Source organism: Euphorbia lathyris, chromosome 3 (assembly GCF_963576675.1).
Source record: "Euphorbia lathyris chromosome 3, ddEupLath1.1, whole genome shotgun sequence".
Lineage (NCBI taxonomy): Eukaryota > Viridiplantae > Streptophyta > Magnoliopsida > Malpighiales > Euphorbiaceae > Euphorbia > Euphorbia lathyris.
In genome coordinates, this window is record NC_088912.1 from 110,072,907 (window position 1) to 110,144,995 (window position 72,089).

The 72,089-nt window shown below is 33.2% G+C and overlaps 3 long non-coding RNA genes and 1 pseudogene across 3 annotated transcripts; 2 read left to right on the top strand and 2 right to left on the bottom strand.

Annotated features, from left to right (window-relative positions):
- Positions 1-3,237: 3,237 nt before the first annotated feature.
- On the top strand, positions 3,238-3,886 carry LOC136222909 (uncharacterized). The gene is made up of 3 exons (XR_010685739.1): positions 3,238-3,363; positions 3,443-3,554; positions 3,725-3,886. It is a non-coding gene; the product is annotated as an uncharacterized lncRNA (long non-coding RNA).
- A 30,876-nt stretch (positions 3,887-34,762) lies between these two features.
- LOC136222869 (transcription factor MYB73-like) lies at positions 34,763-35,431 on the bottom strand (annotated as a pseudogene).
- Positions 35,432-50,696: 15,265 nt separating this feature from the next.
- Positions 50,697-54,734, bottom strand: LOC136222062 (uncharacterized). The gene is made up of 4 exons (XR_010685484.1): positions 54,490-54,734; positions 53,341-53,442; positions 52,999-53,113; positions 50,697-50,793 (listed from the first exon to the last, which is right to left on the bottom strand). It is a non-coding gene; the product is annotated as an uncharacterized lncRNA (long non-coding RNA).
- Positions 54,735-58,548: 3,814 nt separating this feature from the next.
- On the top strand, positions 58,549-59,197 carry LOC136222904 (uncharacterized). Its single transcript, XR_010685733.1, has 3 exons — positions 58,549-58,674; positions 58,754-58,865; positions 59,036-59,197. It is a non-coding gene; the product is annotated as an uncharacterized lncRNA (long non-coding RNA).
- The last annotated feature ends 12,892 nt before the right edge of the window (positions 59,198-72,089 follow it).

The following is a 72,089-nucleotide window of genomic DNA, read 5'->3' on the forward strand; positions in this document are numbered from 1 at the left end:
AAACCTGAAAGGCAGTATTACCATCCATACGTGATTCAGATCAACGCGGTTAGGTGTTGACACCAACAAATTTAACTTGTCAAACTAATTTTTATGACTCACTTATATACCAAGTAAAACAAAATTCACTTGAAATTATCTGATTATCGATTTATAAACATCCATACAAAACAATTTTTCTTAGCAAGAGGAATTGAGTCCAATTTATATTAGAAAATTGGAATTATCCTAATGATCAAAGAAAATTAAGTAATTAAAAAGAACCAGACGACAGTTCAAAAAAAAAAAAAAGAACCAGACGAATTCCATCTTAAATTACAAAATGCACAACTGTAAAATTATGGACACTAATTTGGTCGCTCCAACAATGAGCTTACCCAGAAATGTAAGTATAGAATTCCTGAGCGTTAAAGACCTAGGATGGCCAAACAAGAAGACTGTGCAAGGCAATGAACTGTGGCACTGAGGGAGAGATCCGAGTGAATTGAAGAGCATGAAATCAGGGTTTGGAGTGGATCTGGGGGGGTTTAAGTCAACTTCCTCTCAAATAAAAAGCTAAATAAATAATTGGGTAAATTCCAAAAACCACCCCTGTGGTTTGATGTTGTTCCAAAAAAACCCTTGTGGTTTGTTATTACAAAAAAAAAGGACTGTGGTTTACGCCGTTAACCAAAAAACGGAAAATGACTTAACGGTGTTAAAATGCTGACGTGGCACAGGGGTAAGGTTGGAAATTCGAATTTTTTTTTTTTTTAATTTTTCTTTTTTCTTTTTCTTTTTCTTTTTCTTTTTTTCTTTTTCTTTTTCTTCCCTTCTCCCTTCTTCTTCCTTCTCTCCTCCTCCTTCTTCCTTCTCTTCTTCTTTTTCTTCTTCTTTTTTTTTAAATTTCTGAAATTTTATTTTTTTTATTTTTTCTTTTTCTTTTTCTTTTTCTTTTTCTTTTCCTTCTTCTTCTTCTTCTTCTCCTCCTCCTCCTCCTCCTCTTTCTTCCCTTCTTCTTCTTCTTCTTCTTCTTCTTCTTCTTCTTCTCCCCTCCTCCATTCTTCTTCTTCTTCATCCCTCTTCTTCTTCCTTCGGAAATCTGGAAAATTTCCAGATTTCTGACGGAGATTTTCGTATGAAATCTGGAAAATTCCAGATTTCTGACGGAAATCTGGAAATTTTCCAGATTTCCGAAGAAATCTGGAATTTTTCCGAAATCTGGAAGGAAAATTCCAAATTTCTTCAAGTAAGGGAATTTAAAAAAAAAGAATAGAAAAAAAGAAGAAGAAGAAGGAGGAAGAAGAAAAAGGAAGAAGAAAGAAGAAGGAGGAGGAGAGAAGGAAGAAGGAGGAGGAGAGAAGGAAGAAGAAGGGAAAGGAAAAGAAGAAAAAGAAAAAGAAAAAGAAAAATTAAAAAAAATAAAATTTCAGAAATTTAAAAAAAAAAGAAGAAGAAGAGAAGAAGAAGAAGAAGAAGAAGAAGGAGAAGAAGAGAAGGAAGAAGGAGGAGGAGAGAAGGAAGAAGAAGGGAGAAGGGAAGAAAAAGAAAAAGAAAAAAATAAAAAAAATAAAAAAAATCGAATTTCCAACCTTACCATGTGCCACGTCAGCATTTTAACACCGTTAAATCATTTTCCGTTTTTTGGTTAACGGCGCAAACCACAGTCCTTTTTTTTGTAATAACAAACTACAAGGGTTTTTTTGGAACAACATCAAACCACAGGGGTTGTTTTTGGAATTTACCCTAAATAATTTAAATAGTTTCTTTTTTAAAACCAAACAAAATGTTATTAAGAAATTAAAAAAGATTTATTACAAACTATAGAAACCAACAAATCATGGATAGAAAAATCACTAAAGAAACTAGCATTGGACCGAGCATGCCTAGCCATAGCATGAGTCGCTCCGTTCGCTAATCTCGAGATGAAGATCACAGAATAATTTAAATAGTTATTGAGTTTTGTCATAGTATTGTACTATTAGGTACTTGTGGTTTCCTAAATACACTACCACTATGTTTAACAGAGGTGATATACGAGGTGAGATAGGGATAAAAATTGGCTCTTTATATACGTTGTTTGTTAGAGGGGATGTACAAGGAAGGATAGATGGGTCGAACTCCAATTAATTTTATTTTTTTTAAATTTATAATCATAATCAATGTATCTCCCACATGATTTTTTTTCATGTGCGACTAACACGTGACATTGAGTTCCCTTGCAAATAGTTCATACCATCATTTCGGCACCATGAATGATTTTATTATGGTCAAAAGCAAAACTGAAATAATTTTATGGCTTAATATATCGCCAGCTCTCTGAACTTATCCATAATAGTAGATTGGCTCCCTAAACTTTACAAGTGTCTCATCAGCTCCCTAAACTTGCTTATTTCGTATCATGAGCTACCTAAACTTGTCCATAAAATTTATAGAAAAACCATAATACTAACTCTTATTAAAGTGCAAAAATACCCATAACGTTTGGGACAGGAGTAATTTTACCCCTAACGTCTAAAATGGTGCAATATTGGCCGTAACTTTGGAAGCCAAGAGCATTTTACCCCTAACATTGATAAATTGGGTTAATTTGAGAAATAATTCATCAAATTATCTTCTCGGTCATGAATCTTGTCATCTACACTTCACACGTGCATTATTTTATCCGTAACAAATCACAAACATATGTTGGGATGTGGAAAAAAAATATACTATCTTATGTACGAATTGGATATACTATCTTATTTCGATCTCAATCTTACAACACTAACTCTTATAATAGGTTGAAAGGCAGGGGAAGAAAAAATTACCTCACAAATAGATGAAGATGTATTTTTAGAATTTAGGTTTAATAAGTTTTCGTATTTAGTTGTTACAGAATAAGCAAATTTAGGGAACTGGTGAGGCATTTGCAAAGTTCAGGGAAGCTAATAAATTTTTATGGACAATTTTAGGGAGCTGGTGATACGAAATAAACAAGTTTTGAAAACTGGTTAGACACTTGCAAAGTTGAGAGAGTCAATCTACTATGCCTAATTTTATTGACCTATTTTAAAGCTTAATAACCAATTGACCATATAAGCTAAAAAAAAGCTAAAAGACTAGTCAAACTTGCCACATATTATTTGCTTAAATATAAAAGGAATCTATACTATATGCTAAATTTGTAGTTAATAGTACTGATGTGTCATCTCTCTTGAAGATATCTATGGCCGACGTGGCATTTTCTTAAAATACTGTAACTCTTCTTCTTCTTCACAACTTTTCTCCTTAACTTTGCATAACATGGTGATAAAGGGTTCCGAAATAATTACCCACATTCTCAATCTACCCATTCTTTATCTATTCAGATTACACGTTTTATTGGCAGATAATCCTATGTTGGTAAGCTTCTGTTTTTTCACTTTCTGGGTTGTAAATTTATCTCTGTTTTTTTATTCAAAAATTGAATCTTTTTTATTAGGAATTGGAAGAAAATTTCTTAAAGGAATTTGAATTCAAGACAAAGAAATCTGAAAACTGATCTTCTCACAGTGGAGGCGGCACCACAGTCCTTGCCTCTTCTTCACCCATGGGTAATATTTTTTTGCCTCTAAAACTGTAATGAATGCGTTCATCAGTGGTGGCTTTGGCAATTTACTTTCAATTTAATTTTCCTTAATTCTCTAGCACGGTTCTTCCCATCATCTAATAAAATTCCTTATTCTGTAGCACCATTGTCCACTTACAATGTCGTTATCTGCAGGATGCACGCAAATTTCTAGAGCCATGGTTCTCATTATGGATTGACATTATTGTGCGAAGTTCTCTTCTTATTTTGCTCATTTGTTGATCTAATTATCTTTTGGATTAGTAACTGTAAGTCTTCCAATTTCATGTGTTAGGTAAACATAATTATTATTTTTTGGTTAATGTGACATAATTATTTAATAACACATGTTCTTTTCTGAATTGGTTGAATTTGTATGTTACTATGGTTGGGAGAATTGATAGTTTTTTTTTGCTTAATGTTTCTCCAGCCCCCTTAATTTGTCCAAATTGGTTATTTTACCCCTCAACTTATTGAATGTCCTATTTACCCCCTTAACTACATAAAAGTCGTATTTCTCACCCCTCAACTAGTCCATTTATCTCCCCAACTCATAAAATGTTTTATTTACCCCCTTAACTCCATAAAAGTGGTATTTTTCATCCCTTACAATCCGTTATCGAAGGCTAAATTGATAAAAAAATTTAAACGTTAAACCTATATTTATGTTATTTTGTAAGTGGAACCTAAATTGATACTTCCCCAAAAATCATAGGCCTATTTTGGTACATTATCCACTACAAAAAAAAAAGCTTTTAGTAATGGGAAAATCCGTTATTAAAAGTCCAAATACCGTTAGTAAAAGCTTTTAATAAGTGGAAAAGCCCCTTATGGCCCCTTGTTAAACATTGCCTTGCTAAATGTTTTTAATAACGGAAATACGTCCCCTTATTATTAAACTTACAATAATAGAAAATATACCATTATTAATAACTTTTTATAATAATTAAATATCCCCTTATTAAAACTAATTACAATAACACAAAAAACACTTATTAAAAACCTGTTTACATGATTAAAATGCCTCTTATTATTAACAAATAATAATGATTAAAAACCCTTATTAAAATATATTATGAATAATAATCAAATCCCTTATTAAAAATATTTATAATAATAAAAAAACACTTATTAAAAAGCATGTATAATAATAATAACCCTTACTAAAACATATTTATAATGATAAATAACCTCTTTATATTTTTTTTTTAAATTTGCGCAATGCGCTTACATTAAGGAAGAAAGAAAAATTCCTACCAGACCCGGATATGATTCGAACCCATGACCTCCCAAGGCATAGGTAAGTTCTCAACCACTAGGCTAAGAGCTTCACCACTTTATAAATAACCTCTTTATAAAGAGTACTTATAATGATTAAAACCCTTATTAGAAATTATTTACAATAATAAAAAACACCACTTATTAAATAAGAATTACAATAATAAATATTTCTCTCATTAATTTTTTTATAATAACTAAAATTTCCCTTATTATATAAAAATGTCTTTATCACCAAAAAATATATAGTAATAAACAATGCCTTAGTTAAATCATCATTTTTCACAATTAAAACATCTCAACATAAATTAATCATAAAAAAACTACCATGTAATAAAGATTAAAAGATCAATAATTCAATAATTACAATATATATAAAAAAAAGTCTTTGTAAAGTTAGTTTCATCTAAAGATAGAAAATTTCCTATTTACAAAACAAAATATCTAAAAAGTTGTTCGAAAATTTAATTTATCGATCTAGAACCAAAAAGTTGATTGATAATTTTAGTTAGTCCAAAATGTTGCTCGGTCAAGTAGCACAAGGTTGTTGCTCGCTCAAGTAGCATGTAAGAAATAACACAAAAAGAATAAAGTTGAGTCAATCATGTATTTAACTTGTTTATATTAATGTTCTTGTTATTTGTATTTTTTATTCGTTCTTTCTCTTTCCAACTTTTTTGACTACTATAAAGGGATAAGAAATACCATTTTTATGGAGTTAAGAGGGTAAATAGGATTATAAGTGGTGAGAAATGTCACTTTTATGGAGTTAATGGGGTAAATAGGATATTCAATGAGTTGAGAAGGGGTAAAATGACAAATTTGGACAAGTTAAAGGGGTGAGAAATACCATTTTTATAGAGTTAAGGGGGTAAATAGGACATTCGATGAGTTGGAGGGGTAAAATGACTAATTTGGACAAGTTAAGGTGGCTAGAGAAGTATTAAGCCTTTTTTTTTTGTTGACTTCTCATCATATATTTGATTCATATATGACACTTTTTATAATTTTTCTGTGGTGCCCCTAAATAATTTAAGCATGTTTTGTAATTTATATGCCATGAAAATTAATATTTTGAGGGTGACAACAACTGCTATATGGTTGTAAGACTATGACTTGTGTATGGATTTTATCCGCCTATGTGTAGTTAGCAACTTCAAAGTGGTAAGAAAAAGAAAAAGACAAAAAGGATCACAATTGATATTTATTTGAGTTATAAAGATAACATGGAGGAAGGTAAATTTCTTTTCTAATGATTGGACATATTTATAAGCAATCTGTAACATCATTTCCTACTCAAAATTTAAATGAATAGAACTTGATAATTATCTATATAGAACTTAGGGGTGGGCAAAAAAACCGGTCAAACCGGTAACCGAACCGAAAACAGATGATCCAAACCGGAAAAAGTGGTTAACCGAACCAGTGGTTTTCTTAATGGTGAAAAAAATATATAGGTACCGGTTTCAAGTTAGAGTGTTCAAAAACCGAGTTAACGATTAACCGAACCGTTTAATAAAGGCTTAATACACAAATAACCCCCTGAACTTGTTCAAATGTTGCAACTGCCCCTTCCAACTTTCAATTGTAACAACTTACCCCTCGAACTTGTCTAATTATAACAATTTACCCCTTAAACTTGTCCAATTGTAAAATATAACTCCAACTTGTTGACATGGACTGCAGTTGAAGAAACGCGTGAAATGCAAAATCTGCAATGCTCGTGGAGTGTGATAATCAGATCTTTGGCGTGATACGAATTCGAGGAAATGCTTTTACTGTTGCTTCAAGTACGGGCTAAAAATTTTTCCCAATTTGGGGTTATGTTTTACAATTGAACAAGTTTAAGGGGTAAGTTGTTACAATTGAAAGTTGAGGGGGACAGTTGCAACATTTGGACAAGTTTAGGGGGTTATTTGTGTATTAGGCCTTCAATAAATATAAATTTTTAAAAAAAGATATAGACCATTTGACGACGAAGCCAAGGCAAATATAAATATAAATACATAGATTATACTGCTTAGTATAAAGGGGAAAGTATGAAAAAAATGCTTGTGGTTTGTCCAATTTGCAAATAAAGGCATGTAGTTTACAAATAAAGGTATGTGGTATGTTTTATTTAGAAAACAAAGTATTAAAAATACACAATTAAGTTTTAATTGCAACCAAATACATTTTTATCTTATAAAAAATTATTCTCACATATAAGCAAAACATAACCACCGAAAAAGCAACTTCCTAAATTGAAACAATGAATAATATTGTGGAATTTTATGTTTTTATAAGTGAAACGGATAAAAGAAGAAGAAAGGAATTTTAATTAATTGGTGCTGCTGATAAAATATCAGCTATTTATACAATTAGGAAAAGCCCTAAGGCTAATTACAATATAACTCCCTCAACTATTATTATTCTCTAACACCCCTCCTTAAGATGAAATACTTTTCATCTTGTCTTTCACAACTGTGTTGTTACTAGGTTTATTTCCATTTGCAGTAAAAGAAGATGAAACATCAACACTTTGATACAAGTGCATTTGATTCAAGGCTGAAGCCATCTGAGCTCCTGTAAGAGGCTTTGTGAACAAATCAGCAAGCTGATTAGCCGAAGTAATATACGGAGTATATAGAAATCCTGCCTCCATATATTGTCGAACAAAATGACAGTCGATTTCCACGTGCTTCATCTTCTCGTGGAAAACAGGATTGGTTGCTATATATATTGCAGCTTGACTGTCACAAAACAATGTGATTGATAATTGGGGTGCAATATGAAATTCAGCCAACAAATATGTCAACCATTTCAATTCATAAGATGTAATTAACATAGCTCTATATTATGCTTCTGCAGAACTTTTACTAACTGGCCTTGTTTCTTTGATTTCCAAGACACAAGGCAATCTCCAACAAACACACAATAGCCTGTCATCGATCGTCTAGTAACTGAACACCTACCCCAATCTGAATCACAATAGCCTCTCATTTGAGATAAATCAGAATTGCCTGTGTAATACAAACCCACCGTAAGTAGTGCCCTTCAAGTATTTCACGACATGCTTGGCTGCCTCCATTTGGATACAAGTAGGAATACTCATGAACTGGCTCAATTGTTATGTAGCAAAAGCAATATCAGGCTTGGTAAAGCCTAAATATAACAATCTCCCAACTAATCTTCTATAGCTCTTTAGTTTTTCATAGGCAGGAGATTCTTCATCTAACTTTAACCCTGTAGGGAAAGGATTATCAACACTGTGAGCTTCACTGAAACCAGCGTCCTTGATCAAATCCCTTATATATTTAGACTGTGAAATAATCAACCCTCTATCAGACCTGGCCAATTCAACACTAAGGAAAAATTTATCCTCCTCATATCCTTTATAGTAAAACTTGCATCCAAAGCTTTTTTAACTTCTTCAATTAGTATCATGGAAGTGCCAGTGATTAACACATCATCCACATAGACTATAAGTGCCAAAAAATTCCCATCTTCAGTTTGTTTGGTAAACAAGCAATAATCATGAACAGCCTTTACAAATCCCAACTGTAAAAGCTTTTCTGAAAAAGCTTTGTTCCATTGTCTCCCGGCTTGCTTCAAGCCATACCAGGACTTATCAAGCCTGCAAACAAGGTTACGATTAGAATTGATATACCCCTCTAGTGGCTGCATATATAGTTCTTCTTCAATAGAACCATGCAAATACGCGTTGTTGATGTCAATCTGCTGTATTGGCCAACCATTCGTAGTTGCCACCGCAAGAAACACCCTTACCGTTGTGATTTTAGTGATAAGAGAATAGCTATCATTATAATCTACACCAATTTGCTGATCATAACCTCGAGCAACTAATCTTGCTTTGCATCGATCAACCGATCCATTAAGAGCATATTTAATCTTAAAAATCCACCTGGAAGTAACTGTACGTTTACCAGGCGGCAATTGCACGATTGTCCATGTTTTGTTTTTCTCCAAGGCTGCAATCTCTTCTACCATAGCTTTCTCCCATTGAGGTTGTCCTTTTGCTTCTTTATAACTTCTTGGTTCATGCTCTTTACTCATAGAGACCAAAGAAGCTTGATAATGATCGTTGTATTGAATAATATTGTCATAATGAATCACTTGATTGACAACAAAATCTTGTAACCACGAAGGTTTTTGAGTGACCCTGGTAGATCTTCTTGCTAGAATTTCATTTTCAACAATTGGCATATTGTGATTAGTTGTCGGTGAGTCAGTTATGGTAATTGCTGATGAAGGAATTTGTGGTGTATTTTCTGCTGAATAATCATCATTTTGAGCACTATGAAGAGGATCAGGAGGTTGTGAAGGCTGTGAAGAGGTGCTTGCTTCAGTATCAGTGAGACCTTGATCATTATCAAGCGAAGACTAAAACAACATTGATGATGTTAAGGGCCTGTCATGTACTGAAACAATAGTGTTAGATAAATAAGAAAAAATATGCTCATTGAAATGAACATCCCTGGACACACACAAACGGTGAGTTTCCATGTTATACATCTTCCATCCTTTTTGTCCAGTTGAGAGCCCAACATAGATACATTGTGCTGACCGGTCATCAAATTTCCCTCTCTGAGGATTGTTGTTCAACATATATCCTTAGCAACCAAAAATCTTCAAGTTTGTCAAACTTGGTTCTTTTCCATATAACAAAAAATGTGGAGATTTCCACTGCAATACCTTAGTCGGATAGATATTGAGAAGTGTAGTGGCATATAACATAGCTTCACCCTAAAAATTTAACAGACAATCCTCCTTGCTTGAGTAATGCGCTCGCCACAGTAGTCAGACTTCTATGCCGCCTTTCTACCACCCCATTCTGCTGAGGTGTGTACACATAAGTTTTCTGAGTGATGCCATGTTTTGCAAACACTAACTGTGTTGAATGCCCAACAAAATTCAGTCCCATTATCACTTCTAACTGTCTTGACTTTAGTATGAAACTGAGTATTTACCATTGTGATAAAACCATCTAGTAATCTTGACACTTGGTCTTTGTGTTTAAATAAAATAGTCCATATCACACGGGAAAAATCATCAACTATAGTCAACATATATCTATCACGACTAATAGATGTTTGTTTATAAGGCCCCCAACAATCAAGATGAATCAGATCAAACACTTGCAAAGTCTTAATGAAACTTAATCCAAAAGAATTTCTAATTTGTTTAGCTCTTAAGCAGATATCACAATCAGCAAAACTAATAATAGAACTCTTAGGCAAATTAAAAACATGTGATAATTTCTCATGTGAGATATGCCCCAAACGTTTATGCCATATTTCGACATCAACATTATTGTCTATAACAGATAAAGACACAAATCAGTTTGGCTTACAACTTTTTGAATTGCATTCCTATCAAAGGAATCTTTAGCAAGATAATACAGCCCTCTCTTCAATCTTCCAACTGTTAATCGTTGATTAAAATTCCTGTCCTGCAAGATACAATATGTGGTCCAAAAACATACTGAGACACCTTGATCTTGTAGCAGTTTACTAACTGACATCAAATTGTATTTGAATTTGGGAACATAAAGCACATTCAATAATTTGAAATTCCCAGCAAATAATACTTCTCCTTGATGACTGACTATTTGAGCCTCACCAGTTGGTAAAAATACTCTCTTAGGGACATCTAATTTGACCATATTCCTCAATAAACCAGCATTATATGTCATATGAGTTGTTTCTCCTGAATCAATTATCCATTCATCAATGCTAAGAGAACTTGAGCAAGAACTGTTACCTGCACATACCCCTACAAATGCTGAAAACTCTTGTGGAAGATAGTCTTGTGTTGTTTTCCCTTTGAGTATCCTCTGTACTTCTCTCTGCACTAGTTCTTGTACAGATTCTTTCTTAGCAGAATTTCCTTCACCTTCTTCAAAATCATCTACTGGAGAAAACTCTTGTTGCTCATGAGACATATGTGCCTGATGGTTAACTGGAGCTGGACCTGTAACTCTCTTTCCTTTAAACCAATCAGGATATCCTTTAATACAGAAACACTCACTCTTCTCATGTCCTCCTTTCCTGCAATAAGAACAAAATTTCTCCTCCTTGCTTTTCACCGAGGAATTAGAATTATTACCCCGATTACCATAATTGCCACCATTATTATTACGATTGACATTTCCAGTTTTTTTATTACTGAAATTTCGATTTCCAGTTGTTAAATTCACAAAATCATTCTGAATAGAAGCAATGGAATTAGGATTTCTCTGCTTTTCGATACGTATAAGCATTGAATAAGCTCTATTGACTGGAGGTAGAGGATCCATCAACAATATTTGATCTCTCACATGATCAAACTCTGGATTTAATCCAGATAACAATTGTATAAGTTGCTCTTCCTGGACCTGTTCCTGTACTAATTTCCTTGCCTCACAAGAACAAGCAATTGGAGGCTTCACAATAGCATATTCATCCACATTCGTTTCATTTTATTGAAGAAATCAACCAGAGACATACCTCCTTGATTCAAGCTACAGATCTCTTGACGCAATTGAAAAATCAATGGTCCATTACTCTCGCCATATCGTTCCTCCAGTTCCGCCCATAATTTTCTGGCTGTTGGTGCGTACAAGTACACATCGGCTAAATCTCTAGACATCGCATTTATAATCCAGGAAAAAACAAGATAGTTCTCTCATTTCCACTTGTTGTATGCATCTGAGGTCTTATCTGCTGGTTCTTCATCTTGAAGAATATGATTTGACTTGCGTTTGGCGCTCAGAGCGAGCAACATCGATCTCCGCCATGGTATGTAATTAGATCCATTCAAAATCGTGCTGACAATAACAAGTCTAGGATTATCATTGCTATTGTTGACAGTTGATGAATTCGAGTTTGAATTCATCGTTGAATCGCCTTCTCCTTCTCTAGAATCTGAATTGCGATTGTTATTGGAATCGCTACTTTCAGATCTCCCTTCCGATTCACTCAAATCTTCTTCTCTTATATTCTGACTAGAATTCAACGCATCAACATACAATTTGCGCTTTCTAGTCATGAGAAATCTTAGTGATGAGCATCAAAGGATCTGCCATTGTTGCTCTGATACCATATAAGTGAAACAGAGAAAAGAAGAAGAAAGGAATTTCAATTAATTGGTGTTGCTGATAAAATATCAGCTATTTATACAATTAGGAAAAGCCCTAAGGCTAATTACAATATAACTCCCTCAACTATTATTATTCTCTAACAGTTTTTTACTAATTTGACAGGTTGTGAACTAAATTAATATTTAAGTTCATTTTACACAATTAAAATTTGATTTTTGGATCCGTGTTATGTCAATAAATAAATGTAATTGAAAAAAAATTTAAAAAATTCTCTTAATTGTCATCAATTACTTATAAGTTTAATTTTAGATACTTTGTTTTGTAAAAAAAGCATATTACGTACCTCTATTTGTAAATTTTGAAACCACAGACCTCTATTTGCAAACAAGGAAAACCATGAGCATTTTTTTCGTACTTTACCCTAATATAAATACATAGATAATAACATAGATTAATATAAATATATAACATAGATTATACTGCTTTATGTTGTAATAAGTATTTTGACGAAATATTATTTATATTTCTTTATGTTTTAAATGTAAACTTGATGAATTGTTTTTTAGTTCGGTACTTATGTTTGAATTCTAAACTTTTATATGAATTCGTTTCGTTTAAATTTTTGAAATTATGTGTATTTTAATATTGTTGAAAAATTTAGGTTTGAGTAAAAATTTAACCGTTGATTTTTGGTTAGCTAGTGAGAATTGGTTAAAAACCGTTAACCGAAAAACCTAAACAAAATTAATGGTTAACCGATTGATATGGAGCGGTTTCGGTTTGGATGGTTTAAAAACCGTTGATAACAGTTCGGTTAATTTTTTTGCCTAATGGACCGGTTAACCGAACCGTGCCCACATGAATGGATGTTTTTTTAATTATTTGATTGCAATTTAAATTTGTGGATATTGGTCTCTTCTACTTTCTATGAAACTGGGTTTAAAATAATATTGTTAGTTGGTCTATCTGTGCAAACAAAAGTGTGTGAGTAACCGTTAGATTATTTAATGGTTGTACCAATTACATGCATTTGTGTACAAGAGATTACCTACATCGGCATGCATATATTTATTCATAGTTCAATTAGAAAATCATTCGTACTTGCTTCTATAAGTAGTTATATAGTTGAAGTAGTTTGATTTTCCATACCCAGTGGCGGAGCTAGGAGCTAAAGGTCGGAGGGGATAGACCGTAGGCAAAAAAACATGTAAATATTACTTCAACGTATTTATAAATAATTATATGGTGCAAAAATACTTTAACGTTTACATCCAGGAGCAATTTTACATCTAACGTTTAAAATGGTACAATTTTACTTCTAACATTGGCAGCCAAGAGCAATTTTATCCCTAATATTGACAAGTTAGGTCAATTTTAGACATCATTACACAACACAGACATTTTATTCGTTATTCTACACTAATTGCATATCCGTTTCCAGAAATTTATGCACCTTGTTCCTAAATAACATAAAAATAACCACCCGAAATTAAAGTAAATTAGAAATTAAACCCTTAATTAAAATCTCTAAATTAGAGTTCCTAAATTAGATTAGAAGTTCATAAATTAATTGTAAAGAATCTTTAAGTAAAGAACATATTAATAATAATCCCCTAATAATAAACTCTATTTTAGAAATTATAAAATTAAATCTAGAAGAGAAATAAAATAAAGAATGAGAAATACAAAAAAAAAAACTTATTTGAAAATTGGAGGTTAGAAGTTGATTGAGAGAAAAAATTGAGCACAATTAGAATTTAAAAAGAAATATGGAGTGATTTTGGAATTTTTCCAAATTCCACCCCTTTCTTTTATGCCTGCGCGTGAAAGGTTTTTAATTTAAACCTTGGTATTTGTTAAATATGGTAAGGGCAAATTAGTCCGTCTCATCTATTTTTCATTTAAACCTAAAGGCACAAAACGACGTCGTTTTGTGCCTTTAGTTTTAAAAAAATAAACAGATGGGAAGGACGAAATTGTCCTTCCCATCTGATGGTTGAAGAAGAGGATATCCCTCTTCTACAACCTCTGCCATGGCCGGAGGGGCTCCGGCCATGGCAGAAAATCGCCTAGTCAGGGGTGGAAAACACCATTGGTGGTGTTTTCCGACGGGCCGGAGGGTCGGGAGACCTTCCCCTACCCCTACCCCTGGCTCCACCCCTGTCCATGCCTATAGTCAAAGGAAGTTTGGTCTGCTAAAAGAGTCCATAGTCCTACTCCTAGGCAAATAAAAATCATCATTTTGCTTCTAAGTCATTTTGCTTCTAAGGTAGGATATTTGTAATTCTCTTATGTGGTTGAAAGGTGGGAAGGTGGTGCTGTTAGATCAGGAGGCGCGTCTTGCACTACATACATTGTAACTGTGTCATGAGAATTGTCAATTTTCCCTTTTCTTTTTTTGCATTTTGCTTTAAGAGTATGCAGAGTTGAGCAATTGAGATTTTGAGAGTGGAAGGAGGAGTTTGAAATGAATTATGCAGGAAGTGTTTATAGCAATTGTAAAGGTTCTATTGAGTGACATGTAGGTAGGCAGCGTCAGATCTTAATAGAAAATCTATGATTGAGCTTTAACTATAAGCTTGAGTTTTTAGTTAAAACAGTTTCATGACATGGTATAAAAGCGAGTTTGACCAAGTGGTTTAGTGTTCGATTCCTAGCAGTTCCACTTGTTGATTAAATTGCATGGCATGGTATCTAAGTCTCTTAGACTAAGCGGTTGAGGGTAACGATTCCATGACAGGCAGTATATTAAGGATGCTTTTGGTGTAGGTGACTCTGTCATGTTTGCCTCTCAACTTTGTGTACATAGTAAATAAATAGATTTTGAATTCTCATAATGTTGGCATTCAAATCAAAACAATCTTTGTATATGTCCAATTCATATTAAACTTTGTTCAATTTGATAGTAACACCAAAACTTAATTAAAGTCCAATCTTTTGCACTATTGAGAATCAATTTCACTTTCAGATCATGTTAGAGAGAGAGGGGTGACTTAGAGAGAGAAAGAAATTTAGAGAGAGATGTTAGAGAGAGAAATAAATTTGAAGAGTGAGAAAGAAATAGAGAGAAGAAGAAAAAGAGGTGGAGGGATAACAGAGAAAAATGATAAATTGATTTTTTTTTTAATTTGTGGGTCCCACTTTACTAGTTATTTGAATGAAAATGATGACTTGTCATGTTGACCGGTCATTTTTACCGGCTATACATCAAAGTGGGAGGATCGTATACATTAGTGAGATAAATTGAATATTGTACATCACTGTGAAATGAGGAAAAAATTGAAATTTACCCGAGAATTTGTATGACAGGAAAGAAAAAATACAAATCAATTTATATTTTGTAACACAAAAATAAATGTTAATTTATCTTCACCTGCCATAATTTTTTTATTTTTTTATAGTCATATCCCTATATCATAAATTTTCATCTTACATGCTAGAAAAATATTTTCACAATAGTTACCTTCAATTTGGATCCAAAACTTATACTCACTTCGTCCCAAATCTGAATATGGAAGCTTAACAATATACTTTAACGATGTTGACAGGATGACCCGTAAGCTTATGAACTGCAGTAGAGGTTAATTTCTATTGCTCTCTGCTTACAAGCTTGGAAATCCCGGCTTTGCTTTCGCTGCAAACGGGTTTTCTCTCTATATTTATCTCTTATTTTCCTATTTTGACATGGTGATGTTTTGAATAATTGTTTGAAGCTTGAGTTTTTTATTAACTCTATGATTGATGAATAAAGTGATAATGATATGATGATGAATTTACAAATTCTTAATAATTTGAGAATTTATTTTACATTTGTGGGCTTGTAGAATTGAAAATGCATTTGGAAGAATTTATATATACAGATTCTAATTTAGTTGAGTGGTTCAAAAGGCACCGTGAAAATGCATAATGATGATAAATATATTGATATATCTGCAACAGGAAATGTTGAAAATCAATTTAATACAAAAAATGGTTGTATTGGATAAAATTTTATAATACAATTTTTTGATAGAACCTGAATCCTAAATCCACTTGAATATGAATTAGTATGCACCGATAATATACTATGTCTTCGTTGTCGTATTAATGTTCCTTTACGGCATAAGTTTATCACATAAAATCCATAAGACTATGACTTAAAAAAAAATGAAACCTCAAAATGTGAGATGGTTTCTGAGAGTCAAGGTGCGTTGGCACCCCTTACCTTCTACAACTGTATTTAGACTCAAATTTTTATAGTTTTTTTTAATATATATATATATCTATAACTGAGGAACGGTGCCTCGAAAACCGAACAACTAGATTTGATCTCCAAGAAAGCTAACGAATCAGGATTGGATAGAAAAGAGCCTTTGTAAAACGGAGTTGCAAAGACCCAATCCCAATCTCCAACAACCAAGAATAAAAATTCGAATGATAAATTGAGACGGAAGAAAACCCGTGCAAAACGGAGTTGCAAAGACCCAATCCCTAGTCTAACTAACAAGGATTCGATTCTGAATTGTTCAGTTGTAGTGCCCCAAAGAACACAAGAGAAACCCTCACTTGAATCTCAAGAGAACAAATCCTGAATTTAATTTCAATAAAAAAACGTTGGTTGCCGTACAACCTCGAAAACAAAGCTTAAATACCTAACCTAAATCTAATTAGCTATGGGCATAATAGTCCTTACAAACAATTAAAGAATGAAAGAGTAAGCTAATGGAAATGGGTAATTTGCCTAATTAAAATTGGCTTAATACATACCTAGCCCCCTAAAGTTGTCCATTTTTTTCATTTAACCCCTTCAACTTAAGGGACATCCTTTTAGCCCCCTAAACTCAAAAAAAAAACGCTACTTTTAACCCCCTATCATCCGACGTGGCATTGACCTAGTCAACGTTTGTGTCTCAAACACAGGAGGCGCGTGGGAGGATTTTGTTCTTGCCTCCAACGGTAAAAAAATGCATACAGCCCCCTAAAGTTGTCCATTTTGTTCATTTAACCCCCTCACCTCACGGGACAACCCTTTAACCCCCTAAACTCCAAAAAAATCCTAGTTCCAACTCAAGTACGGGCATTGGAGATAAAGAAGATTTAATTGGTGTCTTTCTAATTTTTAATTGGTGCTTTTTTTGGTCTCAATCCACGTTGGAATTGTAAAAAATGCTTTAACTTTGTATGAATTATGACCACAGTGTATATAGATACAGTGGAAGGCAATACAAAGGAAGAGTTAAAATCTGATTTGATATGAAGTATAGAATACAGTGGAAGAGAAGTGATGACTAAATGATATTTATAGCAATTTTTCAATATTAAGGACTTTCAAAAGAAGAAAGTAGGAAAGAAAAGAGCAAATTATACACACGGACAATATTATATCTCGGCAGTCTAAAATATGGGGTTAAAAGTAGCATTTTTTTGGAGTTTAGGGGGTTAAAGGGGCGGCCCGTGAGGTGAGGGGGTTAAATGAACAAAATGGACAACTTTAGGGGGCTGGGTAATTCAGGATACACACGTGTCACGCGCGTGATACACACGGACAACATTATATCTCGGCATTCTAAAATAGGCGGTTAAAAGTAGCGTTTTTTTGGAGTTTAGGGGGTTAAAAGGATGTCCCTTAAGTTGAAGGGGTTAAATGAATAAAATGGACAACTTTAGGGGGCTGGGTATGTATTAAGCCATTAAAATTAAAAAGAGAATAAAATAAATAATTGTTATTGGAGTATGAGCATGACGAATTAAAATAAACAAACTAATTGTTGTTGAGGTAGGACACAAGGCTGTCCACGCCACTTCACATGAATTCCATTTGTTGATAATTAGGCAGAAGGCAAAGTCTGCTAAGCCGTGTCCACGTCAATTTCACGCCACTTTTGTTATGGAGAAACATAAGACAAACTAATTCTAACCTGATGGCTCTGCTTCCAAAATCTTAGGGCGCCAATAGAATTGAAAATTTGAGACCAATTGTGATGAGCAATTTCTCATTTAAGATTATATCCAAGATCCTAGCGGATCGGCTTGCCACTATTGCCTCCCGGATTGTATCGGCTAATCAGTTTGGTTTTGTACAGGGTCGTAGTGTGCAGCACTATATCGCGGCAGCCTCGGAAGGTATACATATGCTTGACAAGCGCGGATTTGGGGGGAATATGGCGCTGAAAATTGATATGAGGAAGGCCTTTGACACCTTAGACTGGAATTTCTTATTCGCGGCAGCCTCTAAAGGTATAAACATGCTTGACAAGCGCGAATTTAAGGGGAATATGGCGCTGAAAATTGATATTAGGAAGGCCTTTGACACCTTAGACAGGAATTTCTTATTGGTTGTGCTTGTGACTTTTGGATTTTCGTTACAATTTAGGGACTGGATTCTAAATATCCTCTCATCACACATCTCGGTTTTGATTGGCGGATCTGCTAACGGTTATTTTGGTTGTTCTAGGGGTCAGACAAGGGGATCCACTCTCTCCTATTCTGTTTGGATTGGCGGAGGATTTCTTCTCCCGATGGATTATACTAGTAATACTTCCTTCTCATCACACTTATTATATGCAGATGACATGTTGGTTTTTGGCAAGGCTACCTTGCGTAATGTCAAAGCTCTGAAGGACGTGTTTCAGTTCTATGGCAGTATCTTTGATCAGGAGGTCCGTTGGGGGAAATCTAGTGTCTATTTTGGGAGGCACGTCTTTCGTTCTATAGACAATCCGTTCAAAGGAGCTCCGAGAGCATGCTACTTTCGTAATCTGGCTGACAAATTTCTCTCCCAATTCAATAATTGAAAAGGTAATGCCCTATCGCTAGCGGGTCGTCTGTCACTTTTTAAATTAGTTGTTACCGGATCAATTGTTCACTCGTTCTTTATTTCTAAATGGCCAACTAGTATCATACGACGGCTTAATAAATCTGTTAAGAATTTTCTTTGGATGGGTTGCATAGACCAAAGCAAACTCATAAGTGTAAAATGGGACATTTGTTTTCTTCGGGTTGATGAGGGTGGCCTTGGGATGAAAAAATTTGGCTTGTTCAACTTAGCGTTGTTGGGAAAGGTCTGATACAAGGGAATGGATTTGTGGTTGAATTGTTGAAACGACAGTTTTTTATGGTGTCGGGACTGCCTAGGATTTGCGTCTCTCCGTCATCTGTATGGTCATTATGCAAATCTATGTATATCGTCATTTATAACAGCACGCGATGGTGGATTGGGAGCAGATCACGTCTTAAATATTGGACTGGGCTTTGGATAAAACCATCAGTTGCGGACCAGCTGAATATACCAATCAAAACTCAACGGCGTCTTTATGAATCTGTAAAGGATTTCCTTTCGGGGGATGCCTTGGAACGCCTTGATCAGCTTCCTATAGAAATACAAGACCGTATTGAATAAGTCCACCGTGGCCTCGACGAAAGTGACGTTTCTATTTGGGAACCTAGCTCTAAAGGGGGTCTCACATTTAAGGGTTTATACTCTACACTATTCGGTTCGGTTCAGACCAAATGGTAGCGGTTTATTTAGGGGAAGAATATCCCTCGCTCTCGTTCGGTTGCCTGCTGGCGGGTTTTACATGGTCGTACACCATTAGAATGTTATTGGCCTTGGCTGCACAAAATTGGTGGAAGCTTTACCAATTGGATGTTAAATCAGCCTTTATAAATGGCTATCTTTGTGAAGAAATTTTTGTTGGGAAGCCAAAAGGTTTTATAGTCAAAGGACAGGAGGAGAAAGTTTACAAATTAAAAAAAGGCATCTTCTAAGTCTATCACTTTAGCCGGACCAAGGTAAAGTAGGTTAAAAAAGTTTGGATTAATAAAACTTAATGCTTCTCTAGATTAATTACTTTAGCGCACCAAGGTAAAGTAATTAATGGAGAGTTTAGAACCAATCTCGAGAATCTATTAGTTAATAAGAAAAATCGCCATCTTAAAAAGGATAAAACAACTTAAAAAAGTCAAGTGTTATTACCAAGCAAAGGGGTTAAGTAAAGCTAGAAGCCTTAGTTTATTTCATTATAAGTAAGCTTCACCTAATTTGTATAACTTTCATTTCATTTCTTGCTTAAGTCTTAACTTGGTTGTCCAAGAAACTTTACATTTTGATTGTTTAAATAATAGACAGTAAGCAAAGCTATTAGTACTTATAATCACCATCCTCGCAGGAATGATACTCTACTTTCACTTTATTACTTGATACACGATTAAGGTATACTTGCCTTCACATGCACGTATACGTAAAATGCGCATCACTATCGCTTTACGAAGTATTACCAATAATAGGCCAACAAAAAGTTTGAGCTAGAATAAGGCCAAGAAAAGGATGATTCTTTACCCTCTAAACTATCAGGATGAAATCTATTGCTACCGGCAAGATTGTTACATCCAATCCTCAAAATGATTGAATTAGTTGCACTAATTTTGTCTTCCTTTAAATATTGGACATCTTCTAAGTCTATCAAATTGCTGGTCTGGTTGGTTTGCTCCCACCAACACCTCATTACGTTTCTATTGACTTTTTGCTGCTCAACTGACACTACATTCTTTAGTCTAATATCTAGCCGGTGAAGAGAAACTTTTGCCTCTCGTATAGACAACATATTTATGCCTCTTGGGAACAAGTCTTTCAGTACAGTTAAATGGTACGCAACTGTATCAATCTTAAAACCATATATTAGATTGGAGAAGGAATATTAGGTTAACTAACACCCATAAGCCGCATTTGTAAACTTTTAAACTATAAAAATGTCTTTGCAAATGCATAAATCTTACCGAGAATGAGTTACCAAGTGATTTATATTAATCAGTTCGACTAATGCTTCTCGGTCAATTTCACGCTCCGGTAATCGTTTTTAGGCACTCGTGTCCCATAAAGGCCACCATTTATGGTCAGTGGATGCATTTGAACAAGAGGAAACATGTTATGAATTGGAAGATTGTGACGGTATCCCCTATTCCTCATTGCATCACTAATATGTTTCAAATTACCAAATTATGACATCACTAATAATTTTTTTCGTGGCTAAATCTACTTATGCCACGGAAATAATTTACTCGTAGCATAAAATCATTATAAAACAAAAAATAATCATTACTAACTATAAAAATACAACTATTATTATTAAAATATCGATAGAATTAATTTGGGACTTTCAATTTTTTAAAATTACATTGAAAATAAAAAATACTAAAAATTTGAAAAGAAAAAATTTAAAATTAATTTCAGATTTTCGTGGGTTTACAATTATTTTTAGCGCTATGTATTCCCTCCAAAACAAAACTACTAAAAAGTTGAAAAGAAAACCTAGAACTTTTCTTGTTCTTTCTGTGACATTAACAGGAAAAGACTATGTAAAAGAAAACCTCTTAACTTCTAGGGTACCTGTTTATCATTCACGATACCTAAATCCTAAATCGACTTTAGCAATTGATATAAGGGTTGCAACCGCTAGTGCAGCGGCTATGGGATAGGCTAAAATTGAAAACGGGTCAAGTCAGATGTGGATTGGTCAGATGTAATGGAGAGAACTCCGACTTCTCGTATGGTTCAATTCAGGTGCGTATATATAATTGAGACCCTACTCAATTCATTATTAATGTTTTCTTCCAAGTCATAATGAATTGTTGTTCTGTTATATGTTTAATTTAATCTCATAATTAAATGTGTGCTTTTCTTAAATATTATGAATAGAAATGTCTTGAATGAGAAAGCGTTTCGATAATGCTTGAGCAATTGTGATGTTAGGGGAATGTTCATGTATCCTATAAGAGATTGTGCAGATTGTTGGATCTTGATGTGTTAAATTAGAGAGAGTTTACAATGTATGTGACACTATTCTTGATATATTTTCGGTAAAGCTGCATAATTGAATGAGTGTTGAGGTATTTACATACATTTTCATCAACTAGTTAATTAATTAGGGTTTATGGGCATCAAACTGCATCAGATTCTTTAGGCATTTTGCAGCTTCAGCTTAGAGGCAAAGTTAACGGAACGGAATAGAACGAATTGTGATGCTGTCGTTTTATCCCCAATCATACTAAGATATCAAGCAAGATAATAGGTTATGTGCAAATCAGGTCAGAGTTTGTTGCTGATTCCTATTACTTACCATTTGTTTGTTTCTTGATTTTGGTAAATTACTGGGCATCTGCTCATGTACTTTGTACATGTCTATATTATTGACTTCGGTCATGCGGACTACAGAGACACTTCACACATCATCATATTCCTTACAAGTTAATTATTTTTGAACTAGATTTAGACTGATTTATTTAATCTTTATTGTTCTTGAGTCTTGAATGTTATATCTTATCACCACATTAGTTATCTCTAGCTTTTGGAAGCCAGCATGCATATCCCCATTTAGCCATAGAATGAGCAGCGGAACTGACTTCTCTGCCTTCATGTACGAATATTAAAGATTTCAAAAGAGATACAAGAGACTTTATTTCATCAGTAAGATCAGTCATTAGAAAACTAGGATCAAACTGAACATTGAGGGGATAAGGTACCAAAATAGGGCTATGGTTTTTGAGGAAGTATCAATTTAGGATCCACATACAAAAAATAGCACTAATATAGGCTTAACGTTTAAAAAATGGTACCAATAGGCTTATTTTGATACCTTATCCTCTTGAATCACTAAGAGTGAATTAAAGGAGATTACCACATCCTTCAAGAAACAATCTATAGCAATGCATTATAGAATGCTAACAACTCTGCGTATTCTGGATTGACACAGTTAATCATCCAGAGAGTAGCGCTAATCATAACGGACCAAATAGTCTCGAGCTACCACCCCAATTGTGCATTTCAGGCCATTTAGCAGGAAAGTGGCATCACAATTGAACTTCACAAGCGAAGAAGGGCCCTTCCTAAATGCGAAAAGCATGCTGGATAAAATTGGAGCTGCAAAAAACTATTTTTCTGTTACATTTTATTGGAATTGAAAGCTGCCAAAATTGATTTTCTTTGCATGGGATCCAATCGAGTGGCATGGATGGATTTTCTTATGATTTCTTTTATACCACAAAAGCCAAACAATAGCACAAAAGCTTAAAATCCTCCTGATCTGTTCGGTCAAAAACCATCAGCCACCAATCCATATAATCTCTTCCCCCCACTTTATAAACTTTCAAAGGAAGGCTACTAAACTTCCACAACTCTTATTAAGAAAAAATCTTAAAATCCTCCTCATCCATTTAGTGATTAGCTTTTATTTCCAATGCTTTCTTTAGTGACTAATTTTATGCAATTTCCAATTAACATGTTACTTGGCTCAAATTATATATGTAAATGATCACTTTCAACCTCATTTTCATATTTATACTGCAGAGAAAATAAAAATTTGATTGGAACAATGAGATATGGTAGAATGAACACTCATCTTCTCATTTTCATCAATTTATTTTCTCTGACTTGTAGTATTTATACCTTGATGTCCTAATATTTCCAAAGGGCCCTGACACCCGACCAAGTTCTGGTATACCTCTTAGTGCTGATGTTGACAAGCAGTAAGGTAATTCTGCTTATTCTTTAAACTCAAGTTTTATATTTTTATTCGTCTTTGCACAGGTAAAAGATATAGTTAATGTGTGATTATGTAGTTAATCATAGGTGGGGAAGAGGGTATACTAGGTTGGTCTTCAATTGATCCTTCTATAAGGAGAAACTCTGGTTAAATTACTAGTTCAGGGAATTTTTCTAAACAAAAGGGTCATGTTGCAAATGATATACCCTTATTCAAAGATCCCATGGTAAGTTATTCAATCACAGTGCTATGCTTATGTGCTATGGTGTCAATTAGACATGGTCATTGGTTTGTCCTATTTTTGAAACTTACTTCTACACCATCTTAAGATTGATTAGATGCTTAATTAGATGTAAATTCCAAATGGCGTGTAATTTAATATGTAGTGTATGTGAATTATGGTTGTGTAACTATGATGACAAGTGAACATTTGAAAGAATTTGCACAAGGCCTTGAATTGAAAATATAAAATACCAGTTCTGATGGACAATTAGAAAGGATATCATAAAATGGGATTCAATAAGCTATGTACTATTGTCCAAGAAACTTTACATTTTGATTGTTTAAATAATAGACAGTAAGCAAAGCTATTAGTACTTATAATCACCATCCTCGCAGGAATGATACTCTACTTTCACTTTATTACTTGATACACGATTAAGGTATACTTGCCTTCACATGCACGTATACGTAAAATGCGCATCACTATGGCTTTACGAAGTATTACCAATAATAGGCCAACAAAAAGTTTGAGCTAGAATAAGGCCAAGAAAAGGATGATTCTTTACCCTCTAAACTATCAGGATGAAATCTATTGCTACCGGCAAGATTGTTACATCCAATCCTCAAAATGATTGAATTAGTTGCACTAGTTTTGTCTTCCTTTAAATATTGGACATCTTCTAAGTCTATCAAATTGCTGGTCTGGTTGGTTTGCTCCCACCAACACCTCATTACGTTTCTATTGACTTTTTGCTGCTCAACTGACACTACATTCTTTAGTCTAATATCTAGCCGGTGAAGAGAAACTTCTGCCTCTCGTATAGACAACATATTTATGCCTCTTGGGAACAAGTCTTTCAGTACAGTTAAATGGTACGCAACTGTATCAATCTTAAAACCATATATTAGATTGGAGAAGGAATATTAGGTTAACTAACACTCATAAGCCGCATTCGTAAACTTTTAAACTATAAAAATGTCTTTGCAAATGCATAAATCTTACCGAGAATGAGTTACCAAGTGATTTATATTAATCAGTTCGACTAATGCTTCTCGGTCAATTTCACGCTTCGGTAATCGTTTTTAGGCACTCGTGTCCCATAAAGGCCACCATTTATGGTCAGTGGATGCATTTGAACAAGAGGAAACATGTTATGAATTGGAAGATTGTGACGGTATCCCCTATTCCTCATTGCATCACTAATATGTTTCAAATTACCAAATTATGACCTCACTTCATATAAAAAACTTGACATTGTTTGTCGAAGTTTCTTATTTGAAGTGAAGTCATAATTTGTTGATTCAAAACATATTAGTGCTCCAACAAAGAAAAAGGGATACATTCACAATCTTCAAGTTCTTAACAGGTTTCCCATTGTTCAAATGCCTCCACTAACTATAAATGGTGGATTTCATGGGATACGGGTGCCTGAAAACAGTTACATGAGCGCAAAATTGATGGAGAAGATTCATCAAGTTGTTGGAGCTTATGAAGGAGAACCTCATTTGAGCGTCAACAAGTTTGTTCTTGATCAGTGCAGGAAATACAATCAATGTCTTTCATGCGCACAATAATTTCATGCGCACAAGATTAACAGAGGTATTGAAACTATATATATATGGAGCACCTATCTTAACTTGATTTATTATTCCGATGTGGGAAACTTTCTATCTCAAATTGTTAGTTGGACCTTCCATCAGACTTCTTTACTCAGTGTTTTATTTCTTAAACTTTTTTTTAACATATGCTTGACTTCTTATTATTTTTTTTAACAACATAATCTTAACTTCTTATTATATTCTATTTCTTATTATTAGTTTCTTCAAAAAAATTTATTATTATTAATATTCCATGCCATATATTGGTTTATATATAATTTATAAAAATAATTTTAAATTAATTATATATATTTAATATATAAATATTATTTATTTATTACGTTATCCAGACCGACCAATCCGAGCCATATGGTCCGACCAAGTGACCCATGACCCAGTTATAAATCCGATTTGATATCTGATCCGGTTCTGATAACATTACTTATAGCCTCTACTTATTATTATTGTTAATATTCTTAAAGAAATTATATCCAGGGAAGTACTATCCATACAGATATTCAGTTCTACTAAAGAAGAAGTAAGCAGATGAAGAAGGAAAATGAACAACTTGTTGCTTAAAAGAATTGGGTTCGAGAGACACTGATAAAGTCTGTCCTTGGTAATTGTATATTGTGTATTATAAAAGGAGAGTGACATGAAACTCAGCACCCGGACAAAGTTTTAAGTTCTACGAGAGAAGAAGTAAGCAGATGAAAAAGGAGAAGGAAAAACTTGGTGCTCAGAAAAATTGGGTTTCAGAGACACATCTGAAGTCTGTCCTGGCGGTGTCCTTTCATAATACATAATATGTTGTTTGGCCAGGACAGGCTTCACTAGTGTATCTAGAACCTAATTCTTTATAGCATCAAGTTGTTCATTTTCCTTCTTCATCTTCTTACTTCTTCTGTGGTAGAACGTTGCCTGCTAGTCTCCTTTCATAATACACAATATATGGTTTGGCCAAGACATGCTTCATCATTGTCTTGGGAACCCAATCATTTTGAGCATCAAGTTGTTCTTTTTCCTTTTTTATCTGCTTTCTTCTTCTCTAGTATAACTAAATATATGTCTTGGCTGCTACTTCCTTAAAAACCAAGAAATTGTATCAATAGCTGCTATCAGTATACTTTCTTTAAGAATATTAAAAAAGTAATAATAATAAGTAATGGCTAGAAGTGTAATTTGGTTTCCAGACATCCCGAGGCACCTAATCATTCATATTTGGTAACATTAAGCCCCTCATGACGAAACAAAAGCTTATTATTCAGGACTTTCTCTAAAAGTGCAATTCAAGTAAAACGTCACTTTGTTTCACTATTAATAGAATTTTATGATTCAGGATTCGAACCCATTGAGCTATAATTCGAGCGAAATCTATAAGGTCAATCCAAATTATCACATAATCTTACAATTGACAATTGGAATGGTATGATTTAGGTCGATTCAGCTCTATTTTGAATAGGATCTATAGGGCGGCCAATCTACCTTATCCCAAATTTCATATTGTTATTTAAGAAAATTGTAACTCTAATCAAGGAATGAGATAAATTAGTGGAAAAAGAACCAATAACAAATTTAAAGAATAAGAAACAAGATTAATATAATTAATTAACAAATCAAAACATGTGAACATGATTTTTAAATTTCAATACACAAGTTCCATCCTATCCGAGCCCATTTAGAGAACGTGTGCACTTTGTCATCGTGCAACAACAGTCGATAAGAACCAAATTATCTTCATAATTTTCCACATTGTTCATTAAGAACTTCAACGACAGAAACTACTAAACTCACTCTAGATTAATATTTGATAGTATTAAGCATATCATGGTAAATTATATATATATATATATATATATATATATATATATATATATATAATATTATAAATTTGAACCCAATCTTACAATTGGATGAATGAGTCATAATTCATGAATCTGGATTTGACAACTATGTTTTGTTTAAGGTGTTCTTAAAAAATATAACACTAAGATAGATAATTATTTTCAATTTTTCAATTCTTTAAGTGCCAATTCACAAGAGGATTTTACATTAGGTATCTGAAATTGATATTAATACAAGCATGCATAAACTACTTTTGTTTAGGCTTTCATTGTTTTTTATGTAGCAAGGGTAAATAATTTTTACATTATCTCCTTGTATTTTGAAAGAAAATAGTAAGTTAGGGTTGAGAGAAATTGATGAGAGCGATAGAGGATGACAGAAAATAAGGTAAATTGTACAAGGGTAAAAGTGTATTTTCAAATAGAGATAAAGCAATGGTTGTCACTTAATTCTTTTGCTAAGTTCTTACAACACAATATTAAAACTCATTAAAGATTCATATTTGATTAGGCTAAGTTTACCTTCTTCCTAGCCCATGTGGATTTAGCTCATGATTGAGCTAAAACATGTAAGCATCGTAGAAATAGAATTAGGGAACTCATGCTCAAATATACTAAAATTGAAATCTTAGAAATGGAAGAAGATAAAGATGAAAGAAAATAAGAACGTCAATATAATAGTACTTAGAGTACACAAGGTGAATGCAAACCAAAGTCTAGCTTTGCAAGGTCTAAACTATGGATTAGTTTAACCTTTGCGACACTAAAAGAGAAGTAGAACTGAAATAAAGATAATAATTTCTAAGAACCAGTGAAACTGAAAGGTAAAGTGAATGAAAATAAGCTACAAACGATGTAAAAATGGTGTCAGGAGCTAACTAGCAATAAGGTCCCTATTTATAGGAGTTTTGGGTCACATATTTACATAAAAACCACCTAAATTGTCTCTATAGTCTTTAATGTTGTTGTCTTACCTTGCCATATTTGATTTGGAATTGACCAAGGAAGGTTTTGGAGTCTTTTTAGGCAGATTTATATCTCCATAACCTTCAAGGATGTTTCTTTTTCTTGCCATAATTGATTTAGCATTTAGTAAGGAAGGTTTTGGAGTTTAGCTAGATTTGATTTCTTCCTTCTAATTTTGGAATCGCAGCTCATCAAGTAATTTCTAAAATTACTCCAAACTCCAATTAAGACGAGAATAAGGTAAGATACAATGAAAACTAAGTACAAAACGCTCATAAAATACTAAAAAATAACATAAAACAATGACTTAAAGAAAATTGCATCGTACGAATTCAAATTGCATTGTACCAACTTGTTTCTGTCTTCACTTTATAAATGCTCAGTTTCGATTTACTATGACCACTGACCATGACCATTGAAGAAACGTTAGGAGAAAATGAATTTAATTATATAAAAAACAATTAAATCCGAATTATTAAAAATAATAACAATAAATATTATTATTTTTTCAATAAAAAATATAGAGTCCACACACCAACCCAACCCGACGTGGATTGAAGACTAAGGTTGGGCTTTTTTCATAAATTCAAAAGCGGACCAAGTAACAATAACAATTTCCCATCAATATGTCTTCTGGATGAAGAATACCGGATGCAATTGTTGTTAACAAAACAATGTTTATATTAGGTTTTCATTTCTTTTATTCTAATTTCTAATTAGTTAATTTTTATATTTTATATTATTTTTAAAAATCAATATAAAAAAACTAGAAAAAATAACAATATGACTAATAATATCAGAGTTACAATGGGTGTTCAAAAACCGAACCGGACCGAAATAACCGACCGAACCGAAGCATTTCGGTTTTTTGGTTCGGCTTTTCGATCTATTAGGTTCGGTTTTGGTTTTATTTTTTATAACAATTCGGTAAATTCGGTCGGTTCGGTTTTTAAATCAAAATTATCGAATTGACCGAACCGATCGAACTAAGTTAAATTTAATTAGAAACTATATTTATTAATTATTAGTTAGTATAATTTAATTGTATCTGATTATAAGTTAGCTTTAGATTTAATATATAATAAATTAAATGGTTGAAATTATTATATAGTATAATATTCTGAACCCTGAGACTATACACATACAATAGTTTCCAGAATTCATTTAATTTAATATAAATTATAATTTATATTGTGGATTACTAAACCTAGCCACCATTTCCCACCCTAACCCCGTGAAAAGACGAAATTGCCCTTTCAACAAATTCACTCATGTTCTCAAATTTTCAAATCCTCTAAACACATTCTGCGCATTTCATGTGTTATACATAATTTGGTTATAAAATTCAGAGTATATACATGGTCAACTAATGAAAGCAATAAATTTGAAGAATTTTAAATTAATATTTTCTTTTAACTCCTTGAAGTTGTTAACTCTGCTTATTAGCCCAGCCTTAGGGAGGAAAGCCTGCAATCCTTGCTAAATCCAACTCCCAAAATCTGCTTTTGACACTCTATGCAAAAACATGAACACGATCAAATCAATCACACAAACCTCAATCCTTGTAAGAAGTCTCCCAGTATTCCACTTTATACATAACACCATGTAAAAAGCCAAAAACGACTTCAGCACTCATTTTCAATTTTGAAAAACTAAGTCCAATCTGACTGCTGAAACCTAAAACACTATTCCACCTCTTCCATGTACTTACAAACTTAGGAAGAGAAAATAAGAAGAAAACCCTAAAATTAAAGCAGCTAAGACAAATAATGAGCACGAATTAAGAGGGGAAACCTCATTTTTCAACTAATAAACACCAAACAAAGATTAAATCGAATCTAATCAAAATAAAAGTTTAAATGTATGTAGAATCAATAAGCAAAATAGCTCAAGAATAAGAAAGAAAAAGAAGAGACGTTTAAAGTTTTTACAAATTGGATACTGTGATTAGGTTCTCGAGACTCCATGTGGATATGTTTTTGCTTGGACTTAACATTCTGTGACTTCCTTCTCTTAACCTGCAATCAATAGAACAGATTCGCAGAAAACACAAACATACATGGAGAACGATTACAAAAATGGAAGAAAGAAAGAAACCTTAGCAGTGAGACCGAACTGAGGCAGGAGGTGAGCGGCCAAGAGAGGAGAATGACGTTCATAGAGAGCGGCCAAGAGAGGAAATTGACGTTCATGGAGAGTGGGGAAGAGAGGAGAAAACATCAGTCATTGTGTTTGACGGAAGAAGAACAGCAGCCATGGGGTTAGGGTAATGACCCTTAATTTGGGGGGAACAAAAAGAAAAGAGGGAGAGAACCAAAAGTTTGGAAGGGAAATGAAAATTCATGGGGGGAAAATTTAGGGCATTAAAAGCAAAAGAAATTAATAAGTGATTAACTTGTTATTACTATAATTAATAAGTATTTAATTTTTTTATTAGAATTTATAAGGGGTTTTAATTTAGATATTAAAATAGAAAATAAAGGGGTTTTACTTTAGAATGAATTAATAAGGGGTTTTTTTTGGTAAAAGTAAATCAAAAAAGGTTTTTGCTTATTATTAAATAATAATAGAATTTGTGCTTATTAAAAGTATTTTTTATAAGTGAATTTTAGGAATTTTAGACCTTTATTAAATTTTTCTTACTAATACTCCTTTTTCTTGTAGTGTGAGAATCCAAATAAATGACTATTTCTTAATTTTGTGTGGTTCAATATAAAATTAGAATGTTATTCCCTTTGAAGTGGTTTAGTTCTTTAATGATTGGAAGAGAATTAATATAATATTCGTTAAAAATAATTTATCAAATAATAATAATAACTTCAATTAAAAATAATATCTTGGTTTTATTATGCATATCCAAATTCCAAAGCCTTTTGGAACATTTGCTGATATCACAGTAGTATTTTGCCGCATCTTTCAATGCATATTTGTATCCATAACTTGTACATTTCTGTCTCACATGCTAGCAAACCAATCAAAGCTTGTGGCACATACATTTTATTTTAGAAAAATATTGATATGCTGACAGTTTATGCATGCTAAACCGAGTTTGAATTTTTGGCATAAATGAATTGTTACGGGAGGGCTTAATATATTGAAAAAAAATAATTAATCAAAGACTTAGTATATCCATTTAAAAAATAGAGACTTAATGTATTTAAAAATAATTAATCAACAGTTTAATTTATAATGACTTAATGAATAAAAAATAAATTGATCACGACTCAAACATGCAATTTAACCACAGAACTTCGCGGATAACTATAACATGACTTCATTGATTAACTTTTACACATTATATAGATGTAAAAAAATAGTTCATAGATATGCATGATTGTGAAATGATGGACTTCTTGAAGAGGATGTTTTAAAGAGCATATTTTAAAGAATTTTAATTCTTCAACTTTTTAGTTTTGATGTAATTTATGCATTGTCTGGTGATTAAAAGAAAGTTAATGTTTACACTTGAGAGAAAGCTAAAAAAATAAAAAATATTATTTCATAGTAAATGTGATACTAAAAAATTTTAATTCTTGAAAAAATTCATTTTGAGGTTGTTAATAAATTTTTTAAATCAACCCTTACACAATATAATGCAATAAAAGCTAATAATATTAATCAGAAAAATAAAATATGATTAGCTATTAATAGGATTCACTCGCAAACACAAATTGAACATCTCATATTTTGACATGTCATTTTTATAGAGATAGTAAAATTACACGTGATTTACGAAAACATTACAAAAATCCAATATAATATTATTAATGGGTTAAAATTTGTTAAATAGATTTAGAATCAAATTTTTGGAAGATGGTGTTAATTTACTTCCTAATACAAAAATAACATTGAAATTTTAAAATTGTCCTTATATATTTTTAAATTTCTATCACTAAAAGAGTTTATACATGAAAGAAAACAAGATGCTAAATATAATTTCTATCACTAAAAGATTTTGAATTGGGTTAAGTGAATTTAATTTTTTTGCAACAAAAATGAAGCTACCCACTCAAGCTTATCTATGGGTATGATTGTTAGAAAACAAGGAAGCCAAATCTAGTCCAAGTGAAAATATTGGTTTGGGTTCAAGGGATCAAATCTCCTCTGACCCAAGTTGCTAAATATAAAACTCAAATTCTCTATACTTGCAATTCATGGTTTTATATCAGATCCTCTAAGATTTTCAGTGTTTGTATATATATATCTCTCTAATTGGATATCTTAATGCAATACACTTATCCAGTATGATTTTATCAACAATAGGAGCTATGATGCTCATTCTTCTTCATGCTCTAACTGTGCAAGTTTCTAATGCAAATCCTTCTCTTCAATTGCCTCAAGTTTACCGTCATTCTTTCAATCAAGTTCGCGGACCAGATCCAATTCATAACCCACCCAAACTCATTACAGCTCAACATCAACCGTCAACCCGAGTTTATGGTCATTCTTTTAGACAAGTTCCTGGCGGACCAGACCCAATTCATCACCGACCCCAACTCATTACAGCTGATCATCAACATTCAACCCGAGTTTATGGTCATTCTTTTAGAGAAGTTCCTGGCGGACCAGACCCAATTCATCACCCAACCCAACTCATTACCGATGATCATCAACAGTCATCCCGAGTTTATGGTCATTCTTTTAGACTATCTCCTGGTGGACCAGACCCAATTCATCACCCATCCCAACTCATTACTGCTGATCATGAACAGTCAAGCCGAGTTTATGGTCATTCTTTTAGACTATCTCCTGGTGGACCTGACCCAATTCATCACAGCCGTCATTCTTTCAGAAGAACCCCTGGCAGACCAAACCCAATTCATAACCCCGGACCTGGAGAACCACCCCAGCTCCCGACAAACAGTCATTCTTTGAGAGAAACTCATGGGGGACAAAACCCAATTCATAACCCTGGATCTGGATCACCACCTGAACATATCTCGACTGAACATCAATAATAATAAGATGTTATCTTGTTTAATTATGGGAAGTTCTATCATGAAAATTATCAATATAGATCCAATAATAGTTTTAGTAAAATATATATGACTCTTCATGTTATGATCCATTTGCTTTATTATGATTAATATTATGTGTCACCGTTAGTACAATGTTTAAGCCTTCATCCCTATGACATAGACAAAGAAGAAAGTGTGTTAATTCAGATGAATATATATGCCATAATGAAAAATTCCATGAGCTCAGTGTGAACCTGTCCTTTTATAAAATCCTTACAAAGTTACTATTATTTAATTGTCTAATGAAGAATATGTACTAGCTCTAGAACAGGTTTCATAAATGTTTTTTTTTACAACTTTTTCTTATATTAAAATGGATTTATAGTGAAAATAAAAATGAAGTCAAAATTGTCCAAAACCTTTCATTTCAGTTTTTTGTTTACAATAGGTTTGGCTTAAGAATGGCAATCCACAAGATGTGGTGAGACAATCTATGCTAATTAGTAATTTGCTAAGATGAAACACCTTCTTATATGGAACTTAAACTTTACTTTTCGTTTGTATAAATTGAACATTCCATAGGTGATGATGCTAGCCTACACCGGATTGTTTCTGAGTTTATACAAAATAATAGTAGAGCAAGTGGAAGCAGAGATTTCATCTGCTGCGGCAAGAATTCTCTACGGATGTAAACCGGATGGGGTAGGGAATGCATTTCCCATCCCCTGATCTCCATCCCCGTCCCCACAGGGACCCCATATCCAGTTTAGAGATGTTCCAAAAAAATTGGCAGGGAACGCTTGCCCCCAGTAGACCCTTGTGATGGGATCCCTCTCCGGACCCGAACACATCTTAATTGAGTTGGATTGGAGTTGTATTTTGCAGATTTCAACAGCATTTGCTCTCGCTTCAGATGCAGGGAGGACAGGATAAGTTCAACCCTAGATGATATTAGAAGGGGGAATCAAATCCTTATCAGGATAGCAACTCGGAAAAGTCTTCTATTCTGTTATCGTTTTTGAATGGGCTACGAATTTCTTTTCGATCTGTGGTGTGCAGTAAGGACCGGTTCGTATTAGGAGTAGCAAATCTGCCATTTTTTTTCCTTAAGTTCTTTCATAAACCCTGAAGTTTTTCCATTATGTGAAATTATTATGGGTTTTTTTTTTGCATACTTTTTGATTAATTTGGATAAATAATTTACTAGTTTCTGAAAGTGAAATTGATTCTCAATAGTGCAACGATTGGACTTTAATTAAGTTTTGGTGTTACAATTAAATTGAATAGATAAAAAAACAATTGGGAAAAACAAAATAAAAATATTGATAGAAGATGTCAAAAGTTAGGTATAAAATCGTGACTAAGTGATAGCATATTGATAGCAGATGTTTAAAGTTGATCAAAACTGATTATTTATCTAAAATAAAGATAATAATGTCAAAGAAGTTATTTTTAAAATCGTGTATTTGTGATTAAAAAAACTAGTAATTGCATCAAACAAGTTATTTTTGAAATCGTGTTGTGACAAAAAATATAAAAACCCCAAATTGAATTTCCTTGTAATATTTTCTAAATCATGTATACGAGATAATGATAATCTTGTAGTAAAAAAAACTTATCCGAAAAATGTATAGAAAAATGAATTAGATCAAATGCAGTTAAATATTAATCCTAATTATCTTAAAAACATTATTACTCATAAAAGAAGAGTTTATAAATCTAGTCTTGTCTCATTTTAACCTTAATTTATCAATATAACTCTTCACTTCAACAGCTATCATCTTTTGCATTAAACTGAGCAAACATTCTCCTCCAGTTCCTCTTTCTCAGCGTCTCCGCCTTCTTCTCCTCCCTTCTCCGCCACAGCAGTTCCCAGAACCAACCCATCCCCCGATGGACACAAAGTCCACACTGTCTCAGGCACCCTACTGAAACAACTATAATCCGTTCGTACACCCAAACACAACCTTTTCGCTCCCGAATCAGACCTAGACTCAGATGAAACGTCAAGACTCATCTTCTTGACCATCAAGTTAGACTTGGATGATGCAGACAAGAACTCGGCCTGGCGTTTTCTCTGCAAAGTAGATTTCCAACGATTTTTAATGGCATTATCAGTCCGGCCAGGCAAGAGTCCAGCAATTGTGGCTCATTTATTACCGTGAATAGCGTGAGCTTGAACAATGGTATCATCCTCCTTCGTAGTAAAAGGTCTGTCCTGAACCTCTGGCGAGAGTTGATTAAGCCACCGGGCATGATTTTCCTGAGCGGCCATGAATTCGGGTGCTTATGAAAGTCCAATTTCTGGGGCCGTGTTGTTTAACTAGCTTGATTAAAGTATCATCTTCTTGAGGACTCCATGGGCCTTCGATACAATCTCCACCATTGAAAGAAGCCATGAATGGAAAAGTGAGAAGAAATAGGGGAAAGAAAGAACTATTTTTTCTTCTGGAGACCGGTATAAAGTTTGATTAAGCTATTCTCCCCTCCTTTTTATACACATATTACAATTGTGATTAGGGTATTTTGGACATCTTTGCAAAGACAATACACTGTAATAATTTTTTATTATTTTTTTCAAATTTTTTAGCCTATAAATTAGTGTTATATATTTGCAATCATTATTTTTATTAAGGAATATGTTGATGTTATGGATATGGAATATTTTTAAGAATATGGAAACAAGATTTATTTCCTTTATCTATTTTAATTAAATATCATTTTAGTAATGAAAAATATTCATTACAAAAAAATTCATTGTGAATTCTTTTTTCAAAGGTATTTTGAAATTTTTATTTATTCACCTATTTATTTATTCATTAATTAATTTATTTAGACTTTAATCATACTATTAGATTTAGGCATATTAAAATCATACGGTGGAAATTAAAATTATTCTAATATTTAAATTTAATAAAATTGGATTTAATGGTGACTGACCAAATTCCTTACATGATCTATTTGACTATTACTGTTTATTTGTTGACTTAACACGTTACAATCCCAACAAGATTTCATAATATTTGTAAAATATTAGGGTCAAAAATTTGAACATTATTGTTTACTTGTTGATTTAACACGTTACAATCCTAACAAGGTTTATTAATAGTCATAAAATGTTTGGATCAATTTTGATGTTTATCACTTAATATTATTATTTAGTATATATGAGTATGCATATTCTTTTATTATTTCTTTGAAATATTTTAGGCGAATAAATTAGTGTTGAATATTGATTGTAATTATTAAAAGGAAATTATTTCTTTGAAATATGAGTATGCATATCTCGTATTATTTAGATATTTCTAAGGTGTTTAGGTTAGTTTATTTCCATTTTAAATATAATTTTAGTAATTAAATATAATCCGGATCTGGTGGGGATTTTTTTTTCTTCTTTAATGTAAGAGCATTGTGCGCAAATATTTAAAAAAAATATATATAATCATTTTAAATATTTACATTATGAATTATCTTTGCCAAAGGTGTTTTGATATTTTTATTCATTCATTAATTTATTTATTTTTATTCATGAATTATGTTTTAATAAAGTCATTTTAGCGACTTTAAAGTAAAATAATAGAAAAAATATAATATGATAGACACGTCATTACTATTCAACTTCTATTGCTGACTGAAACGATACTTGGTGCCACCTACTTGACCGAAATGACATATATGTTCCATCTACCTGACCGAAATGATATGTGTTGTTTCGGTCTGTTAGATGGCAACCACATGTCATCCAGGTTGATGTCGAGTATCGTTTGGGTCAACGATGAAAGTTGACAATAGCTGGCGTGACAATCACATCACCTTTCCGGTTTTTTACTCTTAAAATCGTCGAAGTGACTTTATCGAGACAAAATTCAAAATTGAATTATTTTATTAAGACAATTTGAAGTTGAGTGACCATTTTGATACAAACATGAAAATTCACTGACCAACTCAACTTTACTCATTTTCACAGTATAACCACTAAACTACAAAATGTAAACAAAAGCCATTAAACTTTACGTACTAAAATAATTGCAACTAAACTTCAATCAACGCATGAAAATTACTATTAACAATTCTAAAATAAATAAATTGAAGAATTTGTGACATTTCTAAACAACTTTAAGTTTTCAAAATTTTCGTTTTGATATCATTTAACTGTTATTAGGTTGGTAGGGAGAACGTCAAATTTTAGAGAATAAAAACTTTAAATTAAGAATTTAGAAAATAAAAAATGTGGTTTCATGATAAATAGTGTTATAAAAAACTATTAAGTTAATTACAAAATCAACTTTATTTATTCAATATATAATTGAATAATTAAAATTTAAAATTTGATAATTAATACTGAAATTACAATTTGATTTCTCAATTTGAATTGAAATTACAATTTGAATTCTCAATTTGAATTTTAAGTTCAGAGAATCCCAAATCTTTTAAAATCAATTAGGTTCTCAACCTATATTTTAAAAATTAATTAGATCCTTCATTTTGTAAAATCATAAATTAGATCCTAACTATGCTGAAGTGTTAATTAATCGCTTCTGTAATTGGAAACACAAATCGGTTTAGTTTTTATATATTTTCAGCTCGGTTATGATCGGTATTCTAGAGAAATTTATACAACTGGCCCAATGAATAAATCTATTTACATATTTCGACCTATTTAAACATAGACTACTAAACTAAACTTTTCTAATACATTTTATCAATAATACTCTTATTTCCAATGTCGGATTCAAAGTTAAAACCTTATGAAACCTTTGAAAAGAAAAAGAGGAAATTGGATCTGAAAGCAGGAATTGTAGGTAAAAAAGGATGAAACAGAGACCAAAAAGTGCAGTGGGAAATTGATGAAATGGGTTCAAAGAAAAACTGGATTTTGTGGGTTTTGACTTATTTTATGATATTTTCAGTTATTGGTTCAGTTTTAGTAATCAATTAAACCTAATCAATTATATACACATGTTAAGAAATGTTTTGATGTAATATTGATTTTGTTCGATTTAAACTGAACTGATAATCAAAATAAAAAATATTATAAAATACTAATCTCATTTGAACTGAAAATATTAAACAGTTTTGAACCAAAAATTATTTCCATTATGAGATGGATTTAATTAACAGTTTTAGCATACATTAAGAACCTAAATGGTAATTTTAAAAAGTTAGACACCTAATTAACTTTTAAATTAGCATAGATTTATAAGCTATAATTTAGAGGGATATAATTAGACCTTAAACCTCTTTTTCTGTATTTAATTGAGTGGTTTTGAAACATATGAATTTACACTAATTAAATTTGGCTCGAGTGGTTAAAGCCTTTGTGTTTGAGTCTTAGTTTGACGAGTGTCAAATCGAGAAAGTAGACAAACACTAAACCGAATATCTTTTCAGATGACGATTCAAAACGGTCGTCTCGCAAGATATAAAATTGTCATGGCCTCGCTGCCGTCTCATGGTGCATCAGACGACAATGGTGTTCTGTCATCTCTAGCAGCATCACTTGACATACGCTCACTTGCGCTCTTTCATCTTTTCATTGTTACGATGACGTTATTATTATTAGGAACCGACAATTAGATGTATTCTAACCATAAATTTTTTATATAGTCTGTCACTGGAGTGAGTGAAACTCAAAAACTTTTATGTATAATATGACAGAGGTTATGTTCGTATCTGTCATTGTAGTTTAGTTATGACAACTGTTTTTTTTAACTTTGTCATAGTAAGGTCATTGAGATAACAATGTATTTAGTAAGGTCATCTCTTGGCATTCATATTCCTGACAAGGCAACGACACAGAAACATAGCTATTAACAAGTAAGATTGAATATTAGGAGAAGTTAGGGTTTCCAGGTAGAAAACAATACGAACACCCAAAAACCAGTCAAAAGAAAAGGCGATAAACTGAGCAGACAAAAGCAAAATTAAGAAGAATAGAGATGAAGAGAGAGGAATAGCTTACAGCCCGGCCGCGACCACCGAGAGAGATATTGTTGAAGAGGTGACCATCAGTCATCTTTTCGGCGGGAGATTGAAATGAGTTATCAACTTCTGCGCTTCTTCCATGCTCTTTTATACATGAACAGCTCTTTGTAGTGGTAAGTCGGTTCGGTTAGAAACTGTAAGCGAGGGTAAATTACACCCATGGCCACTGAAGTTTACTCATTTTAACACTGTGGCTGGTTAACTTCAATTCTTAACGGTATGGCCAGTGAATGTTACAATTTTTTATTTCAATGATCACTCAACGCCTTAAAATCACTCTTGAAGACTCCAAATAAAAAATTCAAAAAGTTAATGATATTATAAATCATTTAGGTGTTGTTTGGTTAGAAGAAAGAATGAAATTTTTAGAGAAAGAAAGCTCCAATAAAGCTGATTTTGGAAAATAAAAAATATTGTTTCATGGTAAATGTTGTTCTGAAAAACTATAATTCTTGAATATTTTCATCATCCTCCATTTGGAGGAGTTAGTTAAAGTGGAGTGGCAATCTGCATTAAAAAGTGTAAAATTCAGTGGCTATACCGTTAAGAATTGAAATTCAGTGGCTAAATGTTAAAATAAGTAAAGTCCAGTGGGCATAAGTGTAATCTATCTAGTAAGTGGGGGTAGGTGAGTAAATTTTGAGTAATTTTTCTTAAACTCTCAAATTGGAGAGACATTGTGATACATATGTTTTTCTTCCAAAATTATCATTTTTTATTTCATTTAGGGTTAAGGTACAAAAATACCCATAACGTGTAAAATGGTGCAATTTTATCCTAACGTTGATAATTTGGGTCAATTTCAGACACTATTATAAAACACATATATTTTTGTTCCTTATTCTGCACCAATTTCATATCAATTCGTTCTAAAAAAATGATTTCATGTTTTTTATAATTTAATAATTGAATTAGAGATTAGTATTTATAAATTCAGTGAATTTTTTGAAATTTTTTGCCCAATTTTTACAAGATACAGTATATTTTTTATTGGGCCGTGAGCCTTCCTATTCTACCAAAAAAAAGTATATTTTTTATTTTTTTATATTTTTTCATATACCAACATATGTTTGTGATTTGTTACTGATAAAATGACGCACGTGTGAAATATAGATGATAAGATTCATGATCGAGAAGACAGTTTGATGAATTATTTCTCAAATTAATCCAAATTTTTAATGTTAGGGGTAAAATGACTCTTGGTTTCCAACGCTAGTAGTAAAATTGCACCAATTTTTACGTTAGGGGTAAAATTGCTCCTGACCCAAAATGTTAGGGGTATTTTTGCACCTTAACTCTTTTATTTATACAAATGAGATGATAAGTAATTTTATATATAATTACATTATTAAACCACCACTTACCTTACCTTTCATCAAAACACAACAAGTTATTTCATATAACTCACTTACTTCCCCTGAATTTTATAAGTTTTTCACCAGCTCCATAAAATTGCTTATTTGGTAACAACTAAATACAAAGATCATAATATTAACTTTCAATTCTTATCCATTCGATCTCTTAAACCTGCAAAACTAACTATTATAATAAGTTGAAAGATATGAGAAGAGAAAAAATTACCTCTTGCATAGATGGAGATGTATTTTTGGAATTTAGGTTTAAGAGGTTTTTGTATTTAGTTGTTACAAAATAAATAAGTTTAGGGAGTTGGTGAGACACTTATAAAGTTCAATGAGCTAATATACGTTTATGGACAACTTCAAAAAGTTGGTGATACGAAATAATCAAGTTCAATAAACTGGTGATACACTTGCAAAGTTTAGAGAGTCAATCTACAATTATGGACAAATTCTAGGCCAATATTTTTCTTTCATTAAGTTCTATATCGCTAAATTAAATATTTATAACTAAATTATGACTATGTTGGAAAATAAAAACATAGATGTTTTATTTTTATAAATTTATACTTCAAATTTTAAAATAGGATAAAGATTTGTCACTTCAAATTTAATGTAATCTATTTTAACTATTAATTTTAAAGAATCGATAGAAACAAAAACTTATTATGAAAGAACTTGTAAAACTCAGTCAATACAAAAAAGTCAGTTAAAAACACTGATTATCAAGATGTTAAGAGTCCAAAAGTGTAACGACCCGGTCCGAAGTGGGTGGCGCCGGGGTAGAAGACCTGAGCAAGGAGCGGCCCTAAGGGATGACGATGGGGACAGGAATGAACTGAATCCCACATCGGAAATGGAGAGAGAGTGACTGGGGCTTATTAGTGAGATGAGAATCCAATACATGCAGATGCGTTTTAAAGCCGTGAGGCCAATATGTTGGATTTGGGCTAGAGTGGACAATATCTACATGATATTGGACCAAGAAGGTGAAATGAAGTCTGGAAGGATATCACAACTACAGCTAAAACGGAAGAAAATAACACATAATTAAATTTCTAGTCATTTCATCTCTTGGCATTCATATTCCTGACAAGGCAACGACACAGAAACATAGCTATTAACAAGTAAGATTGAATATTAGGAGAAGTTAGGGTTTCCAGGTAGAAAACAATACGAACACCCAAAAACCAGTCAAAAGAAAAGGCGATAATCTGAGCAGACAAAAGCAAAATTAAGAAGAATAGAGATGAAGAGAGAGGAATAGCTTACAGCCCCGCCGCGACCACCGAGAGAGATATTGTTGAAGAGGTGACCGTCAGTCATCTTTTCGGCTGGAGATTGAAATGAATTATCAACTTTTGCGCTTCTTCCATGCTCTTTTTATACATGAACAGCTCTTTGTAGTGGTAAGTCGGTTCGGTTAGAAACTGTAAGCGAGGGTAAATTACACCCATGGCTACTGACGTTTACTTATTTTAATAATGTGGCCGGTTAATTTCAATTCTTAACAGTATGACCACTGAATGTTACAATTTTTAATATCAGTGATCACTCAACGCCTTAAAATGATCCTTGAAGACTCGAAATAATAAATTCGAAGAGTTAATGATATTATAAGGAACTTTAATTTTTGAAAATTTCGTTTTAAAGTCATTGAGGTATTGTTTGGTTAGAAGAAAGAATGAAATTTTTAGAGAAAGAAAGCTCCAATAAATGTGATTTTGGAAAATAAAAAATATGATTTCATGGTAAATGTTGTTCTGAAAAACTATAGTTCTTTAATATTTTCATTTTGAGATCTTTAACGGCCATTTGGAAGAGTTGATTAAAGGTGAGTGGCAACCTTTGTTAAAAAGTGTAAAATTTAGTGGATATACGGTTAAGAATTGAAATTCAGTGGCTAAATATTAAAATAAGTAAAGTCCAGTGGCCATGAGTGTAATTTATCTAGTAAGAGGGGTAGGTGAGTGAATTTTGAGTAATTTTTCTTAAACTCCCAAATTGGAGAGAAATTGTGATACATATGTTTTTCTTCCGAAATTATCATTTTTTATTTTATTTAGAGTTAAGGTACAAAAATGCCCCTAACGTTTTGGGTCAGGAGTAATTTTACATCTAACGTGTAAAATGGTGCAATTTTACCCGTCACGTTGATAATTTGGGCATATTCAGACACTATTATAAAACACATATATTTTTGTTCCTTATTCTGTACCAATTTCATATCAATTCGTTCTAAAAAATGATTTCATGTTTTTTATAATTTAATAATTGAATTAGAGATTAGTATTTATAAATTCAGTGAATTTTTTGAAATTTTTTGCCAAATTCTTACAAGATACAATATATTTTTATATTTTTTTATATTTTTTCACATCCCAACATATGTTTGTAATTTGTTACTGATAAAATGACGCACGTGTGAAGTGTAGATGATAAGATTCATGACCGAGAAGACAGTTTGATGAATTATTTCTCAAATTAATCCAATTTTTTAATGTTAGGTGTAAAATTACTCTTGGTTTCCAACGCTAGTGGTAAAATTGCACCATTTCTTACATTAGGGGAAAATTGCTCCTGACCCAAAATGTTAGGGGGTATTTTTGCACCTTAACCCTTTTATTTATATAAATGAGATGATAAGTAATTTTATATATAATTACATTATTAAACTACCACTTTTGTGATATTTAATGTATTTTTAGAATTTAGGTTTGATAGGTTTTTGTATTTAGTTGTTACAAAATAAATAAGTTTAGGGAGTTGGTGAGACACTTATAAAGTTGAATGAGCTAATATACTTTTATGGACAACTTCAAAGAGTTGGTGATACGAAATAATCAAGTTCAATCAACTGGTGATACACTTGTAAAGTTTAGAGAGTCAATCTACAATTATTGATAAATTCTAAGCCAATATTTTTTTTTCATTAAGTTTTATATCGCTAAATTAAATTTTTATAACTATACAAAAAATTAATATCAATTGCTGTATATTGAAGAGATTATAAATTATGACTATGTTGGAAAATAAAAACATAGATGTTTTATTTTTATAAAATAGGATAAAGAGTTGTCACTTCAAATTTAATTTAATCTATTTTGACTATTAATTTTAAAGAATTGATAGAAACAAAAAAACTTAATGACTATACAATTATTTCCAAAAGCAGACTAGCTTAACATATAAAAACATAGAAATTAGTAAATTATTTATCCAAATTAATCAAAAAGTATGCAAAAAGAAAAACCAAAATAATTTCACATAAGTGCAGAACATTTTTAAACAACTCCAACTCAGTCAATACAAAAAGTCTGTTAAAAACATTGATTATGAAGATGTTAAGAGTCCAAAAGTTACTAAATTTACCCACTGCTACTCCTAATACGAACCCGTCCTTACTGCACACCACAGATCGAAAAGGATGGTTTTCAAACCATTGACTTCACAAAACCAATTGCTCCTGGTAACTGAGTAAGTTGCACTTTTCACGAAAAGAAATTCGTAACCCATTCAGAAACGATAACAAAATAGAAGACTTTTCCGAGTTGTTATCCTAATAAGGATTTGATTCCCCCTTCTAATATAATCTAGGGTTGAACCTACCCTGTCCTGCCTGCCTGCATCTAAAGCAAGAGCAAATGTTGTTGAATTCTCCAAAATACTGTTAAGTAACGTGTCTTCTTGTTTGAAGTAGTCTTTGCTGTTAACAATAAGTGTTAAGTAACGTGTCTTCTTGTTTGAATTAGTCTTTGCTGTTAACAATAAGTTCCTAGAAACTAGGAATAAGTTAGAGTTTGATTTGGTCTTTGCTGTAATCACCTGTATATGTGGGATACGTTAGTCTCTGTTTTTGGATTTCTGATCACTGTAAAGCTATTTAAAGCTTCCTCAGTTTACATTCTAAATAACAAATACTCTTTGCATTGCGTTGCAATTTGTCTATTGTGTTCAATATTTATCATTTGGTATCAGAGCCAGAACAGGCCTGATTGAGAGAGAAAAGTGTGAGAGAAACACGAGAGAAGAGTGTGAAGAGATGGCAGAAAGCAACAATAATGGTTTTGTGCAACCAGCTATCCCAAAATTTGATGGCTTCTATGAACATTGGGCAAAATTGATGGAGAATTTCCTTCGAGCAAAGGAATTCTGGAGCCTAGTAGAAGACGGAATAACAGAGATTCCAGCAGGAAGAGAGCCATCAGAAGCAGAGTCTAAAGTTATTGCAGAACAGCAATTGAAAGACAAGAAGGTGAAGAATTATCTCTATCAAGCCATTGACAGAGAAATTATGGAAACCATTCTGAACGATGATACATCTAAGCAGATTTGGGACTCGATGAAGCAGAAATTTAAAGGGTCAACAAGGGTTAAAAGAGCACAAGTTCAAACCCTAAAAGCTGAATTCGAAATTCTGAAGATGAAAGAAGGGGAAAGTGTCAATGGCTATTTTGGAAGAACACTCTCAATTGCCAAAAGGATGAAATCATGTGGTGAAAGTCTGAAAGAAGCTGATATCACAGGAAAGATTCTTCGATCCTTAGTTCCAAAATTCAACTATGTGGTATGTTCAATTGAAGAATCAAATAATGTTGATGTTTTAACTGTGGACGAACTCCAAAGCATCCTTTTAATTCACGAACAAAGGATGAAAGGATCTGTAGAAGAAGATCAAGTATTGAAAGTTACACATGAAGACCGAAGTGGACGAGGTAGAGGCACGTTTAGAGGTCGAGGAAGAGGCAAAGGCAGATCGTTCTTTGACAAATCTGCTATTGAATGTTATACATGTCACAATTTGGGACATTTTCAGCATGAATGTCAAAATTCAGAGAAACGGGCTCACTATGCCGAGATTGATGATGAAGATGAGATGTTGTTAATGGCGCAAGTTGATCTCAAGCAAGACAAAAGGAAAGGGATCTGGTTTCTTGATTCTGGATGTTCGAACCACATGTCAGGAAACAAAGAGTGGTTCACACGACTTGATGAAGTTTTTAAGCATTCTGTTAAACTTGGGAATGATTCCAAGCTGATAGTGATGGGGAAAGGGAGTATCAAGCTCGAAGTTGGAGGCCAAATCCAAATTGTGAGTGATGTTTTTTATGTACCTGAATTGCGTAATAACCTGCTGAGCATAGGTCAATTACAAGAACGAGGAATCACCATTCTTATCAAACATGGAGTGTGCAAGTTATATCATCCGACCCGTGGTGTTATAATGAAAAGCGAAATGACAGCAAACAAAATGTTTGTAGTTATTGCAAACATTCTCATGAAATCACCTTCTTGCTTCAACGCACAAATTGAAGAATCGAGTGAAATTTGGCATCAAAGATTTGGGCATCTGAGCTATAAAAATCTAGCATTGCTGCACAACAAAGAGATGGTTCGAGGGCTGGCAAACATCAAAACCCCAACAAAAAAATGTACAAGTTGCATGATGGGAAAACAACACAGAGTAGCCATTTCAAAGAAGAGTAATTGGAGAGCCACAAAGAAATTACAGCTCATACACTCAGACATTTGCGGTCCTATTTCGCCTGCCTCCTACAGTCAAAAGAGGTACATATTAACATTCATAGATGACTTTAGTCGAAAGCTGTGGATTTATTTTCTGAACGAAAAGAGTGAAGCTTTTGTGACTTTCAAAAATTTCAAAATAATGGTGGAGAAAGAGTGTGGTTTATCAATGTGCAGCTTAAGAACAGATAGAGGAGGAGAATTCAACTCCAAAGAATTTTCAGAATTTTGCAAAACACAAGGCATAAGAAGACAACTTACTACGGCGTATACGCCTCAGCAAAACGGAGTTGCGGAGCATAAAAACCGTACAATCCTCAATATGGTGAGATGCTTGCTTGAAGAAAAACAAATGCCCAAAATTCTTTGGCCAGATGCTGCGAAGTGGACATGTCACATTCTCAATCGAAGTCCCATTGCCTTTGTGAAAAATAAAACTCCAGAAGAATGTTGGAGCGATTTGAAACCTAACATTGAATATTTCAGGGTCTTTGGCTGCATTGGAAATGTTCATGTACCTGATGCTAAGAGATTGAAGTTAGATGCAAAAAGTCAGAAATTAGTCCTAATCAGCTACAGTGTGGAGTCCAAAGGATATAAGCTGATTAATCCTTTCACAAAGAAAGTAACCATCAGCAGAGATGTCATCTTTGAAGAAGATGAAAGATGGGATTGGGCAAAAACAAAAGAGGAGACTACTGATGTACTTGATTGGGGAGAAGAATATGAAGAAGCCCACAATCAAGGAGATGAAAGTGAAGAAGAAGCAGATTTAGATGAAGAAAATACAGCAGATGTAGATGAAGACATCACCTCCAATGACGCAGAAAATTTAAGCTCCAACAGTGATGTTCCAAATTCAGCAAGTTCCAGCTCTAACTCACCGAATTCCAGCCCCAACAATACCTCTAATTCATCTTTCTCAATCAGAGAACGAAGAGCTCCTGCCTACTTAGAAGATTACACAAGTGGAGAAGGATTCTCTGAAGATGAGGTACAAAACTTTGCTCTATGTATATCTGCTGATCCCATTTTCTATGAACAAGCAGCAAAATTAAAGAAATGGAGGGATGCAATGGATCTTGAAATCGAAGCAATAAAGAAAAATCAAACTTGGGAACTTATAAAGGCTCCTTTGGAAGTGAAGGTGATAGGTGTCAAGTGGGTGTATCGAACCAAGATGAACGAAAATGGAGAGATTGACAAATGTAAAGCACGTCTCATGGCAAAAGGGTATGCTCAAGAAAAGGGAATTGACTACAATGAGGTCTTTGCACCAGTAGCACGATGGGATACTATTCACATGGTAATTGCAGTAGCAGCGAAAAATGGTTGGAAGCTGTTTCAACTAGACGTTAAAAGCGCATTTCTACACGGAGAACTCAAAGAAGACGTCTACGTCGCTCAGCCACAAGGCTATGAAGTTAAGGGAGATGAGAACAAAGTATACAAACTAAACAAAGCTCTTTATGGCTTAAAGCAAGCTCCAAGGGCGTGGTTTAGTAGAATTGAAGGATACTTCGTCAAAGAAGGGTTCGAAAGAAGCTGCTGTGATCCTACCTTGTTTGTAAAACAGGAGAACAACAAGATTCTAATTATAAGTCTCTATGTTGATGATCTTGTTTTTACAGGCAATGATTTGATTATGATACAAAATTGTAAAAACTCTATGAAGAATGAGTTCGAGATGACTGATCTAGGAGAAATGAAGTATTTCTTGGGAGTGGAAGTTCATCAAGGAGTAAATGGCATTTTCATCAGCCAGAAGAAATATGCCAGTGAAATGCTTGAAAAATTCGGGATGAAAGGGTGCAATTGAGTCAGAAATCCAATTGTTCCAGGAAACAAACTATCAAAGGAGGAGGAAGGCACTCAAGTAAATGGAACCTTGATCAAGCAGATTGTTGGAAGCTTGCTATATATGACTGTCACAATACCAGATTTGATGTACAGTGTATGTCTCATAAGCAGATTTATGTCAAAACCAATGGAGATACATATGTTAGCAGCTAAGAGAATCTTGAGATATATTCAAAGTACTACTGATTTTGGCATTGTTTACAAACGAGGCTGCACAACTGAGTTAATGGCATATGCGGACAGTGATATAGATGATCGAAAGAGTACATCAGGATATGCTTTCGTATTAAGTGGAGGAACTGTAGCTTGGGTGTCCAAGAAGCAACCTGTAGTGAGTCTGTCAACTACAGAGGCAGAATATATAGCTGCTGCCTCATGTGCGTGTCAATGTGTCTGGATGCAGAGAATTCTGAAACAAATTGAAGGTACAAAAATTGACTCTGTGAAGGTTCTCTGTGACAATTCTTCTACTATTAAACTTGCAAATAATCCGATACTTCATGGGAGAAGCAAACATATTGATGTACGATTTCATTTTTTAAGAAATCTTATAAATGATGGGTCAATTAAAATGGAATATTGTGGCACGAATGAGCAAGTTGCAGATATCATGACAAAACCGTTAAAGCTTGATCAATTTGAGAAGCTTAGAGAAGCACTTGGTGTTCGAAGCAGCTTGGGTATAAACTAACTTGTTGTAAGCAAGTTTAGTTTAGGGGAGAGTTTTGTTAAGTAACGTGTCTTCTTGTTTGAAGTAGTCTTTGCTGTTAACAATAAGTGTTAAGTAACGTGTCTTCTTGTTTGAATTAGTCTTTGCTGTTAACAATAAGTTCCTAGAAACTAGGAATAAGTTACAGTTTGATTTGGTCTTTGCTGTAATCACGTTTCCTGTATATGTGGGATGCGTTAGTCTCTGTTTTTGGATTTCTGTTCACTGTAAAGCTATTTAAAGCTTCCTCAGTTTACATTCTAAATAACAAATACTCTTTGCATTGCGTTGCAATTTGTCTATTGTGTTCAATATTTATCAAATACAACTCCAATCTAACTCAATTAAGATGTGTTCAGTGAAATACTTGAGCTGTGTATGCAGAAGTTTGTGCGAGAACCTTAACAAACTCTTCCTTCTTACTCTCATAATTGAATCTCGCAGAATTCAACAGCATTTGCTCTCGCTTTAAATCATCTGTCAACTTCTCCTTTTCCAATGTCTTCTGCTTGAGCTGATTCTCAGTTTCCATGCAGTTATCAGGTGGATTTGCTGACATGGAAGGTTTTGGAAATCTTACATCAACATCAGTCCTGCTGAACAAAAAAAATCCAGAAAGAAGAGATACCAAATGAGAAATACACACACAACATGCGCTCACACACACATGCAACTCTAAACATAGGGTATGCATGTCAAAATATGTTATTTAATAGCCAGATGCATCGCATGAAACATAAAAGATGGCCCGGTGCACTATGCGTCCGTGAGGGTCCAGGGAGGGATCCCACCATAAGGGTCTACTGGGGCAACCCTTCCACTGCCAATTTCATTGGCAAGAGGCTGCTCCTAAGACTTGAACCCGTGACCTCTCGATCACACAACAACAACGTTTACCGTTGCGCCAAGGCTCACCCTTTGGATCGACATTCTAGACAAAATACATATTTCTTTTCTTTTGTATGATAGTTGTACAAAAATTGGCGGAAGAAAAATCCATGCACCAAATATCATGAGTTGAATTTGGAAGGTTAGAGGCTAATGCTATGAACCCTATAGGTGGCCTATTATAATCGAATTATAGCACAAACATAATTCTACAATCTATCACGATTCAGAAAGACATTTCTTTCTTAGTGCATTTAAACTACCTACATGCAGAAAGCAAATTCCGAAATACCACAAAAGGAGATGCTGTAAACAATGAAATTCACCATTAGATCCAATTGGAAGACAAATGTCAATAATGAAAGCAAAACACTTACCGATTCCACAAGGAAAAGAAACCATTAGGCTTAATAATCCCTCCATCCAGTGAAATTGCTCCATCACTTTTGTAAACTTGCAGACGAGAAAAGAGGCTATAAAATAGAGTCTTTATGAGGCCATACACATCGGATACATACAACAAATTCATGTAAGCCACATGGATCATGTTAACAGCGAAACCAATAAATCCAGGTGGGCACTCGCCATTAGGCAATTTTGGCTTTAGAAGATCAAGCCTTCTTTCAGGGTCATCATCCACAAATTCACCACAGTAAGGTCTACAAGGGAAAAAAAGTTTGTAATTCAAGAGCTGAATATCAAACTTCAATAAAGAAAAGAAAGAGATACATGCCTTAAGTTTTCAAGACAAATGACAAGAAATCGACCATCCAGAGTCCGTCCGATAGTAGTACCAAAGCCTCCAATTCCATAATCACTATTTATATGGCCTTCCTTGTCATAAGTTTCAAGAGCTTTAACACCTTCGTAAGTTTTGCAAACAATTCCTAGCAAAGCCTGCAATTAAGAAAGAATAAGTAAAAGTAGATTGAAAACAGTGCAGATAACTAACAACAACTGCATTATCATGCAGCTCTTTAAAGCAAAGATCAGCGTGGCAGTAAGTACGGAGGCATTTCACTGATTGAAAATAATAAGGGCTCTTGGAATTGTGGAGTACATAGATTAACTGACTACATTAGTACAAGGAACAGTATGCTATATCAGCAAGGAAACTAATCATAAGACTTATTTCATAGAAGAGGAAGAATCTACATGTTAGATAGATAGTAAATATCAATAACAGATAACATGCAACTTCAAACTAACCTGCTAAGATTATCATCATCCACCTTGCCCAGAGTAGCAACAATACCAAGCACATCGTTAGTGAATGCGAGTTGAGGTGCATGAGTACCACGATGTGTTGTCAGCTGACACGGAATGCCTGCAGCAGAAGTTTCATGCTTTACTATTTCTGCCTCACTCTGATTGGAGGAATGGCTTTCACTTTCACCACTAGGAGGTCTTGCGGAGTGATAATTACCAAGAATAACTAAAGGAAACTTGTCAGTATAAAAAAAAATGAAAATGGAAAGAGATATTATGCATCACAAATCATTATACACATAAAATCTCCAAACAATTCTAGCATCTAAAAGTAAATCCTTTCATTCGGAAACACTGGATGGAAGTTGAGATAAAAAAACTGCTCACACTATAAGTTCTGAGCTTTGGATTGAGTTACGGGTCCTTGACTATGAAATCAAGAAGTAAATCTTCTTTTCTTTTTCGACCTAGCTTACCTATAATGAGAATTAATTTCCTGACCTCAGAATTTGTTTTTCAAATGAGGAGTACAAAAGGCAGACTTGAACTAGGACTCGTGCTCATATTATCATTCAAACTTCCTAAATAAAAATTCTAAAATAAAATCATACCCCTATTAGAATTAAAACTTCCTAAATAACAATTCTGATAATAAATTCCTACTCCTCAAGGACTAAGACTTCCTAAATAAATAACAATTATGAAACTAGTAAGTCCTAAACCTAATCAAAATAACTATTTATTATGATATAGACTAGCTACAACAGTTTTAACATTGCCTTCCCCTACAAAAATGAATGTGATCTCATGCACAAAGATGATAACTGGAGCTACTTTCACCAAAGCATCAGTTGGTGATAGGATCTTCAACATCTGGTTCTAGTAAAGGTTCATACTGATGTCCTCATGTATATGATTAGTCATAATTATAACAAATCCTCTTAGTCTTTCGTTTCTCTAAACGGTCCTTCCACTACTGGCCAACAGTCCCATCTTGATAATTTCTCTTTTTTCATATAGCCTTGGCAATTCAGCAGACTTATGCAACTCTACTTTAACCACTATTGTGCCTTTCAGCCCACTCAGGAATATTCCGACCTCCTGTTTTGCCATCGAAATGCTCATCTTCGCGTCCTTGCCGGTAGTTGTTCAAATCGTCCTAATCCTCAATTGTGCCTATCTGTTTAACTTTCACCAATTCTCCAATTGTATCATCCTGGATTGATGGTCCAAACCTCTGGATTGAAACTCTTCCAATGTCAACTGCAGTTTACCCCTCTCTTTGTGAATCATGATTCAGCACGTCCTTCAAAGCGGAAGGAAGCTAGTACCACATTTTCTTCTTCAACAGTGTGTTGATGCTTATTAAAATGCTCACACATATGCAACCAACCAGCTCAAGGGATCATATGACCCACCAAACTTAGAAAACCAGTTTCGAGAATTTTGGAAGCAGACCTCCTCTGCGGTCGTATTCTACTGTCCACCCTCCAGTCTCCTTCCTTGTTGTGATAATTTCTAGTTTGAGTACCATGGCCTCCACCTTTGGCCTGTCTCTGCAATATGAAGCTCAAAAAGGCTTCAAACTGTTTTTCCACATTACTTGATTCAGCCATAACTTGCTCTAATACCACTTTGTTAAGCTCCTGAACTTTAGATCAAATTACGGGTCCTTGAACCTTGAAATCAGGAAGTGAATCTTACTTCTTTTTCTTTCGAGCTAGTATGATGAGAATTAATTAATACAGCTCGTTAGAGAGAAACCCGGATCTTTATGATGAGAATTCCTGATCTCTGAATTTGTTTTTCAAATAGTACTTTACCAATGATAAATGGTTCCTTTCTATAATAGTACAAAAGGCAGACTTAAACTAGGATTCCTATTCTATTAGATTTAACACTTCCTAAATAAAAATTCTGAAAACAAACTCCTATCCTATTAGAATTAGAACTTCCTAAATAATAGTTCTGAAAATAAACTCCTATTTCTACTAATACTAAGACTTCCTAAATAAATGATAATTCTGAAAATAACAATTTCTAAATAAATTTACTCTGATTTAGACTAGCTACAACAGTTTCCTAACAACATCATTTTCGGTTTATATCAGCAAAAACTTTACTGAAATATTTTGTCTAATTAAATTAACTAAAACATTGAAGGAAACAGTATATACGAGTGACAGATCTAAACATTGTCACCACAGTAGTTAAAGCACCTGGAGAACCAAGAATTAAAAACAGGTGACTCAGTTGAATTTGTTAGGTAGCTACCATGCTTAAATTAAAAACCATTACACTACACAACATAAATTTGTTCCTAGATGTGCTTTTATCTAAGTGAACAGCACATGCAAATACTTCTTAGCTGAGTAATCTTCAAGAAGAACTAATCCTCTAGAAAAGGCACAAAAAATAAAATTTATCATACCTTGCAGATCAAGTATTGAGGTTTTTAATTTGTTTCGTTGACTTTTCAAAATTTTCAAGTTATCCTCATGCTGCTTGATTTTGATTCCTGCTGCTTGTAGATCATCTTGAAATTTCTGCAAATGTTACAATTTAACAATTAGTTCTTTGACCTACTTTACATTGTAAATAAGCTCCAGTAACTTAAAGGATGTCTAAAAAACGAACAAATTGCAATGTGAAATTTCTGTTTTTTTTTTTACAAATGTCAACTCCATAAAACAAAATATAAATAAGAGAAGAATTGCTTTTGAATTACACCCACATCACAACAAAATGTAAAGATGCTATGCAAACTGAAAACCTTAGAATTGTATGTGATGGATTGGGCTTGCATAGAACCACCATTTTGCATTTCATTACTTGGGATAATACTAGCTTCTTCTTTCATTAGAGCTCACAAATCCTGCGGAAACACTCTACGTAAGAATTACAGTTGAAGCAAAAGGATCGACTTAGCATTTGCAAGAACATATCATCTCAAAGAGCAACAAGAATATGTTCCTTACACAAATAGGTAAAGCAAGGCACATTTGTATGCATCACAGTGCACCTCAAGAAATGATAAAAAGCCGACAAACAAAAACCATATTTACTAATAATAGAAAATGGTCATAGTAATCTTCTGAAATCTAAAGGTGATAAAAGTCTAAAACATATGAAGCCTCAGACATAATTTCTTTATGGTCTCACTACATATAGTGAACAAATTAAAAGCCTTCAAAGCTTATGCTCTCAATTAATGTCCTAACTATTGGAAGATGAAGTCATCAAAATTAGCTACAAAGTTTAAAAGTTCTCTACCATTCAGAAACAAGGGCTGACAATTTAATTTCTTTGATAACAACAATGCAAGCATATACATGGCTTCTACTCTTCTAGATGTCAACCCATATTTGAAGTTTTTACATTTCAAGCTGTAAATTCCATCTTTTTATGCCTTTAACACTGTGAATGATTTAAAACCTGGATTCATCTTAGGGCTATGGAAAACTTTCAAAATATAGTTCACTAAGTGAAGCAAAATGAAGTAGGAAAAAACAAATAGCGAAAAAGGGAAACAGAATCCAGCCACACTAATCACGAGCCTTCTTAGGGTCTCCAAATTTATCATTCTCATTTAAGCAATAATTCAAAGAAACTTCCATGATTTTCAAACAACAATCACAATGAAAAATCATTTTCCAAGCCAAGAGCATACAACTTTCACCAGAATTACAGCTCTACTATGAAGCACCGGTACGGGTAGGCTCGATACGGCAAATTTTATATATAATTAATAATATATATATATCATTTATAATGAAAATTCAAAAGATACATAAATATATAAATCACAAATCATATTCACAAAGTCATTATAAAAACAGAAATAATACTCTCAAGTCATTATAAAACCACAAATAACATCTATAATATTAACTAATAAGTAATTAATTCATAGCAGATCGACCAGATGAGAGGAAAAACTCGATCAAAGCAGATCCACCAGATGAGAGGGGTCGACTTGAACAAAGCAATCGAGGAAGACAACTGATTGCACAGAACCACTTAACAGAAGAACTCGACCAGATGAGGGAAAAGATTTAGGAATTTCAATTTTGTTAGGGTTCAATCGCATCGCACAGAAGAGATTTTCAATTTTAGTTTAGGGTTCAAAACTAGTAATCCTGAGATTATTTCATTTTAATCCTTATATTTTTTGAGTTTTAAAAAAAACTCTTATACTTTCGAAGTTTTTTTAAAAAAAAACCCTAAAATATCCCCGAAGTGTCCCCACATATCCCCTCATTTAAAGAAAAAGGGGATACTCCCAGGCGTGTCCGTATGTATCCCGCGGAATCCCCTCACCCGGAGTATCGGATACGCGTACGGTGACCTCCGGAAAGTATCAGTGCTTCATAGCAGCTCTAAGACCATCTCCAACCTAGCATCAAACCGTATGCATCAAAATACGGTCATTTATCATCAAATTTGATGCTCCATCAAATTTTTTGATGGAGCATCATTTAATAAAATAATATTATTTATTTTCTTTTTCATTTATTTTATATACATAAAAACCAGAAATCAAAAATCATTTAACACTAATAATCAATCCATACAAAATCATTTAACTCTAATAATGATGAAATGGGTTGGAGTAAAAACATTGTAGCAACATCAAAACAGAGAGAGAAAATGATGAAAACATGGTTTGATGCAGTAAATTTGATGAAATGTGTTGGAGATGGTCTAAGCCTGGTTAGTTGGAAACTGAAAAGAACTGTTCATTAAACCTGAAAGGCAGTATTACCATCCATACGTGATTCAGATCAACGCGGTTAGGTGTTGACACCAACAAATTTAACTTGTCAAACTAATTTTTATGACTCACTTATATACCAAGTAAAACAAAATTCACTTGAAATTATCTGATTATCGATTTATAAACATCCATACAAAACAATTTTTCTTAGCAAGAGGAATTGAGTCCAATTTATATTAGAAAATTGGAATTATCCTAATGATCAAAGAAAATTAAGTAATTAAAAAGAACCAGACGACAGTTCAAAAAAAAAAAAAAGAACCAGACGAATTCCATCTTAAATTACAAAATGCACAACTGTAAAATTATGGACACTAATTTGGTCGCTCCAACAATGAGCTTACCCAGAAATGTAAGTATAGAATTCCTGAGCGTTAAAGACCTAGGATGGCCAAACAAGAAGACTGTGCAAGGCAATGAACTGTGGCACTGAGGGAGAGATCCGAGTGAATTGAAGAGCATGAAATCAGGGTTTGGAGTGGATCTGGGGGGGTTTAAGTCAACTTCCTCTCAAATAAAAAGCTAAATAAATAATTGGGTAAATTCCAAAAACCACCCCTGTGGTTTGATGTTGTTCCAAAAAAACCCTTGTGGTTTGTTATTACAAAAAAAAAGGACTGTGGTTTACGCCGTTAACCAAAAAACGGAAAATGACTTAACGGTGTTAAAATGCTGACGTGGCACAGGGGTAAGGTTGGAAATTCGAATTTTTTTTTTTTTTAATTTTTCTTTTTTCTTTTTCTTTTTCTTTTTCTTTTTTTCTTTTTCTTTTTCTTCCCTTCTCCCTTCTTCTTCCTTCTCTCCTCCTCCTTCTTCCTTCTCTTCTTCTTTTTCTTCTTCTTTTTTTTTAAATTTCTGAAATTTTATTTTTTTTATTTTTTCTTTTTCTTTTTCTTTTTCTTTTTCTTTTCCTTCTTCTTCTTCTTCTTCTCCTCCTCCTCCTCCTCCTCTTTCTTCCCTTCTTCTTCTTCTTCTTCTTCTTCTTCTTCTTCTTCTCCCCTCCTCCATTCTTCTTCTTCTTCATCCCTCTTCTTCTTCCTTCGGAAATCTGGAAAATTTCCAGATTTCTGACGGAGATTTTCGTATGAAATCTGGAAAATTCCAGATTTCTGACGGAAATCTGGAAATTTTCCAGATTTCCGAAGAAATCTGGAATTTTTCCGAAATCTGGAAGGAAAATTCCAAATTTCTTCAAGTAAGGGAATTTAAAAAAAAAGAATAGAAAAAAAGAAGAAGAAGAAGGAGGAAGAAGAAAAAGGAAGAAGAAAGAAGAAGGAGGAGGAGAGAAGGAAGAAGGAGGAGGAGAGAAGGAAGAAGAAGGGAAAGGAAAAGAAGAAAAAGAAAAAGAAAAAGAAAAATTAAAAAAAATAAAATTTCAGAAATTTAAAAAAAAAAGAAGAAGAAGAGAAGAAGAAGAAGAAGAAGAAGAAGGAGAAGAAGAGAAGGAAGAAGGAGGAGGAGAGAAGGAAGAAGAAGGGAGAAGGGAAGAAAAAGAAAAAGAAAAAAATAAAAAAAATAAAAAAAATCGAATTTCCAACCTTACCATGTGCCACGTCAGCATTTTAACACCGTTAAATCATTTTCCGTTTTTTGGTTAACGGCGCAAACCACAGTCCTTTTTTTTGTAATAACAAACTACAAGGGTTTTTTTGGAACAACATCAAACCACAGGGGTTGTTTTTGGAATTTACCCTAAATAATTTAAATAGTTTCTTTTTTAAAACCAAACAAAATGTTATTAAGAAATTAAAAAAGATTTATTACAAACTATAGAAACCAACAAATCATGGATAGAAAAATCACTAAAGAAACTAGCATTGGACCGAGCATGCCTAGCCATAGCATGAGTCGCTCCGTTCGCTAATCTCGAGATGAAGATCACAGAATAATTTAAATAGTTATTGAGTTTTGTCATAGTATTGTACTATTAGGTACTTGTGGTTTCCTAAATACACTACCACTATGTTTAACAGAGGTGATATACGAGGTGAGATAGGGATAAAAATTGGCTCTTTATATACGTTGTTTGTTAGAGGGGATGTACAAGGAAGGATAGATGGGTCGAACTCCAATTAATTTTATTTTTTTTAAATTTATAATCATAATCAATGTATCTCCCACATGATTTTTTTTCATGTGCGACTAACACGTGACATTGAGTTCCCTTGCAAATAGTTCATACCATCATTTCGGCACCATGAATGATTTTATTATGGTCAAAAGCAAAACTGAAATAATTTTATGGCTTAATATATCGCCAGCTCTCTGAACTTATCCATAATAGTAGATTGGCTCCCTAAACTTTACAAGTGTCTCATCAGCTCCCTAAACTTGCTTATTTCGTATCATGAGCTACCTAAACTTGTCCATAAAATTTATAGAAAAACCATAATACTAACTCTTATTAAAGTGCAAAAATACCCATAACGTTTGGGACAGGAGTAATTTTACCCCTAACGTCTAAAATGGTGCAATATTGGCCGTAACTTTGGAAGCCAAGAGCATTTTACCCCTAACATTGATAAATTGGGTTAATTTGAGAAATAATTCATCAAATTATCTTCTCGGTCATGAATCTTGTCATCTACACTTCACACGTGCATTATTTTATCCGTAACAAATCACAAACATATGTTGGGATGTGGAAAAAAAATATACTATCTTATGTACGAATTGGATATACTATCTTATTTCGATCTCAATCTTACAACACTAACTCTTATAATAGGTTGAAAGGCAGGGGAAGAAAAAATTACCTCACAAATAGATGAAGATGTATTTTTAGAATTTAGGTTTAATAAGTTTTCGTATTTAGTTGTTACAGAATAAGCAAATTTAGGGAACTGGTGAGGCATTTGCAAAGTTCAGGGAAGCTAATAAATTTTTATGGACAATTTTAGGGAGCTGGTGATACGAAATAAACAAGTTTTGAAAACTGGTTAGACACTTGCAAAGTTGAGAGAGTCAATCTACTATGCCTAATTTTATTGACCTATTTTAAAGCTTAATAACCAATTGACCATATAAGCTAAAAAAAAGCTAAAAGACTAGTCAAACTTGCCACATATTATTTGCTTAAATATAAAAGGAATCTATACTATATGCTAAATTTGTAGTTAATAGTACTGATGTGTCATCTCTCTTGAAGATATCTATGGCCGACGTGGCATTTTCTTAAAATACTGTAACTCTTCTTCTTCTTCACAACTTTTCTCCTTAACTTTGCATAACATGGTGATAAAGGGTTCCGAAATAATTACCCACATTCTCAATCTACCCATTCTTTATCTATTCAGATTACACGTTTTATTGGCAGATAATCCTATGTTGGTAAGCTTCTGTTTTTTCACTTTCTGGGTTGTAAATTTATCTCTGTTTTTTTATTCAAAAATTGAATCTTTTTTATTAGGAATTGGAAGAAAATTTCTTAAAGGAATTTGAATTCAAGACAAAGAAATCTGAAAACTGATCTTCTCACAGTGGAGGCGGCACCACAGTCCTTGCCTCTTCTTCACCCATGGGTAATATTTTTTTGCCTCTAAAACTGTAATGAATGCGTTCATCAGTGGTGGCTTTGGCAATTTACTTTCAATTTAATTTTCCTTAATTCTCTAGCACGGTTCTTCCCATCATCTAATAAAATTCCTTATTCTGTAGCACCATTGTCCACTTACAATGTCGTTATCTGCAGGATGCACGCAAATTTCTAGAGCCATGGTTCTCATTATGGATTGACATTATTGTGCGAAGTTCTCTTCTTATTTTGCTCATTTGTTGATCTAATTATCTTTTGGATTAGTAACTGTAAGTCTTCCAATTTCATGTGTTAGGTAAACATAATTATTATTTTTTGGTTAATGTGACATAATTATTTAATAACACATGTTCTTTTCTGAATTGGTTGAATTTGTATGTTACTATGGTTGGGAGAATTGATAGTTTTTTTTTGCTTAATGTTTCTCCAGCCCCCTTAATTTGTCCAAATTGGTTATTTTACCCCTCAACTTATTGAATGTCCTATTTACCCCCTTAACTACATAAAAGTCGTATTTCTCACCCCTCAACTAGTCCATTTATCTCCCCAACTCATAAAATGTTTTATTTACCCCCTTAACTCCATAAAAGTGGTATTTTTCATCCCTTACAATCCGTTATCGAAGGCTAAATTGATAAAAAAATTTAAACGTTAAACCTATATTTATGTTATTTTGTAAGTGGAACCTAAATTGATACTTCCCCAAAAATCATAGGCCTATTTTGGTACATTATCCACTACAAAAAAAAAAGCTTTTAGTAATGGGAAAATCCGTTATTAAAAGTCCAAATACCGTTAGTAAAAGCTTTTAATAAGTGGAAAAGCCCCTTATGGCCCCTTGTTAAACATTGCCTTGCTAAATGTTTTTAATAACGGAAATACGTCCCCTTATTATTAAACTTACAATAATAGAAAATATACCATTATTAATAACTTTTTATAATAATTAAATATCCCCTTATTAAAACTAATTACAATAACACAAAAAACACTTATTAAAAACCTGTTTACATGATTAAAATGCCTCTTATTATTAACAAATAATAATGATTAAAAACCCTTATTAAAATATATTATGAATAATAATCAAATCCCTTATTAAAAATATTTATAATAATAAAAAAACACTTATTAAAAAGCATGTATAATAATAATAACCCTTACTAAAACATATTTATAATGATAAATAACCTCTTTATATTTTTTTTTTAAATTTGCGCAATGCGCTTACATTAAGGAAGAAAGAAAAATTCCTACCAGACCCGGATATGATTCGAACCCATGACCTCCCAAGGCATAGGTAAGTTCTCAACCACTAGGCTAAGAGCTTCACCACTTTATAAATAACCTCTTTATAAAGAGTACTTATAATGATTAAAACCCTTATTAGAAATTATTTACAATAATAAAAAACACCACTTATTAAATAAGAATTACAATAATAAATATTTCTCTCATTAATTTTTTTATAATAACTAAAATTTCCCTTATTATATAAAAATGTCTTTATCACCAAAAAATATATAGTAATAAACAATGCCTTAGTTAAATCATCATTTTTCACAATTAAAACATCTCAACATAAATTAATCATAAAAAAACTACCATGTAATAAAGATTAAAAGATCAATAATTCAATAATTACAATATATATAAAAAAAAGTCTTTGTAAAGTTAGTTTCATCTAAAGATAGAAAATTTCCTATTTACAAAACAAAATATCTAAAAAGTTGTTCGAAAATTTAATTTATCGATCTAGAACCAAAAAGTTGATTGATAATTTTAGTTAGTCCAAAATGTTGCTCGGTCAAGTAGCACAAGGTTGTTGCTCGCTCAAGTAGCATGTAAGAAATAACACAAAAAGAATAAAGTTGAGTCAATCATGTATTTAACTTGTTTATATTAATGTTCTTGTTATTTGTATTTTTTATTCGTTCTTTCTCTTTCCAACTTTTTTGACTACTATAAAGGGATAAGAAATACCATTTTTATGGAGTTAAGAGGGTAAATAGGATTATAAGTGGTGAGAAATGTCACTTTTATGGAGTTAATGGGGTAAATAGGATATTCAATGAGTTGAGAAGGGGTAAAATGACAAATTTGGACAAGTTAAAGGGGTGAGAAATACCATTTTTATAGAGTTAAGGGGGTAAATAGGACATTCGATGAGTTGGAGGGGTAAAATGACTAATTTGGACAAGTTAAGGTGGCTAGAGAAGTATTAAGCCTTTTTTTTTTGTTGACTTCTCATCATATATTTGATTCATATATGACACTTTTTATAATTTTTCTGTGGTGCCCCTAAATAATTTAAGCATGTTTTGTAATTTATATGCCATGAAAATTAATATTTTGAGGGTGACAACAACTGCTATATGGTTGTAAGACTATGACTTGTGTATGGATTTTATCCGCCTATGTGTAGTTAGCAACTTCAAAGTGGTAAGAAAAAGAAAAAGACAAAAAGGATCACAATTGATATTTATTTGAGTTATAAAGATAACATGGAGGAAGGTAAATTTCTTTTCTAATGATTGGACATATTTATAAGCAATCTGTAACATCATTTCCTACTCAAAATTTAAATGAATAGAACTTGATAATTATCTATATAGAACTTAGGGGTGGGCAAAAAAACCGGTCAAACCGGTAACCGAACCGAAAACAGATGATCCAAACCGGAAAAAGTGGTTAACCGAACCAGTGGTTTTCTTAATGGTGAAAAAAATATATAGGTACCGGTTTCAAGTTAGAGTGTTCAAAAACCGAGTTAACGATTAACCGAACCGTTTAATAAAGGCTTAATACACAAATAACCCCCTGAACTTGTTCAAATGTTGCAACTGCCCCTTCCAACTTTCAATTGTAACAACTTACCCCTCGAACTTGTCTAATTATAACAATTTACCCCTTAAACTTGTCCAATTGTAAAATATAACTCCAACTTGTTGACATGGACTGCAGTTGAAGAAACGCGTGAAATGCAAAATCTGCAATGCTCGTGGAGTGTGATAATCAGATCTTTGGCGTGATACGAATTCGAGGAAATGCTTTTACTGTTGCTTCAAGTACGGGCTAAAAATTTTTCCCAATTTGGGGTTATGTTTTACAATTGAACAAGTTTAAGGGGTAAGTTGTTACAATTGAAAGTTGAGGGGGACAGTTGCAACATTTGGACAAGTTTAGGGGGTTATTTGTGTATTAGGCCTTCAATAAATATAAATTTTTAAAAAAAGATATAGACCATTTGACGACGAAGCCAAGGCAAATATAAATATAAATACATAGATTATACTGCTTAGTATAAAGGGGAAAGTATGAAAAAAATGCTTGTGGTTTGTCCAATTTGCAAATAAAGGCATGTAGTTTACAAATAAAGGTATGTGGTATGTTTTATTTAGAAAACAAAGTATTAAAAATACACAATTAAGTTTTAATTGCAACCAAATACATTTTTATCTTATAAAAAATTATTCTCACATATAAGCAAAACATAACCACCGAAAAAGCAACTTCCTAAATTGAAACAATGAATAATATTGTGGAATTTTATGTTTTTATAAGTGAAACGGATAAAAGAAGAAGAAAGGAATTTTAATTAATTGGTGCTGCTGATAAAATATCAGCTATTTATACAATTAGGAAAAGCCCTAAGGCTAATTACAATATAACTCCCTCAACTATTATTATTCTCTAACACCCCTCCTTAAGATGAAATACTTTTCATCTTGTCTTTCACAACTGTGTTGTTACTAGGTTTATTTCCATTTGCAGTAAAAGAAGATGAAACATCAACACTTTGATACAAGTGCATTTGATTCAAGGCTGAAGCCATCTGAGCTCCTGTAAGAGGCTTTGTGAACAAATCAGCAAGCTGATTAGCCGAAGTAATATACGGAGTATATAGAAATCCTGCCTCCATATATTGTCGAACAAAATGACAGTCGATTTCCACGTGCTTCATCTTCTCGTGGAAAACAGGATTGGTTGCTATATATATTGCAGCTTGACTGTCACAAAACAATGTGATTGATAATTGGGGTGCAATATGAAATTCAGCCAACAAATATGTCAACCATTTCAATTCATAAGATGTAATTAACATAGCTCTATATTATGCTTCTGCAGAACTTTTACTAACTGGCCTTGTTTCTTTGATTTCCAAGACACAAGGCAATCTCCAACAAACACACAATAGCCTGTCATCGATCGTCTAGTAACTGAACACCTACCCCAATCTGAATCACAATAGCCTCTCATTTGAGATAAATCAGAATTGCCTGTGTAATACAAACCCACCGTAAGTAGTGCCCTTCAAGTATTTCACGACATGCTTGGCTGCCTCCATTTGGATACAAGTAGGAATACTCATGAACTGGCTCAATTGTTATGTAGCAAAAGCAATATCAGGCTTGGTAAAGCCTAAATATAACAATCTCCCAACTAATCTTCTATAGCTCTTTAGTTTTTCATAGGCAGGAGATTCTTCATCTAACTTTAACCCTGTAGGGAAAGGATTATCAACACTGTGAGCTTCACTGAAACCAGCGTCCTTGATCAAATCCCTTATATATTTAGACTGTGAAATAATCAACCCTCTATCAGACCTGGCCAATTCAACACTAAGGAAAAATTTATCCTCCTCATATCCTTTATAGTAAAACTTGCATCCAAAGCTTTTTTAACTTCTTCAATTAGTATCATGGAAGTGCCAGTGATTAACACATCATCCACATAGACTATAAGTGCCAAAAAATTCCCATCTTCAGTTTGTTTGGTAAACAAGCAATAATCATGAACAGCCTTTACAAATCCCAACTGTAAAAGCTTTTCTGAAAAAGCTTTGTTCCATTGTCTCCCGGCTTGCTTCAAGCCATACCAGGACTTATCAAGCCTGCAAACAAGGTTACGATTAGAATTGATATACCCCTCTAGTGGCTGCATATATAGTTCTTCTTCAATAGAACCATGCAAATACGCGTTGTTGATGTCAATCTGCTGTATTGGCCAACCATTCGTAGTTGCCACCGCAAGAAACACCCTTACCGTTGTGATTTTAGTGATAAGAGAATAGCTATCATTATAATCTACACCAATTTGCTGATCATAACCTCGAGCAACTAATCTTGCTTTGCATCGATCAACCGATCCATTAAGAGCATATTTAATCTTAAAAATCCACCTGGAAGTAACTGTACGTTTACCAGGCGGCAATTGCACGATTGTCCATGTTTTGTTTTTCTCCAAGGCTGCAATCTCTTCTACCATAGCTTTCTCCCATTGAGGTTGTCCTTTTGCTTCTTTATAACTTCTTGGTTCATGCTCTTTACTCATAGAGACCAAAGAAGCTTGATAATGATCGTTGTATTGAATAATATTGTCATAATGAATCACTTGATTGACAACAAAATCTTGTAACCACGAAGGTTTTTGAGTGACCCTGGTAGATCTTCTTGCTAGAATTTCATTTTCAACAATTGGCATATTGTGATTAGTTGTCGGTGAGTCAGTTATGGTAATTGCTGATGAAGGAATTTGTGGTGTATTTTCTGCTGAATAATCATCATTTTGAGCACTATGAAGAGGATCAGGAGGTTGTGAAGGCTGTGAAGAGGTGCTTGCTTCAGTATCAGTGAGACCTTGATCATTATCAAGCGAAGACTAAAACAACATTGATGATGTTAAGGGCCTGTCATGTACTGAAACAATAGTGTTAGATAAATAAGAAAAAATATGCTCATTGAAATGAACATCCCTGGACACACACAAACGGTGAGTTTCCATGTTATACATCTTCCATCCTTTTTGTCCAGTTGAGAGCCCAACATAGATACATTGTGCTGACCGGTCATCAAATTTCCCTCTCTGAGGATTGTTGTTCAACATATATCCTTAGCAACCAAAAATCTTCAAGTTTGTCAAACTTGGTTCTTTTCCATATAACAAAAAATGTGGAGATTTCCACTGCAATACCTTAGTCGGATAGATATTGAGAAGTGTAGTGGCATATAACATAGCTTCACCCTAAAAATTTAACAGACAATCCTCCTTGCTTGAGTAATGCGCTCGCCACAGTAGTCAGACTTCTATGCCGCCTTTCTACCACCCCATTCTGCTGAGGTGTGTACACATAAGTTTTCTGAGTGATGCCATGTTTTGCAAACACTAACTGTGTTGAATGCCCAACAAAATTCAGTCCCATTATCACTTCTAACTGTCTTGACTTTAGTATGAAACTGAGTATTTACCATTGTGATAAAACCATCTAGTAATCTTGACACTTGGTCTTTGTGTTTAAATAAAATAGTCCATATCACACGGGAAAAATCATCAACTATAGTCAACATATATCTATCACGACTAATAGATGTTTGTTTATAAGGCCCCCAACAATCAAGATGAATCAGATCAAACACTTGCAAAGTCTTAATGAAACTTAATCCAAAAGAATTTCTAATTTGTTTAGCTCTTAAGCAGATATCACAATCAGCAAAACTAATAATAGAACTCTTAGGCAAATTAAAAACATGTGATAATTTCTCATGTGAGATATGCCCCAAACGTTTATGCCATATTTCGACATCAACATTATTGTCTATAACAGATAAAGACACAAATCAGTTTGGCTTACAACTTTTTGAATTGCATTCCTATCAAAGGAATCTTTAGCAAGATAATACAGCCCTCTCTTCAATCTTCCAACTGTTAATCGTTGATTAAAATTCCTGTCCTGCAAGATACAATATGTGGTCCAAAAACATACTGAGACACCTTGATCTTGTAGCAGTTTACTAACTGACATCAAATTGTATTTGAATTTGGGAACATAAAGCACATTCAATAATTTGAAATTCCCAGCAAATAATACTTCTCCTTGATGACTGACTATTTGAGCCTCACCAGTTGGTAAAAATACTCTCTTAGGGACATCTAATTTGACCATATTCCTCAATAAACCAGCATTATATGTCATATGAGTTGTTTCTCCTGAATCAATTATCCATTCATCAATGCTAAGAGAACTTGAGCAAGAACTGTTACCTGCACATACCCCTACAAATGCTGAAAACTCTTGTGGAAGATAGTCTTGTGTTGTTTTCCCTTTGAGTATCCTCTGTACTTCTCTCTGCACTAGTTCTTGTACAGATTCTTTCTTAGCAGAATTTCCTTCACCTTCTTCAAAATCATCTACTGGAGAAAACTCTTGTTGCTCATGAGACATATGTGCCTGATGGTTAACTGGAGCTGGACCTGTAACTCTCTTTCCTTTAAACCAATCAGGATATCCTTTAATACAGAAACACTCACTCTTCTCATGTCCTCCTTTCCTGCAATAAGAACAAAATTTCTCCTCCTTGCTTTTCACCGAGGAATTAGAATTATTACCCCGATTACCATAATTGCCACCATTATTATTACGATTGACATTTCCAGTTTTTTTATTACTGAAATTTCGATTTCCAGTTGTTAAATTCACAAAATCATTCTGAATAGAAGCAATGGAATTAGGATTTCTCTGCTTTTCGATACGTATAAGCATTGAATAAGCTCTATTGACTGGAGGTAGAGGATCCATCAACAATATTTGATCTCTCACATGATCAAACTCTGGATTTAATCCAGATAACAATTGTATAAGTTGCTCTTCCTGGACCTGTTCCTGTACTAATTTCCTTGCCTCACAAGAACAAGCAATTGGAGGCTTCACAATAGCATATTCATCCACATTCGTTTCATTTTATTGAAGAAATCAACCAGAGACATACCTCCTTGATTCAAGCTACAGATCTCTTGACGCAATTGAAAAATCAATGGTCCATTACTCTCGCCATATCGTTCCTCCAGTTCCGCCCATAATTTTCTGGCTGTTGGTGCGTACAAGTACACATCGGCTAAATCTCTAGACATCGCATTTATAATCCAGGAAAAAACAAGATAGTTCTCTCATTTCCACTTGTTGTATGCATCTGAGGTCTTATCTGCTGGTTCTTCATCTTGAAGAATATGATTTGACTTGCGTTTGGCGCTCAGAGCGAGCAACATCGATCTCCGCCATGGTATGTAATTAGATCCATTCAAAATCGTGCTGACAATAACAAGTCTAGGATTATCATTGCTATTGTTGACAGTTGATGAATTCGAGTTTGAATTCATCGTTGAATCGCCTTCTCCTTCTCTAGAATCTGAATTGCGATTGTTATTGGAATCGCTACTTTCAGATCTCCCTTCCGATTCACTCAAATCTTCTTCTCTTATATTCTGACTAGAATTCAACGCATCAACATACAATTTGCGCTTTCTAGTCATGAGAAATCTTAGTGATGAGCATCAAAGGATCTGCCATTGTTGCTCTGATACCATATAAGTGAAACAGAGAAAAGAAGAAGAAAGGAATTTCAATTAATTGGTGTTGCTGATAAAATATCAGCTATTTATACAATTAGGAAAAGCCCTAAGGCTAATTACAATATAACTCCCTCAACTATTATTATTCTCTAACAGTTTTTTACTAATTTGACAGGTTGTGAACTAAATTAATATTTAAGTTCATTTTACACAATTAAAATTTGATTTTTGGATCCGTGTTATGTCAATAAATAAATGTAATTGAAAAAAAATTTAAAAAATTCTCTTAATTGTCATCAATTACTTATAAGTTTAATTTTAGATACTTTGTTTTGTAAAAAAAGCATATTACGTACCTCTATTTGTAAATTTTGAAACCACAGACCTCTATTTGCAAACAAGGAAAACCATGAGCATTTTTTTCGTACTTTACCCTAATATAAATACATAGATAATAACATAGATTAATATAAATATATAACATAGATTATACTGCTTTATGTTGTAATAAGTATTTTGACGAAATATTATTTATATTTCTTTATGTTTTAAATGTAAACTTGATGAATTGTTTTTTAGTTCGGTACTTATGTTTGAATTCTAAACTTTTATATGAATTCGTTTCGTTTAAATTTTTGAAATTATGTGTATTTTAATATTGTTGAAAAATTTAGGTTTGAGTAAAAATTTAACCGTTGATTTTTGGTTAGCTAGTGAGAATTGGTTAAAAACCGTTAACCGAAAAACCTAAACAAAATTAATGGTTAACCGATTGATATGGAGCGGTTTCGGTTTGGATGGTTTAAAAACCGTTGATAACAGTTCGGTTAATTTTTTTGCCTAATGGACCGGTTAACCGAACCGTGCCCACATGAATGGATGTTTTTTTAATTATTTGATTGCAATTTAAATTTGTGGATATTGGTCTCTTCTACTTTCTATGAAACTGGGTTTAAAATAATATTGTTAGTTGGTCTATCTGTGCAAACAAAAGTGTGTGAGTAACCGTTAGATTATTTAATGGTTGTACCAATTACATGCATTTGTGTACAAGAGATTACCTACATCGGCATGCATATATTTATTCATAGTTCAATTAGAAAATCATTCGTACTTGCTTCTATAAGTAGTTATATAGTTGAAGTAGTTTGATTTTCCATACCCAGTGGCGGAGCTAGGAGCTAAAGGTCGGAGGGGATAGACCGTAGGCAAAAAAACATGTAAATATTACTTCAACGTATTTATAAATAATTATATGGTGCAAAAATACTTTAACGTTTACATCCAGGAGCAATTTTACATCTAACGTTTAAAATGGTACAATTTTACTTCTAACATTGGCAGCCAAGAGCAATTTTATCCCTAATATTGACAAGTTAGGTCAATTTTAGACATCATTACACAACACAGACATTTTATTCGTTATTCTACACTAATTGCATATCCGTTTCCAGAAATTTATGCACCTTGTTCCTAAATAACATAAAAATAACCACCCGAAATTAAAGTAAATTAGAAATTAAACCCTTAATTAAAATCTCTAAATTAGAGTTCCTAAATTAGATTAGAAGTTCATAAATTAATTGTAAAGAATCTTTAAGTAAAGAACATATTAATAATAATCCCCTAATAATAAACTCTATTTTAGAAATTATAAAATTAAATCTAGAAGAGAAATAAAATAAAGAATGAGAAATACAAAAAAAAAAACTTATTTGAAAATTGGAGGTTAGAAGTTGATTGAGAGAAAAAATTGAGCACAATTAGAATTTAAAAAGAAATATGGAGTGATTTTGGAATTTTTCCAAATTCCACCCCTTTCTTTTATGCCTGCGCGTGAAAGGTTTTTAATTTAAACCTTGGTATTTGTTAAATATGGTAAGGGCAAATTAGTCCGTCTCATCTATTTTTCATTTAAACCTAAAGGCACAAAACGACGTCGTTTTGTGCCTTTAGTTTTAAAAAAATAAACAGATGGGAAGGACGAAATTGTCCTTCCCATCTGATGGTTGAAGAAGAGGATATCCCTCTTCTACAACCTCTGCCATGGCCGGAGGGGCTCCGGCCATGGCAGAAAATCGCCTAGTCAGGGGTGGAAAACACCATTGGTGGTGTTTTCCGACGGGCCGGAGGGTCGGGAGACCTTCCCCTACCCCTACCCCTGGCTCCACCCCTGTCCATGCCTATAGTCAAAGGAAGTTTGGTCTGCTAAAAGAGTCCATAGTCCTACTCCTAGGCAAATAAAAATCATCATTTTGCTTCTAAGTCATTTTGCTTCTAAGGTAGGATATTTGTAATTCTCTTATGTGGTTGAAAGGTGGGAAGGTGGTGCTGTTAGATCAGGAGGCGCGTCTTGCACTACATACATTGTAACTGTGTCATGAGAATTGTCAATTTTCCCTTTTCTTTTTTTGCATTTTGCTTTAAGAGTATGCAGAGTTGAGCAATTGAGATTTTGAGAGTGGAAGGAGGAGTTTGAAATGAATTATGCAGGAAGTGTTTATAGCAATTGTAAAGGTTCTATTGAGTGACATGTAGGTAGGCAGCGTCAGATCTTAATAGAAAATCTATGATTGAGCTTTAACTATAAGCTTGAGTTTTTAGTTAAAACAGTTTCATGACATGGTATAAAAGCGAGTTTGACCAAGTGGTTTAGTGTTCGATTCCTAGCAGTTCCACTTGTTGATTAAATTGCATGGCATGGTATCTAAGTCTCTTAGACTAAGCGGTTGAGGGTAACGATTCCATGACAGGCAGTATATTAAGGATGCTTTTGGTGTAGGTGACTCTGTCATGTTTGCCTCTCAACTTTGTGTACATAGTAAATAAATAGATTTTGAATTCTCATAATGTTGGCATTCAAATCAAAACAATCTTTGTATATGTCCAATTCATATTAAACTTTGTTCAATTTGATAGTAACACCAAAACTTAATTAAAGTCCAATCTTTTGCACTATTGAGAATCAATTTCACTTTCAGATCATGTTAGAGAGAGAGGGGTGACTTAGAGAGAGAAAGAAATTTAGAGAGAGATGTTAGAGAGAGAAATAAATTTGAAGAGTGAGAAAGAAATAGAGAGAAGAAGAAAAAGAGGTGGAGGGATAACAGAGAAAAATGATAAATTGATTTTTTTTTTAATTTGTGGGTCCCACTTTACTAGTTATTTGAATGAAAATGATGACTTGTCATGTTGACCGGTCATTTTTACCGGCTATACATCAAAGTGGGAGGATCGTATACATTAGTGAGATAAATTGAATATTGTACATCACTGTGAAATGAGGAAAAAATTGAAATTTACCCGAGAATTTGTATGACAGGAAAGAAAAAATACAAATCAATTTATATTTTGTAACACAAAAATAAATGTTAATTTATCTTCACCTGCCATAATTTTTTTATTTTTTTATAGTCATATCCCTATATCATAAATTTTCATCTTACATGCTAGAAAAATATTTTCACAATAGTTACCTTCAATTTGGATCCAAAACTTATACTCACTTCGTCCCAAATCTGAATATGGAAGCTTAACAATATACTTTAACGATGTTGACAGGATGACCCGTAAGCTTATGAACTGCAGTAGAGGTTAATTTCTATTGCTCTCTGCTTACAAGCTTGGAAATCCCGGCTTTGCTTTCGCTGCAAACGGGTTTTCTCTCTATATTTATCTCTTATTTTCCTATTTTGACATGGTGATGTTTTGAATAATTGTTTGAAGCTTGAGTTTTTTATTAACTCTATGATTGATGAATAAAGTGATAATGATATGATGATGAATTTACAAATTCTTAATAATTTGAGAATTTATTTTACATTTGTGGGCTTGTAGAATTGAAAATGCATTTGGAAGAATTTATATATACAGATTCTAATTTAGTTGAGTGGTTCAAAAGGCACCGTGAAAATGCATAATGATGATAAATATATTGATATATCTGCAACAGGAAATGTTGAAAATCAATTTAATACAAAAAATGGTTGTATTGGATAAAATTTTATAATACAATTTTTTGATAGAACCTGAATCCTAAATCCACTTGAATATGAATTAGTATGCACCGATAATATACTATGTCTTCGTTGTCGTATTAATGTTCCTTTACGGCATAAGTTTATCACATAAAATCCATAAGACTATGACTTAAAAAAAAATGAAACCTCAAAATGTGAGATGGTTTCTGAGAGTCAAGGTGCGTTGGCACCCCTTACCTTCTACAACTGTATTTAGACTCAAATTTTTATAGTTTTTTTTAATATATATATATATCTATAACTGAGGAACGGTGCCTCGAAAACCGAACAACTAGATTTGATCTCCAAGAAAGCTAACGAATCAGGATTGGATAGAAAAGAGCCTTTGTAAAACGGAGTTGCAAAGACCCAATCCCAATCTCCAACAACCAAGAATAAAAATTCGAATGATAAATTGAGACGGAAGAAAACCCGTGCAAAACGGAGTTGCAAAGACCCAATCCCTAGTCTAACTAACAAGGATTCGATTCTGAATTGTTCAGTTGTAGTGCCCCAAAGAACACAAGAGAAACCCTCACTTGAATCTCAAGAGAACAAATCCTGAATTTAATTTCAATAAAAAAACGTTGGTTGCCGTACAACCTCGAAAACAAAGCTTAAATACCTAACCTAAATCTAATTAGCTATGGGCATAATAGTCCTTACAAACAATTAAAGAATGAAAGAGTAAGCTAATGGAAATGGGTAATTTGCCTAATTAAAATTGGCTTAATACATACCTAGCCCCCTAAAGTTGTCCATTTTTTTCATTTAACCCCTTCAACTTAAGGGACATCCTTTTAGCCCCCTAAACTCAAAAAAAAAACGCTACTTTTAACCCCCTA